Below are 72,089 nucleotides of genomic sequence, written 5' to 3' on the forward strand. Positions count from 1 at the left end.
GGCGTGTATTACATAGCCAACACACCCACACAACTACACTGGATAATACCGTTTTTATTGTAACAATCTCGAGGAGTTTTCATTTCTTACACACTGCCCACTTATTGCGTTCCACAAATTATCTTCAGAAAAAAGCTACGACCTTCTAGCAAAAACGAGAGACGATATTTCCACAGTGCACTGTGTTTCGCCCCACACAACTCGAAGGTATTTAATCATTTTTTTTAATTTTTGAACGAGGACGTCATGGGGATATTAACAGATATTTGATTAATGGACGGGTAGACTAATACAAGAGTCCGAAAGTCTGATTATTAGTTTATGAAATGTTCAGATGCATTTATTCGCTTCTTGCGGCGAGACGTTTTAGGTTAGTTACTCAGCTTAAGGTGTTTGGGTTCTGAAAAAATGGAGCTTATTTTGGAAGGTATGTAGTAGAGTTTTTTTAATACTTTAACAAGCTTATTTTGTTATTTTACAGCCAGAAAGAAAGGCTTAGCTTATTTGAACTAGAAAAGCTCGTGTGAGTTGTTAAAAACAGATGATTTATTTATTTATTTGATAGTATAGAAAAAACAGTACGTGAGTTACAGTGAAGAATTAATTTACAGGAATAAGGTACTTCATGTTGGGTACCTATGATATGTTTTCTTGTAATGTCTGCTAAGTGGTATGTTTATTCCTTAATTATCAGGTGACGTGTATAGTATATAGGTTTGTGTGCGTGTAAGAATGTGTATATGGATGTGCATCGAACACTAATATTGAGAGCTCACTCAGAGAGGTTATGTGTGAAGTAGATGCTGCTTTATACTGTATATCACACATTTTCTTCATATTATGGTTAAATACACCCACAAGTCGGTTACAAGTACTTGATTTGTTTCTAAAGTCCAGCTTGAATGAAACGAAACACTGTGCAATGTTAAAAACGAAGTTTTTTAGCTGAAAAGTACAAGTCTAGAAAATCATTATGGAGACTAGATATCTGCACAGAATCAGGAAGGAGATTAATGTTTTTTAGCTAATCAGATTTTTGCGAGGCTAACGATTTAACTTAACCTCGTGTTAATAGCTCGTTACACACTTGTCACGCGTGATTGAGCAGAAGGGATTGGTTGAATTACATACTTGATTGACGCATTTATAACGGAAAATGTTCGACCTTAAGATGTCTTTACTTTAAGTGAAACGCACATGTGATGTGCACAAAGCCAAGGAAAATAGAAAAAGATAATTCTCTGGGTTATAATATTAATGTATTTTATATTGTATTCAGGGGAAGCGAATTCAATAACTTCCATGAAGGGAAAATAAACGAAGGCATGTATTTATAAATAATACATTAGTTTATGGGGGAATGTGATGATCACATGTTCTCATATGCTCCTTAAGGCGAAGCTTAATACTAAATCACTATTTTGATTAATCTTTATTACGAATTGGTGTACATTATGAATACTTAAAAATATACTTTAGATAAATTGAAGGTCAATAAAAAATATAAATGTAAGCCACTAAAAAAATATTTTTTCAATAGAAATGAACGCTCAAAAAACAACTTTAAAAAAATAAGATTATCTGTTACAGTTTCACTTGATTAACTTTTTTGCTTTCTTATAAAATAAATGAAAACCAGTTTTGTGCTTGAAGTCGAACGTTTCTAGACTCAGTTAGTCAAGCGATTTGAATGCCTATTACCTACAATATAAGGTACACCAAGAATATACATATTTTTGGCTTGTAGCTTCCTCCTGATAGGATCATATCACTCTATATCGCGAGCAGCAAAAGGGTCGAGTTGTTGGATTGGCGTCATGCGCGCCATATAAAGATCTTACGCAATGACGAATCGTGTTCTGAAATAGTGAACTCTTTACTCAACAAAAAATTGATATTTTTGGAGTACCTATAGGTTGACTTGACTCGACGTTATGTAGGTTATTCAGGCAATTACGGATAAAAAGGTAGGTCACGCTTTCTGGAAGAATGGGTGCTCTGCTGAGGAAAGGTGTCCCCCAAATAACCTAATGACCTTCCTTAACGATGTCCTTACATCTTAAGAGGAACTTACTCAATGCGAAGATGGAGAGACCGTCAGAATAATCACGCACTAAGAAAGACCCGATGAATACCGGTAATTCAATGAAACGGTAAAGGTACCCATATCCCCTAACACAATAAATCATTATGAATGAACTAGTAGCCCTGAAATTTATTGAGAATGTGCCTCGTTTGCCATCGATTCTTCCTTTATACATTTAGTACCAGCACGTAAAACTAAGTTATTATACTATTTCTTACTACGTAAGGGAAAAAACTAAATTAAGAAAATCAACAATTTTTTTATCTTTTATTCGTACATACATAGATACTAGTAACCAGAAGGCAAAGAAATGCGTAGTTTCTCAAGGTTTCTACGTCGCAATTTATGCATATTTTACGTTATGAAGACGTTTTATCAAAATTTTGTAATTCATCAAAACAATTCGTATTAAAATGTGACAGCGGTAATTGATTCGCGCGATATTGGAACGTGCTGGGACGCTCGTTGAGTAAACCAAATTTAATAACGCTGGGCGACAATAAATCATGTTTCCTCTGAAAATTGAAATCAATACAACGGCTGAAAAAATTTTCAAACATTTATTGAGTGCTTTGAATATTGTTTCTATAATCATTTATTTCAGGTACCTACTATTGCAATCCACAAACCCGCCAAACTTCTAAGTCCAATGTAAGTATTTATTATGGGACTTGTACCAGTTTTCATAGAGTTTATTAGTTTTACGAATACTTGGCTGGAGGTTAAATAGGCCAAGGGGCCGAAACGTATCTCAAAAGGGTTGCTCATTAAATTAGTTGGTGAGAGTGAGAAGTCCCTCAGGTATGCGATACACTCCGATACTTGTTTTTACTTTGTGACCGTAATCCACGGGAACTTCTGTGTCGTTAACACGTAGTGTTTATTAATAAAATAGAGGTGATACTTTAAAACTAACTCACATATTATTCGCTTATTACTTTGCACAGAAAATAAATGCAAATGATTACGTTTTCTTTCGTCGGTACTCGGAACCAAGGTGGAAAACTTTAATGTACGAGAAATATTTTTCATTTTATCAATCAATATTTTATGGTATACCACATAAATATTACACTGGCCAAAGCCAGATATCTGTTGCTACCTAAAAAATTGAACGCACGTTTTAAACAAAACAATAGTCTTGTTGATTTTCTATATTACCAAGAAACCAAATCGGAAAAACGGCTATTGTTAAACAGAAAAATAACAAACACGTATCATCTGCACTGGGATTCGCAAATTAAAAATACTTACTTGCGAATAAACCTACAGGTTAATATTATAACGTTTTATATTATGAAAGATCAGCATTCATAATCTAAACGAGGTTTAAAGTGGATTTGTCTATATTTAATGACAATAGAAATGTACTTGCCAACCCTTCCTCGCTTCATTTATTTTCCTTTCCCCACTAAATTCAGTCTAACATTCACCAAACTTGGAATGCTTAATCCAACCATATTTTGGCGGTTGAGACTCTAACACCTGCGCCATCACATGACTACTTTTGGACCTATAACGACTCCTAATATCAAGATACGAGTAAAATTAATACTTCAATGAAACATAAAATAGATAAAAACATGGAGAAATGAAATGGTACCGATCACAACTGGGATTTTAACTCTGGTCGCTCTACTAATCGAGCCACTGAGGCCTATTTATATTTGATCATTTTTATTTCTATTTAAGTAGTAATTACCAATATTATTCTCAATAATTAGTGAAGTGAGTTCAAGTAGGTACCAATTGCGACCATTCATTTTTTAATGTCTTTTTCTATTTCATATTTCATTAAGAGATATTAATATCATCTTTTCCGTTGATAATATTTCGATCAGGTTTAAAAGCTTCAATAAGTTATTTCTTTAAATTGAACTTACAAAAGTAAATAAACTTTATTCGGAGATCGCTTCAGGATTATGAACAATGAACCTTCCAGATTATTACCGTAGGTTATTTCTATTTTACTTTCTAGATGTTGCAGCGTCAACACTTCATTTCACTTTATCGCGGTGTTAAAGCTATTTTCTAATCAACTCCCAACTTCGCAATTATTAGAACCCATCCAAGGATTAAATAATATTATCTCTGGTTTTATGGAGTTTATATACCTGACAATAAACCTGTAAGCTGAATCTTTCGTTTTCAGAGGAATTAGACAGTTAGGCTCACAATAATAATTAAACAACTGTATTATCAAGTTTTTAGCAATTATAATATTTGGATGTTCTTCGTGAACTTCATCGCTAGCTAAGCTAATACCTATGAATATAAACAATAACAATCCCTCACCTTTGGCAAATAATCTGGCTGATTCAATATCTCTGAGAATTGTTTGCGTTCTTTGAATGGTGAATTTCATAAAGGTATTTTCTATAAAGGTGCTTTAATAAAGAATGCTGGCAAACAGCTTCATTTACAATAAGTTTTAATTTTCTCTTTGGACTTCCAGCTATCGATATAACAATATCGTTCTTCATTTCAACCTGCGGGTATTTTTTTATTTGTACAGAATAATATACAAATAGTACACAACTTTACTGCTGACCCGGTACAAACCACAAGTGCGCCCGACTGCTGACTTTCAACTGTCATTTGTCGAGTTTGGCAGAAAAGTTTAGCTCCTGGATGACTGATAAAAAACTTGTGATTATGTACAAAGACAGACAATCTGTTTTATTGGCTCGTTAACATATTTTCTACTAATACTTCAATCCTTCCAACCTGAAGTACATCCCGGATAGTAACTGATTGAATTAAATTAGTGTTTTTATGTATACTGTCACCTCCATCAAGGACCTTAGTCACTTTAGATTGCAAGCTTTCTTTTCGCGACCACATTAATATAAATATTACACTGAAAAAAACTTACTAATATAAAATATTGCTAATTTATTAAGAACTCATTCATATGGGCGTTAGCTAATAAATTGTCAGGTTTCCTAATAAACTATCAGTAACACACGAATGTGTTATGGTGATGTCAGAACACGTGTTCATAAAAATTATAATATTTTCGCATTTTGTCAATGTGTATTATCAGGATAGATGCAGGTGCATTAACACGTGTTCTGATATATTATGAATGTACTAAAAGTTTTTTTAGGAAACGGCATGACCGTTTTTAGAAAGATTTAACGTTTTTTTCCGTGAAATTAAACTTCTCGGTTTCATTTATAGATTTACCTACTTTAAACATGGAACATTAAAAACTCTTTACTGTTCATTTATTGTAATCAAGTTTAATTTGTAGATGTGTTTAATCTTACGTTATTATTTTATATATTCAATAATATTATTAATATTTTTTGTATAAAAAAAACGTGTTCTGCCCTGTAATTATAACTACGCTGTTTCGTCTTCTGAATACATTATCAAACTATCTTGATAATATTATCGTGATTTATGTTTGGGGTATTGCCGTGTTGCGTTACCTTCTACCCTAGCCAAGTTTTGGACCGCAGAATTTTTTCGGCAACTAAATCGTTAAAATAACTTTTGGAGTCGGTTTTACATTTCGATGCAGTGTAGTAGACAGTAAACGTCTGATGCACGCCGACTTTATTCAAATTTTACTATAAAAATTCCAACTTCAGACTCGATTTACTCGAAAACGAAAGTACAAATCAAAAAAAGTTCACAAAAATCGAATCCAAATGTGATGTAGATTCACCAGTTTTCCGTCTTTACCAATAATTCACCATTGCATCGTTGAATCTTACGCTATACAAATTGTAACAACACGTACATTCCGTTTAAATTGTCCATTAAAGATTATTTTTTGAAATTTGAAATCTTCGTGTTTAATCGAAAATTATTATTAGTTTTTTATAATATTATGGTACCTACTTACATGCCTGAAAAAAATTTGAAAAAAAAATTGAACAATTCCTTATTAGAAATTTGAAAAAATATGTTTTATAATTAAGTAGGTGGAAATTTTCTTTAACAAGTTTTGTTTTGGTAGAAAGCAGTCACTTTGTAGTTTTATATGTTAATGAAAATAAAACAAATATTTTGGTAGAGAGCAGTCACTTTGTGGTTTGACATGTTAATGAAAATAAAACAAATATTTTGGTAGAGAGCAGTCACTTTGTGGTTTGACATGTTAATGAAAATAAAACAAATATTTTGGTAGAGAGCAGTCACTTTGTGGTTTGACATGTTAATGAAAATAAAACAAATATTTTGGTAGAGGGCAGTCACTTTGTGGTTTGACATGTTAATGAAAATAAAACAAATATTTTGGTAGAGAGCAGTCACTTTGTGGTTTGACATGTCAATGAAAATAAAACAAATAATTTTATAGAGAGCAGTCACTTTGTGGTTTGACATATCGGTGACCTATCGGTTTCGCTTAAAATTTAAATAAAGTACTATAACACTGGTTAAGAATGTTGAATTTAAATAGTTTAATTTTGTACCATAAATGATGCTTGTGCTAAGCGAAACTAGTCAGTTATATCAAATTAAATAAATAGAATTGCGTGGTTATAAACAAAGTCTTTAGATATTTAATACAAATATTATGATTTTAGAGGAAATATTTGTTTTGATTTATTCAGTAAGAGAAAGTTAGAAACATTCAATTAGGACGCGAGTTCTACTGTTCACAGAACTAGTGTATAATATTATAACATAAAAACAAGCAGTTGACATGATCGAATCTTTGTTAAGCTTTGCCGTGGTAATGTAGGTACCTACTTAATTAGAGCAGTAAATCTCCCCTCGGTGAGTACCTACTGTGGGTAGCTCGTGGCTAAGCAAACAAGGATTACAAAGCGAACATTTAACTTTCCTCCTTACGTAATTAACTACATCGGTATCCCTTAACTCCAAGTAATACAAAAGTTACAATAATTTATTATCAGAGCTTAGCTATTAACTTTACTAGATGTTTATCCATTATTAATTAAAGAATCGTTCTTTTCTAACTCAAGTACAATAAAAATAAATAACGAGACAAACTTGTTCTTTTACGATTTTCGGATTACGGTGTTTAAAAATTACGTACTGGCTTAAAGGGGACGGTTTATTTTGACGATAAAACGGAGAAACCATTCAAATGTCCCGCATTACATTTGTGAACGGTGAGCTCTGACAACATTCAATTCTGACAGGTTTTATTTCTAAAATGTCTAGATCATACTTTGCATACAAGCTACTATGTTCAGCTAATTTTCTCCGATGCAAAATTTGGAGAAATTGTTCAATATATGTATATTGGCAGTTAAATAAAAAATTCCTACCATGCATCTGATTGATACAATGCGATTGATAATTTTTGTGATTGATAATGTTTATACAATATGTTTTCATGTACCTTGTTTACATTTTTCTTGATTATGTATATTATATTATATGTACCTTGATTATGTAAATTAATACACAGCATAGTAACAGCGAACAAATTAAGAAACCCACCTAATATTTTTCTTATATTGTAACTATAAATTGAATTAATCCAATATGTTATCATGTACCCTGATACAGTGTTCCTTAATTATGCATATTATTACATGTACCTTGATAACATTTATCAGGTGTTTTCATAAAAAAAACTAATATTAGGGTGTAGAAATATGTCAGAAAAAGTTTTTATTTTGATTACTTTGAAAAATATATATGTATATAGACTATATATTACTAGCTTAACTATTAATGTAAAGTATGGAAATATAATTCATAACAGCAGCGTGTACAAATGATAACTAAACCATGCAATTTGGCTGTCCTAAAACGGGAAAATTTCCTAGTTGGACAGCCAAAGCTTCCTTAATATGTATGTAATTATTTGTATGTAATAAATAAATAAAATAAAATGTTCAGGAATGAAAAGATGTGTCGAAATAACAATTTAATATTCTAAACCATTTGTCAGTGCTTTTAGTGAAATACTCATTTTCAGGAATATGGAATTGCATCCAAAAGATGTTTAAGCAAGTTAGTAACCAAGTCACAGGCGAACCGTGGTACTAAAAATGGTAAATTACTACATTACTTAGTTTTACTATTATTCCCCATTAATGTTCGCACGTGAAATAGGTAGTAGGTATTAAGATCGCCCTTCAAAAACAAACGTCAACTTTTCTAAAAGTACTAAAATCAGCTCTCGTAAAATATTTATCAACGTAGCAAAGTGTAAAGGGAGATCACTCATGAGATAATATCCAGATCTCCCGAGAAGTGAGCAGCAAATAGAGATATCGGAATCCTGGGGAATGGGGTACTTTACGGTGGTCTGTGGGGAGGATAAGTCGGGGGAGAGGGAAATACACAGATAAGCCAGTGAAGAAAAACAAACAGTAAGCAATTCCAAATCACTTCAGTAGTGGCATCTCGATTTTAATAAATTCCGTCCAAGTGCACTAGCCCCCCTCTCCTACTCCAGTCGACCTTCACAGAAAAGATTGACCACGAAAAAGAATATTGTTATTCTTTTGTGTACCGAAATCTCCATTGTATAAGTCAGACTTTGGACACAAATGTATGCTGTTGCAACGATAGCTATATGTATTTGTATGCGTAAAACAAGAAATAAGACCGGTATGATTTAAGATGCACCGCAAAGTTGTCCGAAACATTCACTTCAGTAGGAAACACTAAAATCAAACATATGCTTTTATTTACTTAAAATTTCGTGCTTCAAAAGGTTGATAAGTAAGTGAATATAGGTAGACAATTCTTTATCCATAATAGTCTATAGCTAATAATGTGATTTAATACTAAATTTCCTAATTTCCATTTCACTCCAGATTCAAGTATCTAAATTAGATTCATTGAGAATAAATGAATACTCACAGAGTCAATGCAATTAAAATGCACCATACTATTTTATATTGCAGAAGATAAATATGAGAAAGCAATTAGCAAGTTAAATAGTGATTTGAATACTGTGTCAAAATGACCCAATCTAAATTAATTCGAAATAAGTGTTTATAGGGCAAAATACAGGACAAAATGAATATATACACAAAGTTCAAAATATTTATTTTAATTAACAAAAAAAAAGGTGGAAGAAATTAAATATCTAGGTGTCATTACAAACTCATTGCTGAACTTCTCAAAAAATTCAGACAAAACAATAAAAACTTTCAATTTCTGGACAGAATCAGAAAAAACAAAAAATAAATAAAACATGTCATGTAATAGAATTATAATATCTCACTTTAATTAATGTTCAAGTATACAGTCAAGCGTTTAAAAAACTCAATTACCTACTGCAAAATAAAGCAATGCGAATAACTCTAGCGCAACCGATAAATACATGTTAGGAACTAAATTTAATGACAGTGAAGCAAACTAGATATTTGAATATATATTTTTTTATATATAAAATGAACAAGATATAATGTCTAAGGAATTAAAAAAGAAATATATATTACTGTCACTAATTAGATTGCTAACAAGGAAAAATATCAAGAATATAGAAATCTCTAATGAACCGGGCTGTCCAACTATATACAAAAACTACCAAAAGAAATAACTGCTATTGAAAATATGTCTGCTACAACCAAGTTTTAATTGGAGATAGGTAGTTTTTTCCAATATTGAAAAATGTGCTTTCAAATATTATGTAAATTATGTTTGGAAATTATTAGCACACATGATGTGAACTAACTAAATGCTAATAAATAATAATTCACCATATCCCCAAAGTCCAGCGCACGAATGAAGAAAAGAAACTCCCTGTCTGTTCCGCCTGATGGGTTGAATACAGTTTGCTGGAGATTTTGAGACACATAGATTGATCATGGTACTTAAAAGTTGAGTTGTTCCCCCCCTTCCATACGAACCTCCTAGAAAAATATACTCAACTCTCGCCGTACACGAACCTGAACTCTTACCCTGAGCAGGAACAGTACTTCAACGCTTGTTTTAAATTTACCATGACAGGTTTATATAAGAACGTATTTCAGCAGCGCACGTTACTTTAGAGCAGGGGTCTCCAAACTACGGCCCGCGGCCCGCCAGTGTCTTCCATCCGGCCCGCGACATCTAATGACCAGTGTCATCAAGGCCCCGTGACAGCTAATGGCTAAGACCTTGCTCAGAAGGGGCGAAAACCGCGAATTTTTTCGTGCGAATAAATAAATATGCTCGTTGGCGAGGTACTTGGCACGAATACATTGCGTCCACAAGTATCGCGCGAATATATCAAGAGGATTTTTTTGAAAAATCTTTATTTGATTCGCAATGATATCAAGGTCTGAGAAACGAGTATCAAAAAATATCTTCAAAGCTACGTTATCTAAAGCTATATTTCCATCCCTGAAAATTCTATTGTCTATCCCCCCCCCCTCCCTAGGACAGAAAATATGGGTGTCTAGAAATTAAAACGGTTTTGGCCCTCCGAACTCACTGGAGTAGTCAATGTGGCCCTTCGGCTGAAAAGTTTGGAGACCCCTGCTTTAGAGGAACGGCTACTTTTTCATACAATACTTGATTTTGATTTGGGGTCAAAATAACCGACAAAATTTATTATTTAGTAAAAATCTAAATGTATTGTTGTCTAGTACCTACGGATGTGATCAATTTTTATTTATTTGTCTTTTAAATCTGAAAAATTAGGCAATTAAACAATTCAATTGTTCATGATTTTTGAGACAATTTTCGCAATTTTTTATGAGTTTTTAATAATAATAAATGATCTTGCCCAACGGACTGTGTTAATATAATGAAAATGTATAAAAAAGAAATAAACATTGTAAACAACATATGTAGAGCTATCTTGACGAAACATCTTCCACTATTAGAACGCTATTGGTTGGTGTTTTTTTGGGTAGAATGTTAATTATTTACACATCAACAACACATTTGTGTTTCAACGTAAATCGGTAATTTTTAAGAACAACTTTTTCATTTTAACTTATTTTGAAGTTTATGTATACCCATCAATGTAATATATCTTTGAAGAAGATGATGCTAATTAATCTAAAGGAAACATAAAACAGAACAAGACACAGAAAAATAAAAATATAACGGTCACAACTAGGAATCGAACAGAAGGATCTCTTGTTTTACCGGGACAGGCGTCTTAAATAAACTTTACCGTTGGGAACGTAATATTTGGCATCTATATTTTTAAATGGAAACAAAGTTTCTAATGAAATTGGTTGAGTGACCTAGATAGTGTCTCGGTTAAATGATAATGAATAATAGGAAAATAGGAGATAAGATTATTAGGTAATTTAAAGTAAAATAATAATGCTTTTTTCAATCCTTTTATTTTTGTATTTCATCATATTTACATTTCTGTTAGACTGATATTATAATTGCCAAAGTTCCCTCAAAAATCTATTTTTTTAATGGCCTACGTTTTGTAATTTAAAACATAAATAAATAAAAATTAAATAAAATTTAATTAAAATCAAATTTAATAGTATAATTATTAAGTGCTGCAAGTATTTTTTGGTGTTGTTATTGTTACAGCTGTTTCGGCTTTCAAGGTCATTTTCAAACTGTGGTTTTAGCCACGTTTAGACGACTTCTTATTAATTTATTTTGTAAGAAATAAACAGCTTTTATATAATATACGAGATAAATATACAAGTTAACTGAAGTCAAACCACAGAAGTTTCTTATGTTAAAGTGCATTAGAAATGAAGTTTTAGTATCTTAAAATTAATTTGGTGTTAAAGGAAGGGGGGAGGAAGAGGAAAATAGGAAGAGGATAGGAGATGCTTATTTATATGATTTAATTTTACCCCCTCCCAATTTGATTTTAATTTAATTAAAAAAACATTAAATGGAGTTCTACGAATTAAACAAAAAACAATATATACAATAGCTTTCATCAGATCTAGATATTTATTATAACGTTTAATTTATTATAAAAAATATTCAGTTTGGTTGGAAATTTTGGCCTCAAATCAAAATGAAGTTTTGTATGAAAAGGCCGCGCAGACGTTCCTCCTAACGGCTGTCGTATACAAGATGGTAAAACGTCAATAATTTCAGAAAATGCTTGCCCTTCCCTACCCTAGCACTGGCACTAAGATACGATTTATACGTATAGGTGAATCCCGCCTTTTCAATATTATTTTTCTCACTAAAGGGATAAACCGATAGTGTTGCAAGCTTGTCTGTGTACCGAAATAGGGTCAATTTTATCTTATTTCGGGTTAAACTGAACAAACATTTTCAAATATCTTAAATTATGTAATATATTTTTTTATTCGCTAAAAATTATGCATAACATCTTATGTATGCTATTACACAGAGAAAAGTTATTGATATAAAATATTGATAACAATTTAATTTATTAAAAATCTCATCAAATTATTTGTAAGCCAGTAAAAAACGGGATTGCAGGCCCTAAATGAATGAATTGATGGAAAAAACACGTTTTAAAACCATTGTATTTTCGCATTTCGTCAATATTATTATATTATCAGGGTAAATGCAGGTGCACGAACACGACATATTACAAATGTACTCAAAGTTTAACATGAAACGGTCTGCAATCTCGATTTTAACCGTTTTTAATCATTCAGCAATTCATTGGCCTATAATCAAATTCATTGGCATGTCGAAAGGTCTTTTGTAAATTTACAACATCGGCATTCTTTCAAATGTGTTCAAATCACACTTTTTTTTTAATTTCTGCTCCCTTTTTTTGGTTCCCCGAGTTAATTAATACGGTACATTAAAAAAACGTCGACTGTAAACTGTTAGCCACTGAATAGAAGATACACACATTGCTAGTAGCAGTGCTTTGTAACTTTAATTGCCTTCATAACATACACATTGTTACAAGTATTTTATTATGTCTAACCAAGGGCTCAGCGTCTCGGTCTATTTCCAGCGAAATTGTAGCGTTTTCCAGCGCCATGTCTAGTCACTATTCACCGAGAGGAAATCTCCACAGAGTTCACAGCAGTAGTTAATCCCGTAACTAACTCTGTTTATTTCCCCCCTTCCCTTAACTCTCAACTATCTCAAACTCGCAAGTCCCAAGACTAAACTGACATCCGATTAAGCGGTGTTCAGCTCACTGGACACGTCTCTAATCAATTACTTAACTTCTAATCTTGGTACTTATTGCACTTCCTGAGTTGATCACGAAATAATAATGTTGTTACCAACTTCTGGAAGTAAAGGGATCTAGAACAAGCTCTCGTGTTACCATTTATCAGTGTGTTCTGAATTATACTATTCAACGCACAAATGTTTCTTTTTGTTCAGTCAGAATGAACAATATCAAGAAAGGGACACTCGGATTTAAGGACAAAGAGGTTTTATAGAGTTTGTGGCACACAAGTAAATATTATTGTGTATTAAAAGATCTAATGTGCGAACTAAGTCATCCGTAAAAATTCAATTTCATTGAAACCGGCCACTACTTTGGATAATTTCCCGAAGTCTTGGAAAGACACAAAACACATCAAGAACGCCTAATTATGGAGGCAATAGTAATCTAAAAAAACATTAATATTTACAGAGACAAATTATTATAAGCAATAATTAGAAATATCCATACAAATTGAATATATCTCCCGAGTAAAAATAAATGCCACCGACGGGAATTGAACCCGTGCTTCTGATGTCCGGTCAGGTACTCTGGGCCACTGAGCTACGTCTGCTTATTTCAAACACGCAAAATAATTTAATATGTACCTACTGTACTTCAACCAACAATTACTGCTTATTATATTTTATCACCTATAAACAACCAACTTTATTTCTGTAGGAAAGGTAAGTGCTAAATTTCCCACTAGATAGACATATTATATCTACATTTGTTGGTGAAAAATTTAGAATTTTTTAAATATTATTATTTTTTAATTATTTTTACTTGGGAGATATTTTCAATTTGTATGGATATTTCAGGCAACTAATTATTGCTTATAATAATTTTTTAACCTTTTTTCTATGCATAAGAAACCTTGTCTTATAAACATTAGTTTATCATTAAAAAAATAATGAATAGAGACGACGGGGTAATAATAATAATAATAGTAACGCTTAATAGCGTCCGGTACTCGATGGGTACACCAAAAGTAAACGCCAAAAGCCACGCTAATTTAATGTATTATGATACTGAAATACCAGCCCTAGGATGTAAGATGATTAACGCGCGCAACACATTATCTCTTTTACATACAAAAACACACACTTCACTATCTTTACATCTGCATTTAGGCAGATGAACACTGTAATGCTGTCCAAAACTTCGGCTAAAGGAGGAAGTAGAGCAACACGGCCCAATACCCCAAATATAATTCACTATACGAAATTGATGTAAATTGACTGACTAAAATTTACTCGATTATACTTTGTTATCTTTGTGTAAAAACCATATCCGAATGTCAATGTTCTCTGGACAACCTTCTGTAACCTTTTCCCTTCCCTTCCTTATTAACTTCCACCTGACAACACTCCCTAAGATTGGGGATTAAAAGCGTCTGGATATTTTTTCCCATAAAACCATTAACGATGTTATTTAAAATGTTACAAAGTGTAATTTATTCTTTGTTTGCAATGTATCGAAAACTTGTCGACGATAATATATAGTCGTGTGTCTCTCCAACCCCCTTGTACGAGTAGCTCGCATCCACTCGCTGCCTCTCATAAAACATCGAGTGTACTTATTTGCATAATACTTTCCATAAACATTTCTCAAGCCTGTAACATTCTGCAAGCTACTTATATTTCCAGTCGTTTCATAAATATTATAATAATCGATCAATGTAACCCTTTCGGTGTTATTTCTCTACGACTAAACCTCGCCTTTGTACGACGTACAGTCTAACTGTCTAATACCTACATTATAAAATTCCAGCGGGCCTCGCTGTTCCGTATGTATTATGTGCCAACTGCCTACTGCCTAGCAGCTTGTAGCCATGACAAATCATGAGAAAACTTTTATTGGCTAAGTTGGGAATTAAATTACATTTGAAAATTATATGCGGGCTCCTGTTTTCAAGGATTTATTCAGAACAATTCCGTCCCTTTCAAAACATTTTCAGAATCCGTTAAAAAATGTGAAATTGGAAAATTGACGACTACGACTTCTGTGGAAGACTAAAAGCTCGAGGGTTCGACACCAGGCGTAGGCAAATGTTTTTTTTTTTTAATATAGTGTTTTGAACGTAACTTTTTCTCGATAAATATATTCTGTACGCACATTTTCACTCATACAAAAGTAGAATATTTTCATACTTAATATAAATTTGATAATATGGCAGTCGTCCTTTCTCTTCTGCTTTCACTTCCCCTCTGCCGTTTTCTCTATCGTTACAACATTTCCCGAATTCGAAATGCTATACTCGCTCCGGGCAGTTGGAACTATTTTGCTGTGTAGCTTAAAACGGTATCCTTCCATTTCCAAAATACATTGGTCGTCGCTACGTATTAGAATATGCGATATACAGAATACAATATATTGATCATCGCCAAGTAGTAGAATATGCGGTATACAGAATATAATATATTGATCGTCACCAAGTAGTAGAACATGCGATATTACAGAACAAAAACTTTATAAGAATTTTTTATTAAAAGATTTTATTTTTAAATTAAACCTTTTTGTTTGAAAGAAGCTTTGATGAGATTACTCTTTTAGTAAGAATATTATTATTTAAGTAATTATTTCGCTAAGGTAGTTGACATTTTACAAAAAAATGCGTTCTAATTTTTCGTTTCTCGTTTTAATTTTTTGGACATATTATCAGACATACACTTACAATGATATAAAAATACATTTAAATCATTATTTAATTTAAGAAAACACGATATTTCAATGTTATTTGTCAGAAAAGCCTTCATAACAAATAATACGAACGTTTTCCAAACAAACAATAATTATGAAATGTTATTTAATGAAACTAACTGAGTTATTTGGTTTGTTACGAAAAGCAAATAATTAATTTGACTCCGAGGAAATTCATTAGTAATTTAGTCAGATTTTACTTTTGAGTTCTCGGAAAAGAAGCCAATGATAAAGGGACATCTTATTTAAACCTAATTTGAAAACTTGTAGGCATCTTTAAATCAGATTCTTTACATTTCTGAATTAAAATCTCATCTCTTGTATTTTATATTATACGGTATTTGCATGTTCAGCATACCAACATTCCCGTAGTGACAAAGCTAAGCATTTTTTCCAATTATGCGATAAGCTTGTTCAAGCAGTTATATAAATACAATACGTTCAGGGTCTGAAAATTATCTGAAAACAACAAAATAAGTTACAGTGTAAAAATTTGAGATTAGAAAACTTTTGCATTGTCTTCTTATTAAGGGCGTGTTTATAATTAAATATTGTTCTAAGGCCGTTTCACAATACGTTCACTCGGCTGTTATCACCATGTTGTGTGTAAGGATTATAATTTCCTTTGCCAGAACATTAGAAAGAATGTCTCACTTCTAACAAAAGTCTTCGAGGATATTATTTCCGTTTATTCAAAATTAAATTAAAAATAATATAACAAATTTTCAAATGTGAAAGCACAATGGAATAGTTAGTATAGCTTTATAGTGGTTATAAGTGCTATCAAGCACGATGCACGAAGTTTGATTCGAACGTGATGATGAATATTAATCATTATCAAACATACTATTTTCGGTTGTGGGTCTGTCTATGAGTATATGTCAGGGTAAATGAACTCGGATTTATTTTAAATAAAGTGTCATTTTCAAAATTGGAAATGATTGTGTCAATTCAGTTCCAATCATACAATATCTTAACAGAAAATTATTTTAGTTGCCACTATCGAAATTGGAACTGATACCTTATTTATATTAAGAAATATTTTTTCATGTTCATTCTGCTGCATTTCACATTTTTTTTTTAAATATTTATTTAGCTGTATACATTTTTTTTCATGCATCCAGAAGGAAAATATATAAAATACAAGCAAAAAATACCGCAAAGATAAAATACACTTCAAGAATTATATTGACATTTGTTTACAAAATAAGTTAACAAATAAAATAAATACCTTTGTGTGTAATCATAAACTTTTTCTTATGTATATAGCACAAACCCTACGAAAAGTGCTACTACAATTGTCCTTGTTCTGATGTGTTATTTAATAATCTTTCAACATCGCAAAACCTACAAATATATATTGTTAATGATAACCATGATTGTAATTTATCGCGAGGTGGTTTGATTAAATTTCCTACGTGACTCGTCGTTATAATAATTCCAAGAAATAAAATAAAAACATTGACACGGGATATCACTTTACACTTGCGTATCATGTTAACAGTTCTCGAATCATGAAATAATTGGGTAATAATAACTCCCGGCAATCAGTCTGTGGTAACCTATATGGTTATGTTGGTTTGAGGTAGGTACTTCCATGTATGTCGTCTCCGTTGTCATTGTTAAAAAGAGCTCCAGACACCAGACAGGGGTGGGGTAATCCAAACCCCGGACCCGCTACTGCCTTCTCCAACCAGGGCTGAATATAAGAGATCTATAGAAATGTCTAACAGAGTTTCAAACAGTCTATTGCCCTCTCCAAATACAAGACTTAGTACTCTGCAAGACTATGTGGAATTTTAGTTAAACATTAGTATTTTAGGTAACCCTCGACTTCAGATACAATAATCTCTTCTTCCTTATTATTATTATAAAAACCATTAACCCTTACATTGCAAAAATTATTTATTTTTATTATCAAACATTGATAATACAAGAATTAAAAAAGTAAGGTAAAATGTAAGAGCAATGGACATAAAATATAATCATTTAATTCTTCAACAATCGCAAATTTACTTTATGGCTTTATTTTAATTTAATAAAAATAAATCGCGTTGTATCCACCACTATTTATAAAATAATCGACATGTTTCGAGACTGGCGGTTTCTTCATCAGTATTCACGTAGATATAATGAAAAATTATTAATAAAAGTTTAAGAATAAACCAATAAGTATAAACAAAGAAACAGCAATAGAAAAAATATTACAATGAGCGGTGTAACTAATAAGTTACAAAAATAATTACACGAAATAAATAAAATTATAATTAAAAATGGGTAATTATTGCATTTATATAACAAAAACTTTTATAAATTAAAACAACGGATCAAGGGGAAACTAAGATTTCTAAATAACAAGAGTAAATAAAAATTACATTAAAAGTTTAAGAGATGGCTATTTAAAAAAATATTTGGTTATTAATAATATTTAATTGATTGGTTACCGTTTTTCTAATATGTAAAATATTATTTATGTATAATTTAATTTCACTTCAATATGTAATGCGATGTTCAATCTTTTCTTCTTCCGATTGTCCTCTCCTATCCACTATAAATAGTAGTACCAGGGTGAGGTCGTACGCGACGTCATTATTCCAGTATATTTTGTATTTTTCTTTTTCATTTGCAAGACGTGCGAGAAGAAAGACGACGATCATCGGGGAAGTGAGACGACGATCATCGCACGTACGATCTCTCTCTACGACTACTAGAGGAAACAAAACCACCAACTACTAACATTACTAAAATCTATCTTGCTGATTAATTTTTGGGTCATTACGTCATGCTATGCTTCGTCCTTATTTAGCCAACGTTTCGGAAAGCCTTACAGTGTCCACCATCGTCTGCCCTGATGATGGATATTGTAAAGTTGTCCGAAACGTTGGCTAAAGAAGGAAAAGGCTTAAAACGGCATAATTACCGATATGCTTGAAAATGTCAAATCATATCTACCCTGTAATACATACTTCAATACCTTTAAAGTGATTAAAAAAATAATAATTTACAATGCCGGTAACTCGGGTGTATCTTGTATTGTAATATTCATTTGGTTTTCTTTATCGACCCACTCTTAGGCAATGGCCTCACTAGACATTGTTCGACGACTAATATTAAAAATGCTTTAGACATACATTTTAAAGTGTCATTTTTGTTAACCAATATAATCCTAAAGGCGCCTTTCAAAGTTAGACGTAAATAGGTAAATATATTACTCACCGATGTAACGGGCTACGAAATGGTTCAGAGTAGGTATACTAGTGTACACTGCGGGTGAAAATATAAATAAAAAACATTTAAAGAAGTTCGAACTTTCACAATAGCTAAAGAAATAACAGCAAGTATTTAAAACATACTGGGTAAAAAAAGCACTTAATGTAGTTAGTAGTTACATAATGAAATAAAAATATTCGTGTGTTGTCTATTCAAGGAAATTTTGATACGACAACTGTAAATATAAATTATTGACATACTGCCAACATAATTATCTAATAATTTGAGAGGTTACAATGAACTGACATTGAAGTTATCATTATTTAGCAAGCTGGAATAAGTAAAGCAGTCAGCTGTAAATTATAAAATAAAATGATTTTGCACCTATTTTACCAATTTAGTGAAATAAAACTTACCATTTTAGATCTCGGTTTTCACGAAGCATTTTGCAATAATTTAAAAGTTCGCTAGCAACCCTGACATTGACTGGGATCTACTGGGACTAAAGTGCAGCAATTTGCCAGCAACTCCTGAAGGAAGTATTAGTTCGGTGACATTTGATACTGAGATGACCAAAACATTATCCTTAATCCTGCATTAGCAGTGACAGTTCTGTCCACGAGGAGAATAAGTTGTATGCACACATTGCACGCTGCACAGCTACAAGGGAATTACTTCCAGACCCCTAGACAGACTTTTAGACTTCGTGGACGCTCAATTCACTAAATCGCATCCGCCGCGGAGAGGGTATCTACTTAGAAACCGATATTAATTAATCAGAAAAGTTTTTCAAAGAATTAATAAATTGTTGTTAAACAATCAAACCAAATATCTAAAAGTTCTATGATTAATTGCACGAGTTATAACGTCATCAAACAAACGCCAACGCCACCAGCTACAACACAACAGTAGTTAAAAAATTACAACTGATTTATTGCACGAGTTCGGACGTCATCAAACCAACGCCAACGCCACCAGCTACAATACAATACTAGTTACAACTGATTTATTGCACGAGTTCTAACGTCATTAAGAGAATGCCAACGCCATCAGCTACAACACAGCAGTAGTTACAATATTACAACTGATAATTGCACGAGTTCTGACGTCATCAAACCAACGCCAACGCCACCAGCTGCAATACAACAGTAGTTACAATATTACAACTGATTTATTGCACGAGTTCTGAAGTCATCAAACCAACGCCAACGCCAACGCCACCAGCTGCAATACAGCAGTAATTACAATATTACAACTGATTTATTGCACGAGTTCTGACGTCATCAAACCAACGACACCGCTACCACTTACAATAAAGCAACAGATACAATATTATTTATCACTTACTGACCCTAAATGGAATTTAGAGATTGGAATGGAATGAAAGAAAAATATATTAGTTAATGGTTATCAAGCTTAATTGGAACAACTCCATTATACTTTTAGGTTTTTCTTAGAATACTGACTGTTAAGGGACACACACGGTGACAAATGACTGTTTAAAAATATTGCTAATTTATTATCTATCTAATCTAATCTATTATCTTAAAACTATTCGTAATCCGGTTAAAAACGGGATTGCATGCCTTTAACGAAGGAATTGATAGGTATCCTAATAACTAACTAACTAACTAACCATCACGCCGTTTCCCCGCAGGGGTAGGCAGAGAGGACGGACCGCCAAACAACTCGGTCTTGGCACACACTTCTTGCCTCATTCACATTCATACATCGTCTCATACATACTCTTCTATTATTCTGACTCTTGACATGGCCCGACTCTAGTATCTGATTCACTTGATCGTGCCATGTCTTCCTCGGGCGTCCCCGACTTCTGCTACCATTAAAACACGATTGTGTTATGTTGGAACACGTGTTTATAAAAATTTTAATATTTTCGCGTTTCTTTATTACATATTATTAGGACAAATGCAGAAGCATGAACACGTGTTCCGATATATTGGAAATATTTAGAAGCTAAACAGGAAACGGCCTGCAAACACGTTTTAGCAAGATTTTAATAAATCAACTCATTTTTCTCCGTATCTTATTTACTTTAAACAGAGATTCCTAATTATTTTTTTAATGATAAACTTATGTTTATAGGTTTTATGCATAGCATAAAGGATAACAAATAATTATAAGCAATAATTAGTCGCGCGAAATATCAATACAAATTGAAAATATCTCCCGAGTAAAAATAAATGCCGCCAACGGGAAATGAACCCGTGCCTTCTGATGTCCGGTCAGGTGCTCTGTATCCACTGAGCTATGTCGGCTTATTTCCAACCCGCCAAATGATTCAATATGTACTAGTACCTCAATCAACAATTACTGCTTACCTATTATTTTTTTGTTGGCGGCATTTATTTTTACTCGGGAGATATTTTCAATTTGTATTGATATTTCGCGCGACCAATTATTGCTTATAATTATTTTTAGAGATTCCTAACATTGTTTGTTTGTTGACCAGAGACCAAAATTTCATTAACACTTTTGACTTCTGATAAAGTTAGGTATCACTGGTTAAATTACCTAAGTCAAGTACGTCTTTTAACACCCATATAAAATAACATTATGAATTAATTGATAAAATAACATTTTATTTGTTTATAAAGATCTACTGCGTAATTATTACCCGCGACATCTGTTTCGCATTCCAAAGGTATTAATTATCAAACTGTGAAGCATTGCCGCTCGTTTCGGGAGTTTCTTCGTTTTTTTTGGAAATTTATATTTCTTCAAAAGAATCTTAGAATTCGTAATGAACATTAAATTGTACCGTTGACCTATACGGGCTCAAAGTTTATTCCAACTAAGAAAATGTGACTTAAAAGTTTTTTTAATTTAAATTATTATTTTTTAGGGGTTACCTTGAATTCTTTATAATATTTTGTAATGAATCTCTTTTTTCTTTCACATGTCTGATTGATTAATGTATTAGCTATTACAAATCAATAAATATGTTTTTGATCTGGGTACGAAACCTTAAAATAAATACATATTATACAAGATATATATTTTTGGGAAAAAATCTTATTTATATACAAGTAAAACATTTTCTCTCTTACTTTACGAGGAACCCTTCATGAATTTAGTTATTTTTATAGCGAGAGATGATAATGTAATGTGTTAGTGGGAATTTACAGAGAAATAACAAAATGAAAAATACTTTGTTTTCGCGAGGGAACAGCAATATCACTTGTTACTACGCTGAAAGGGAACGTAAACAAACGTCGGTGAATTATTATTTTTGTACAAAGCCGCGATACAAATAGTTCTGATATAAATAGTAAACATGTTGACATTGCTTTCTTCTAGCTTCATTTTATATAGGAACTAATGTGACAATTAGGCACGTACACCTTTAGTAGATCAATTTTAGAAATTTCTCCGGCGTATGAAGACGAACAGCTACACTTGTACAGTACCTAAATAATATAAAATAGAATATGAATTACTCACTCAGTCGCCTAAAGGCAGCCCGCACATAGGGCACAAAACCCCCCCTCCAGGTACCTGCGCACTTCAGACAACGAGAAAAAAAGCTCTTAACAAGAGACTTTGCACCTCGGAAAAAAAAATCCATTAGATACCATCAAAAAGAAAAATCGATATTGTTGAAATCAGGAAAACAAAACAATTGCCCCCTGCTGTTCTAACAAAGCAACTACTTTCATTTCAGATCAATCACACCACTGGTAGGTAGTTTTGAAAAAACTCGATAAATGAGCATTGAAACTCGACGGAAATCAGATAGAATGTAACCAGTTTTACAATAAACAGCATTCCTCGAAACAGTAAGAACTTATGGATTCAATATTGCGAAAACAATTACTTTTCTACAAGAAATTTCCAATTAAATATCTATTGTAAATAACCCGCTCTCACTATCGAAGGTATAAAACACACTCCACATAAATAAATAGTATTGGCATTCTGTTGTTAATTTTTTGTTTTAGTTTGTTTTTTTTTTTTCTTTCTTGTTTATTCCAGATCTCGGGGAGGGCGGTGCAATCCAACGAGCTCCATATTATACATAGAATAACACAGTAAACGAAAACAAAATATAATAATACAAAAAAACATAAAGGAACTAAAGTTTTTAAAAAAAGTAAAAATATTAAAAAAATATACGTGTATGTATTTTTTTTAATCTACGACATCAGGAATTGGCTCCATCGCTTGTAGATAGGTTCTTGCCAGAAGTGCAGTGCTGTCTTGTTTTAAACCAATGCATAGAATTCGTCTTAACGTCTCGACGCGTCCTTTCCTGAAACATTCGTAAAACATAATATCTAAATAAGAGTTTAAATTGAATAACACCAGAAACTGCAATAAGATATTAAAATGAACATTGCAAAGCGCAGTAATCCGAATATGATCATAAAGATGAACCATTAATAATACAAGACTCAGCGGAAAGTTGCAATAGTTGCCATGCGCAAAGATTAGATACTGAACTCGTGTAATGCGAACCGGGAAGTGGGCGTCTTCTGATCTTTTTATGTGGTATTGAAAGCTCGATATTTTACGACCAGAAACGCTGAGACCGTTGAACTACAGTAATAAGATCTGAGTGGAGCAACTTTGATGGGAGTTTTGATGTCTGTTAACTCGGGCGACCTCAGTTTTCCGTCAAGAGGCAAGTTCATCCATGACCTTACATAACTGCGAAGTCTTGGGGTCGCCCGACGGCGCTTCCCATTTCCCGCAGAACTCATCTTCCCCTCCAATGCAGTCCTCCCAGACTAATATTTCTCCCTAACTGCGATCGCGTCGGCAAATGTAAAAGATGTAAAATAAATTCACCTCCTTTCTCAATACCTACGAGTGCTTGCCTTAACAATGTTTTCCTAGAGAATGTAGCTTCATGGTCCGAGGGTTAAACTCAACAGTATGTTGTCGTATTTATGGGTTTTCATGTCTTATTGGTATAATTTCAGACCCGTTTAATACATATTACCGCAGTTAATTTCCAGCAGAAATCTGACTGTATGAACCGAAATCCAGAATTCATTAAATTCGCATTATTGTTTCGGTCTAGTTTTGTAGGTCAGCGAAACTATCTTCAGTTTACAACACTATTTCCTACAGAGCAGAGGGGTTTTGAACTAACCCTAAGAGAGAAAACAATAATCTTCGTTATTATAATCTGAATTAATAAACTTTAGCAGTTTTTCATGATTTGCTTAATTCATTATATTCAAAAATGAGTATTATTTTTTAAACTAATTAGAAAATTTTCTCGCGTGTTTTAAAATTAATTTCCCCCGTTTCCGTTAATTAACTTAATTACACGCTTAATATTATGTAAGTACCTTTTGAGTTGAATATCAGAAATTCATCTACTTGTATTTTTAATTATTGAAGACAATATTAGCGATTTCTAAACGAAAATCTGAAACACAAAAATTAGAAAAAGATACGGTCACACTCGAACCCAGGACCCTTACCTTGCCGGGGCACCGCTCTACCACTGAGCTAAAGGGACCCTATCCCCTTCGGTCACATTTAAATGTATCATACTTCGAATAAGACCTACCAACATTGTTTTCATTTTTCACCGCACATTTTTTTAATGACAACTTTGTTTATGTATGTGCCGTAGTAAATTATTTTGATATATCTCATAAGGTTTTATCCAGAGTTAGTAATGAAAGCGCCCAAAAATATTTTTATTTATGACGTGATCGACATCGACTTTTCTCTACTTTCTATGAAAATAATATTTATGTAAGCCTTTCGGAAGAAATTTGAAGAAAGTGAAAATCCTATCACAATCCGTTGCATAGTTTAGAATAACTAAGCCCACAAACAGACGCGGATAACGACTTTATTTTATACTATTTAGAGATTAAGAATTTGTGTTATTTCACAATGTATTGATCAAAAATAGTATATAGTATCTCTATTTGGGGCACGTACTAGAGCGGCAGATACTTTTAGTATCGCCCTGATGATAGACCACCATTCGGAATCGAAAAGGCTTTAGATGTTTTTGGTGATCAGATCTGATAATTCAGGTACTTCCCCTTAGTCTTTAACAACTCTCTCCACTCCCTACTACCTTCAACCTCACAACAAACACCAATTGGCGGTGTCATAGTCTCATTGGCTACAGACGGTTGGGCGCACTTGGGACTCTTGCGCGGTATTCACAAAAAACATATATGTAATAAAAGAAGAGCGAAACGACTGGCTGACGTAAAAATCGTACCCGGCCAAATAAATAACCGTAACAAAATAAAATAAATATTGGTTTGGTGGGTAGGCACCATAATATCTTTGGTAGGCACCAAAGATATTAGAAGAACGAGATGTGCTATGCGCAGTTCGTACTGAGTGGAATTGTTTTGCCGAGTGTCGCCGGTTTTGTTCACCAATACTACTGCACACCTTCGCTTGCGCTAAGGTATCCGCACTAATACATAGAACAGATTTCTGTGCGTACACGTCCCGATACCGTTCAAAGTACCCTAATTAGGTAGTACTCCGGCTACGGTCCGGCGGCCAACATAGCATATCTCGTTCTTCTAATATCTTTGGTAGGCACCCACAAAGACCTATCGATTAATTTATGAAACGTCACCAAATATTTATCTTTAAATAGTATCTTCTTACGCACCTCTCTCTAGTAGTAATATGAAACTAGTATTTTGTGTACCCTGGTGTAGGCTCAATGAAGAGGGTATTGTTTTGAGATGTTTTCCCTTGGCGGATAAGTTTAGTGTCTAGTGCCTACTCATAAATTATTATTGTTAACGTATCGACAAGCGAACAAACCATTATACCTACCTATACCTTATTCTCTACCGTTGTTTATCTATCGACAAAGGAACAAACTAAGAACACCTTATATTATTACATCGGTGGTTTTGAATCAGTATACGCTTCACACACACCACATTTCTAAAAATCATAACAGCATAAATACATGTTGGAAAAACAGTATATTTTGATAAGATTTATTACAACCTTAGGCACATAGCATGAAAAAAACACCATTTGTCACTTATAAATTGCACGAGAAATCAATGTGTAAACATTTCAGTTAATTTCTGTGTAGATAAATGTGTACACTTTTCAGTTAATTTCAGTGTAGATAAATGTGTAAAACTTTCAGTTCATTTCAGTGTAGATAAATGCAGTTCGGCGTTCATTGAAATATAATAGTAATATTTTCATACAAACAAAAACAGCGACAATATTAGTATTAGGTACTATAATTCATTTTCTATATAATTTAATTACATTCTTTACATTACCTACCTCACTGTCAGCTGTGATCTATTCTGAGGTAGGTGGCAGGAATGTACAGTGAGTTTTATTGCAATCTTATTTTCAGATTTAGATTTATTGCTTAACCCTATATTCCCTGCCATAGGTCATCCCAAGTGGTTCGCTACGTTTGGTGACTTAGTAGGGGTGCCCGGGTTCGTGGGTGAGGTTTGTCTAGGTCCTGGCGGCGAATGTGTTTGCCCATCTTACTGAGTGGCGGGATGGATCGGGATAGACTGGTTGAGGGAGACCTTTTAACCTCCCCAGCCGGACTCTCTAGACCTATCATTTTCCACCGCAGTGGGAGGGATGGATCCATACGTCCGTCACTCCTAGACATATTGAACCCCAGATTCCTACCCACCCGTCATACTTTTTTCGTCCGCAGAACTTCCTCTCCTCCATTTCCCTAAAAAGACCCTCCACACAGCATCGCCTAAGATGAAAAAGGCACATAAAAAATATTTTTTTCTCAAGGTACTTTACTTTCTCAATACGTACTCATTTTCTATGTTTTTATTTGGAAAAAAAATCAATAAAAATTTTGACTCCAAATTAATGTCTGACTTACTTTACCAGGGAATTACTTGGTACAGTAAGTCATTTACGACCCTTAACACCCTGTATAGATGTACCTAATAATAAATAAATATGGAGCAACCACGGATAAGTTGAGTCCAACCTTCGGAATCGAGATCGTGTCTTTCGGAATATCGCTGGTTAAAACAGCACTCCTTCAAATCAACTGAATGTTAGAAGGAATATTTCAACTTCATTTCGTAAATTATAGGAATCAATAAAACAACTTCATTCAAACATTATTAAATGTGAATACTCACAGGTGTATTAATAAAATAACGAGTTTATAATGTAATTTTATTAATACACCCGTGAAAACTCTTGACAAATAAACTTATGATAATAAAAATAACCTAATATTTTAAGTTTAGAAAAAACTTTTTGTCAACTATAGGAACTATAAGTCTTCGCCTTCATCAATTTGGTGATAGACTTTATTGTAATTTTCTTAGATAGCAAACTATGATTCCTACATACACTTCAGCCTCTTTGCTAAACTTCATTTCTAATGCACTTTAACATAAGAAACTTCTGTGGCTTGACTTCAGTTAACTTGTATATTTATATCTATCACTGCATATTATATAAAAGCCGTTTGTTTCTTACAAAATAAATAAATAAATACCGACGTGTCCGAGTAGACAGGCAGTACGATGCGTGCCCTATTTATCGAATCAATCGGTAACTAATAAACTTCAGGGGACTGAGTATGATAATAATGTCTGATAGATTGCTAAGCTTGTATATGCTTGAAGAGCCTTCCAAACACCGCGTCAGAAGGTTTATCATGTGAATTCTTAAATATTTGTGAATTACTCTAAAAATGTGGGCTATTTTAAGTACTTTTTGACAGCTAACCCTGACCGTTGATCCCTCAAAGTATCAGTCTGGAGAGATGAAGGAAAGTGTGAGGGGAGAAGTAATATCCTCCCTCCGGCTCTCAGCCTTCACACGTAAGGGTGAACCCTACATCCTCCACCCCATACCTAGGCCCTGCACCCTCCTCCCTAACACTCCACAGACCACGCGGCCCCAGGCCCTCTTGTGGATGGGTGTCCTCGGCATTCGACCAGTGGCTACTGTTGGCTACTTCGACATGTTTTATGATGTGAAGGACGAAAGGCTACGACTGTTATTATTTATTAAGAAGTAGATATAAAACATACTACGGGTTGTAATAAATAACCCTTCCAGCATCCCGGATCAGTTAGGGGCCTACTTGTGTAGGATGCTGGGGGAGAGAGAAGTAATGACCGTTATCAGCCTGACTGGGCCGTGGCAGCGAAAACTCTAGGCCAGGCTCTCTACTGAAGGCTGTATGAGATCAGGGGAAAAATCAAGATAGGAATGAGTGATCAGCGAATTAAACGTGTAGTTTTATGGTGAGATAAAAAAATGGAGGACCTTAAATATTGTTGCTATATTTAGCTTTATGGTGAAAACCACAGATGGGATAAACCGACAGAAATGTGTTGTGGACATGTCTGTGTGCCAGAATTAAATTCAATTCTCTTCACTACCGTTATAATAATTGATCAAAATATTTTCAAGTTTTGTGCAATATCTAAGTTGTTTTTACATTACAAAGTCTATAATTTAGGTTATCCTAGAAAAATGATTATATTTGTGCATTTAAAAATATCCCTTCGCTCTTTTTAAGGTATTAAATAAAACCTATCAACTTCCGACGAAATTACTCCCCCCCGATCACCATTACTTTAGACCTATTACTAAGGGATACTTACAATAATATGTAGGTATTTGAGTTAAGCGGGCCACAGATAGCTGCGCACGAAGTCACGCAAACGGCCACGATTGACACGAAAACTACGTGGTTTGATACACGCAAGCTACGCAGCTGTGCGCAGCGTGCGCGTAGCCAGCTATGTGTTTATATATATGGCAGCTCACAGGGAACGAAGCTAAAGACACGTGTGAAACGTAGCTGTTTCCAGCTATCTGTGGCCCGCCTTAAGGCCTATCCGCACACAACAGTGCCGGCACGTGACCGACAGTTCCGTACCGTACAGTACCGTAACGTGCTATTCGTACATGTCAGTACCGACACGGCACGACACGGCGACGCGCAGTGAATGGCGCAGTGATTAGTAGGTATTCTACGCAGCTTCAAGATCACAATTAGCAGCGATTGCTTTAATATTAAATTAGAAAAAAAATCCTGTGTCCTTAATGTGTTTCATTTTGTCACATAGCCGGGGGCCCTAAGGTAATTTTATATCTTATTTTCCGAGTCCTGTGTCCTCAATCCGACGTTGAGGCCCTGAGGAAATTTTATTTCTTATAGTCCTGTGTTCTCAATGTGTATCATTATCGGAGACCGGATAAATCATCAAAATGATAATTCATCACAGCTTATAAAGTCAAAAAAGTGATGAAACATAAACATTATTAACTGGGTTAAGTAGGTTAGGTTAGGTTCGATTAGGTTAGGTTAAAAAAAAATTCTTTATATCACTTTTTAAAGGTGTGTTGAATTGTCGCTGTGTTGAGTTACCAGCATTTTCATAGCATCCCCAAAAGAGATATACAGGGTGTATCGGCACTAACCCGACAAACTTTAACCAGCTATTCCTTAGCACATTTGGAGTAAAAAATGTTATGTACACTTTGCTGTCCGGTAACATTTTTTTTCTTTTAAAAACAAAAAATAAATAAAATTTCCACACTCCGCTACTGCCCACAGTATAGGGGTAAAATAATTGGCAACGCCGCGCTACTGTCATCTCTTTCACACATATTCTGTCTCAAGTCCCGTGTGGTTCCCGCCACCCCGTCTCGTATCAGTGGTCAGTGCTGTTTTGGGAGTTCGCATGTCATCAAGTTTCTAGTTTCGTTTTTGTTTTGTTATCTAAGTTTTTACTGTTGAAATATGCCCCTCAATTATCCACCTGCCGAGCAAGCAGATATTGTTTTTGTTTATGGATTTTGCAATGGAAATTCACGAGCAGCCGTAAGGGAGTATCGCATGAGGTTTCCTGGAAGACGCGTCCCACACCATGCTACCTTTGTCCAGGTTTGTACCCTATCAATTGTTTATTGAAACTATTTACATTCATTGATAATGCCAAAAAGCGCTTTTGAAATTTAAACTGGGAACATTAAAAACATAACAAGGGGCCACCAACTTTAAAAATGTAAATTGTACTTTAGGTGATTTGTGTTCAGTGGTCACTAAACGGCGTTTTAAAAAGTTAATTAATTTTAATCTCTAATAAATGCATCATTCACTGCAATTGAATTCACTCCCTTTCTCACCATGGGATTATTTAAATTACTTGAATTCAATTTCACCCCTGTGAATCCAAGATATCAACCGTACCTAGTTAAGAAAATTATAATTTAAAACACTTTGTTATACATTTTACTATAAAAAAATGAAATAAATGAAGAGAAAACGTAAGTTTTCTGATATGTGCCTAAAATAAGTGTTCTTTAAAAATAAAATGAGTGAAAAAGCCCGCGATTGTTTATTTGACATTATTACTGAGCTGAATAATAAAAGCAGTTGTTATTTGTTGTTTTGTTTCAGATGTATCAACAATTGCGTGACTGTGGCATCGGACGGATTGAAGGCGCCGGCGGAGGACACAACATCGTTCCTGTGGCAGTTGAGGAGAGAATCCTGAACTTAATTACCGAAGACCCCACGCTGTCCGTGCGTCGGGTCGCTCTGATGATAGGACACAGGGAACACATGGCGGTATGGAGAGTTCTGAAGAAGCACGGGCTCAAACCTTTTCACTATAGGCGCTGCCAAGGCCTCATGGAGAATGACCACTTTTCCAGAGTCGTGTACTGCAGAAGAATGCTGCATAATGTCATAAGAGATGCAGACTTCATGAAAAACATATTGTTTACCGACGAAGCACAGTTCACTAAAACAGGAGTGCTAAATGTGCACAACTTGCACCATTGGGCTGAACAAAACCCCAAGCTTGTTCGGGAGTCGTCGAGCCAGGACAGATTTTCCATCAACATGTGGGCAGGAATCCTGGGAAATCAAATACTCGGTCCAATCGAGTTGCCTCCCAGACTAAATGGACCGATGTATTTGGAGTTCTTACAAGTGCAACTGGGCGAGATTCTGGAAGATGTGAACCTCGAATTACTACGGAGAATGTGGTTCCAGCACGATGGAGCCCCACCACACTATTCGATTGCCGTGCGGAACTACTTGGATGTCGAGTTTCCTGGTCGTTGGATAGGCCGTGGAAGTCCGGCCATTGCTTGGCCACCAAGATCACCCGACCTGACCCCCCTGGATTACTACCTGTGGGGGGCTCTCAAGGAAAAAGTGTATGCTAAGCCAATAGCCTCAAGAGAGCAACTGCTCGAACGAGTGATGGAAGCCGCTGCAGAAATTAAAGCAAATCCTGCAAACTTAAATAATCAAAATATAACAAGACTACACGCTTGCATCGAAAATAATGGTAGTCACTTCGAACAAATGCTCCAATAAAAAAATTAACATAAACTACATGTCCGCATTTTCATTTATTATTTATTGGTAAAATTCTCACAATGTCATTCATTTACACATCAATATTACCTACATATCAATATTTAATAAAATCTGTAGAAGAGTATGCCCGTCGGCATTCAACAAGTTTTTCGACAAGTGTGTCGAAAAGCGTCTTCTCTCTTTCCTACACACTAAATATTAATGGTTAAAAATGAGACGACTGATGCTTGTAAGCGCGCCAATACGTAAAAACAACGAAACTCGAATAAGAATTGCCAGGTGGGTTTTTTAATCGCTTTAATCTGACTTTAAACAATAATTAAACACGTAAAAATTATTTAATATAATATTACAGTACAGTACTTTGAACCTTCGCAATAAATTTATTTGATTTTAAGTTTAGTTTGTAGAACTCCATTTCAATTTAGAGATTTTTTTTATTTTAACAGTCTTATTAAAAAATTTATAAAAACAGTGTGTTTATAAACAAGTTCTGCTAGTTGTAATTATTATTACGCGTGACAGCTGTTTCACCTTCTGACGGCATTATCAAACTTTGGTAAAGCCACTTACAGACGACGTAAGTGATAACTTTCTTTTTTTATTATTCTGGCTTTATTGATTTCCGAGTAAATTGTCGTAAATTATTATTTGCTAATCCCAATATTATTTGCTAATGCTAATAATTAAGTGAAATTTTAAACAATGCAATAATAGGATTATTGCATTGTTAATTTCACTTAATGTCGTTGGTATTTCCAACTGATGACTCAGGGGTTTATTTCCCTGAATAATTAAGTATTTTGGGGTCTAATTATTATGCATTTCATTACATCCGATAATTTAAACAATTTTTATGTTGAATTGGGGTAAGTTTTATGGCTAAGGGAAGGAGTGGAAGGTGAGGAAGTACCTGGATATTCAGATCTGGTCACCAAATACGGCTAGTCATTTCAAGCAACGTTTAAATTCTAAACCTGGATATTCAGATCTGGTCACCAAATACGGCTAGTCATTTCAAGCAACGTTTAAATTCTGAACCTGGATATTCAGATCTGGTCACCAAATACGGCTAGTCATTTCAAGTAACGTTTAAATTCTAAACCTGGATATTCAGATCTGGTCACCAAATACGGCTAGTCATTTCAAGCAACGTTTAAATTCTGAACCTGGATATTCAGATCTGGTCACCAAATACGGCTAGTCATTTCAAGCAACGTTTAAATTCTAAACCTGGATATTCAGATCTGGTCACCAAATACGGCTAGTCATTTCAAGCAACGTTTAAATTCTGAACCTGGATATTCAGATCTGGTCACCAAATACGGCTAGTCATTTCAAGCAACGTTTAAATTCTAAACCTGGATATTCAGATCTGGTCACCAAATACGGCTAGTCATTTCAAGCAACGTTTAAATTCTGAACCTGGATATTCAGATCTGGTCACCAAATACGGCTAGTCATTTCAAGCAACGTTTAAATTCTGAATTAATTAATCAATTACGAAAAAGCGTGGGGTTAAGAATATTTTTTTTAAATTATAGTTGTAATTTATTGTCGATTTTTTAAAAAAATTGCGATATTTTAAATAAAATTTAATAATTATTGTTTAAATAAATTAGCAATCTGGCAGCATTCATTTGCAGGTGGTCAATCCAATGCAGTCATGACGTTTGTGTGAGTGCTTTCCTTTGTCTCAGTGTGTTGCGCAGCAGTTTTATATGAACCGTTTTTTGATTCATCGGGATTGTTTTTAAAACTATACATTCTTTGTACCTTCAAATTAGTGGAAATAAACTTAAGTGTGTCAAGCTGCTCGTTATATTCCGGTAATTCTGGAAGGCTTTTAACATAAGCAATAATATTCATAAATCACATTCCGCGAAGTTGTAAATAACTAAATTTATTAAAAAATATACGTTGTAGGATAGCCTAGCAAGTAACATTTTGACAGAGCACTTACGGTGATTTAAAAAACAACGGCGCTGTTCAAATAATCCAATTATTATTATTGATAAGTACCTAAGTGAGGAAAATTGTTTTTAAAAGTGCTCAGAATTATTGGACTTCGATTATAAATTCAGGAAATCTACTAATTAGTTTCTTAGTTTCAAAATTAGACTATTTAATACGTGAAACGCGTAAGAGGTGAAACCAAAGCATTCCAGAGGTGAAACAATTTAGATACAAAAATAAAACTGATGTGTACAATACAAGAAGACAATCAGTGATTCGCATACGAAAAATGTGAATAATCATTATTGTTAAATAAAATATTTCTTTTCTGGTACTGGATTATGTAATACGGGCTTCGTTCGCAGCAACACGCGAGAGTTGCGATGTTGCTTTCAAATTTTGACAAAGGATAAAACAGTGGTGACATGTGGTGAAAATATGTTTAATTAATTTTTTATTAAAAAAAAACGTTACCGGACAGCAAAGTGCACATAACATTTTTTACTCCAAATGTGCTAAGGAATAGCTGGTTAAAGTTTGTCGGGTTAGTGCCGATACACCCTGTATTATGATTTGGGAAACTTATTTGTCTTTCAATAGTATAAAATAAATTCGCTATCTGCGTCTGTCTGTTTTGCGTTTTGTTCTTCTAAACTACGCAACAGATTTTGATGGGGTTTTCACTATCATTTAGAGAATTTCTTCCGGAAGGTTTATATATATTATAAATGCATATTCTATTTATAGAAAGTAGAGAAAAGTCAATGTTTATCGTCGAATTCACAACTTCAAAACTTTACTCCAAATCCTTCCAAACCCGGGGCAACGCCGGGTACACGTCAGCTAGTTAAAAATGAAATGGAAATCGGTTCCTGGCCGGGGCCTCTCAGGCCTAAGCGGAAGCCCGGACGCGTTATCTGGCTCTAAACATGTCACATTTATTATTAAAAAAAAGATTTGCAGTTTTGGTACTTACCAGTGTTAAAAACAATTTTTTTCCTTAATTTTTTCCATTTTTTAAACATTATTTTCACCAATTTGCCTTGGCGGGGCAGCTTCACACCTTTCCTTTGTGAAGGTTATATCATTCCCAATTTTCGCACAATGTTTTAATGCTGAAGGAAGTCGGGATAGGAATACAAAAGAAAATTGAAAAATACAAGAGTGCATCATTAATACATGTTTTCTGATCTTTGCTAGCCTAGCGATATGTTTTACTAGCATAAAACACATTTAATTTGAGTAAACAACCCGTTTGAATAAAACACCGCGAAAAGACAGGTTATTTGATAAATTCGAACTTTCTACGTTTCCCCTCTTTAGAAACATAGTTACATCCAGATTACTGCCATCTGTTGGTAATTTGTCATATTTATTAATAAAAAACTGCACTTAGCCCTGGGCATTTATTTACGCCCACAGATGTCACTAGTGTCAATTTTTTTAATTTAAAAAATGGAATACAATTTTTCTCGACCAAAGGACAATATTCAGTTATTATTTTATAACATTAGTACCTAATCAAATAAAATTATTTTTGATAATATGAAAATACTATGGCTATCCAATGAACACAAATTAATTTTAAAAACACACGAATCATTAATCACTATCAGTTTTTCATCGGAAGACAAAAACTTGCTTTCAATAATTTTATTTACGATTTGATTTACGGGAAAAAAATAGGTGTGATTCTCAATAAAATAAAGAATATTATTCAAAAGGTTTGTAACTTCAATAGCGGAGGTTCCTACCACTGCGAATTGTCCACCACTGTCACCTGTCACTTTACCGACATTTCCACTCTTTTTCATACCGGTTATTGGTAGCAAACTTCGGGCCGCTGAAACTTAAATGTTGAATGACTTATATCGACCTTCACGTGCGGTACATAGTATAGAAGTATAGCGGTGAGTTTTGACTTGGTGATATCGGGGGAGAAATCCTCACAGTTCCTCCACGACTGTACCGGTGGCACATTCCTAGTGTAAACTCTCCAACCTTTGTCTCCAGTAGTTGTTGTCAACGTAAATATCCCAGTACCTGCCGTGACGTGTCGATAGATCGAACTAGTTTCAGATTTAACATTTTTCTGTCAACAAACAGGTTACATCACAACGATGGTGTCAAATATGTTGCCCAAACCCCTGACGGCCGCCGTGAGGCAGTTGACAAGCAGAGCCTTCTCCACATCTCGGGTTGTGGCCACTAAGCAGGTTGCGGTCAGGGATGCCCTGAACGCAGCTATCGATGAGGAGATGGAGCGAGATGAGCGAGTATTCCTCATCGGAGAAGAGGTCGCCCAGTACGACGGAGCCTACAAAGTGTCCAGGTAATCTCACTGCTTTATCGGCTCTCACTTCTCTCCTTATTTTACTATTGTGAAAAATTTAACACATAAGCTACCAACGATTTTGAGGTTATGTGTGTAATTATTGATAGTCTTGAATGACATTGTTAGATATTTTGCCTTTTAACGTTATTTTGCTGTAAAAATGCTTATTGTGAAACATATTTCGATAAAATTGTCAAATTCCGCTTCACGCTATGGAGACAAAAAAAAATCAAAATTATGTTTGAAGATTAGGAAATATGCATAAATTATTAAAATAACCTACACTAACAACCTAAAAACATATTTTTGCACGTCTACAACCACTTTACCCACATTTCAGTACAATCTTTTGGACAATAATTCATATATTACTTTTATTATTATAATATTATTGATCTTAAACTTTACTGATTCGTTATTGTCATGCGACTATTTATGTCGGGTGAGATGGTAAAAGACGCATCAAACTTCCTTTTTTCTCAATCAATGTTCAAAATTTCACTTACGTATTTACAGTTTCGACCATTCTAAGGTTTGAAAGGTAGGAAATATACAATTTTTCAAAATAATCCTTACTTACTAAGAACCTATAATCTCTTTTTTCATCTCCCCCGATGGAAATAATTGTTTCTATTAGTAACTAAGTTGAAACCAAGTGTGGGTGCGTTAAGCGTGCAGCAGAATTTTGCCAGAATTTTACCAAAATAAAGAGAAAATAATTAGAACTATTATTTGATCATAAATATTGTGTTTAATTGAAGAATATGTTGAATTATTTATTATTACATGAATACTGTACAGTACTGTAAACATACCAAATACAATAAATTATTTTTCTATTTCCGAGATGAAAGTGTTGCACTAGTTAGATTCCTGCTGTAAATATATGTTTAATAAATACTTATGTAGTTGGAATAAAAACCATGATAATATTTCGATTAAAAAAAAAGTTTGCAAGATTAAAAAACCTTTGAAGACCAAGAAACTTACGCGTATATACTTTTGCACATCTGAAACCATCAACCTGCAATAATTGTTTTTCATAAAAATTGCTTTTCATCAAATAATTCTTAACATAAGCCTTGTGCGATGATAATTATTGTCAACGATCATTACTAATTTAGTGTGAGTGAGTACTAAAATGAGTTTGTCAATAACTCTAGCAATCAGAGGTCTTACTGGAGTTAAGTTTGATCATTTTTTTCAAAAAGTTTTTTCCTGTATCTATTCCTAAAGTTTTATAGTTTTCTAAAAAGTACTCGAAAGGTCATCTGACTATGTCCAAGCTATCTTGGAAACCATTGTTCAAAAAATAATCATCCCATTGTTTCCAGGGGTTTGTGGAAGAAGTATGGAGACAAAAGGGTGATCGACACGCCCATCACAGAAATGGGCTTCACTGGATTGTCCGTGGGAGCTGCCATGGCCGGCCTCAGACCCATCTGCGAGTTTATGACCTTCAACTTTGCTATGCAGTCCATCGATCAGGTAAATACACATTCTAAACTACCGCTTAGAATAAGTTAATAGTTGCCAGTTGCTGTTATTGCCCTCTCTGGCGGCCTGCAAAGCCATTTCATCCAACCTTGTAATGTAATCTTTGAATCTGTCTCCAATTTCCTATGAGAAGAAAATGTGGTAACTTTGGCTATTTGTGTTTTGGGCCCACTCTTTTGTTTGAAGCCACTGACCTGGGTTATGTGAAGTAATAAATTCCCTATATTTTATAACTGTGTTTTATGGGGGTAACCATCAGTAAACAAGAAGATGCATCCTGTAGTAATTATAAAATTAATTTTATTTATTATGATACACCAGGAAGGAGTTCTATGTAACACTACAGGTGTTTAATTTTATCTGTACTTATGTTATACATAGATCTTTTGTTACATGAAAAATTTCCTATGGCAAAACTTATTACTTATTATTAAACAAATAAGTAGGTAAGTCAGTGCAGTAGATTATAAGATAATGTAAAGACTTAGAGATATTTAAAAAAATACGCTTATTGCCATTATCCATAATCAGAGATAAGAAATTAGCAGATTTAGAACTGAAAATGCCTTATTTGAGTTGTGTGGGGTAACATTTTATATATATATATATATATATATATATATATATATATATATATATATATATATATATATTGTCCTCTTCCCGTATTATGTTGATCCAGTAAGAAGTTGTTAGACTAAGTTGATCCACCTTTAACACCATATAACTTGGCTATTATGGAATACATCTGAATGAATTGACAACAGTGGTACAATAATTATCAATGTTGCCAGTTTGCCAGAAAAACCATTTGATATACTGTTAATAAAATTTTCAAAATTTGTATGGAAATCGGATGCATAATTTATGTTGATCTACCCAAATTGGCATACTTATGTTGATCTCATATATATTGATCTATTCCCGTAGTATGTTGATCCAGGTAAGAAGTTATTAGACAAAGTTGATCTGTGTCCCTATATATGGTTTTACTAAATGAACCAATCAAGGGGCAATCGGTGGACTGTTCATCACAAGGTTTTATGTGATTCCGTAATCTTTTGTGATATTGAACTCAAAGTATTAGTCTCTAGAGTCGAATATCGCATGAAATGACTGTGAAATGGTACCGTTTCAAATCAAAATGACGTGTGTTGCTTGAATTGTTTATAAGAAATGTATGCGTATTTAGATCGAAACGAAAATTTCGCAAAAACAAATCCATAAAAAAATCATAACTTAGCAGGGGTACACGGGTTCATAGGGTGAGGTTTGTCTAGGTCCTGGCGGCGGATGCGTTTTACCATCTACTGCGTGGCGGGCCGGATCGAAATAAACTGGTTGAGGGATACCTTTCGACCACAAAAATCCAAAATGGCGGCAAAAGGAATAATGTTATGTAGGAAATTTTGAACCTGTATCTTTTACCATCTCTCCTGATTACGCTTCGTGACTTAGTAGGGGAGGCCGGGTTCTTGGTTATAATGGGTAATTAATAGATGATTGGACGCGGTTGGAGCTAACTAAAAACTGTCCAAAGAAGCGAAGCTAGCAGTCCACAATGGAGTGCTGGTACCTACCCTAATATATGGAAATGAGGCATGGAATTGGCAGAAGAAGGCTGAAAGTAGACAGAATACTGTAGAAATGAGATCCCTGAGGCATATGTGCGGTAAAATCATCAACTTTATTGTGAACGTGCGTTCCGCTCGTGACCGTCGAGTATCACGCACGTGCACCGGGGATCAATGCTGCTAGCTCCTTTTAACAGGCTCTTATAAAATACCTGTAGAATAGATTTCGTCATACATGATTTTACCGCACATATGCCTCAGGGATCTCATTTCTACAGTATTCAGTGTACTTTCAGCCTTCTTCTGACAGTTCCATGCCTCACTTCCATATATTAGGGTAGGTACCAGCACTCCATTGTGGACTGCTAGCTTCTTTGGACAGTTTTTTGCTATCTCCAACCGCGTTCAATCATCCATTGATTACCCATTTTAAATAATTACCCATTATAATCAAGAACCCGGCCACCCCTACTAAGTCACGAAGCGTAATCAGGAGAGGTGGTAAGAAGTTCAAAATATACCATATAACATTATTCCTTTTGCCGCCATTTTAGATTTTTATGGCCAAAAGGTATCCCTCAACCAGTCTCTTTCGATCCGGCAAGTCCACAATGGAGTGCTGGTACCTACCCTAATATGTGGAAGTGAGCATGAAACTGGCAGAAGAAGGCTGAAAGTTGACTGAATACTGTAGAAATGAGATCCCTGAGGCATATGTGCGGTAAAATCATGTATGACGAAATGTGCGTATGCTGTGTCTATTCTAGGGGTATTTTATTAGAGCCTGTTTATATATGAACGGGTCGTTTCTCCAACTCGTTTTATCGTAAGTCGGCTCGCATGTGGAACGAGCTATCGGCATCTGTTTTTCCTCCTCCATATAATCCGGGCCTCTTTAAGACCCGCATTAATAAATTCATTCCTACAGACCCTACCTTAACCCGCCCCATAACGCTGCCCAACTGGGTGGCGACATAGTTTCTCTGTATTTAACGTGTAAAGACAGGGGCGCTCTAGTGAGATGTGTCACATAAAAAAGTCATACCTCCGAATTTGAATATGGAGACATACAAAATGATCTATATTATAAGTTATAACCAATGAATTCACACAATTTTTATCGATTATCACTTTTTATTAGGATTTAAAAAAAATCGTAAACTTAATAATCACATAACTCTTGAAAAGAAAGTCCCAATGATTGGCATAAATCATTCAAATCGAATAAACATTATTTTTAAAATATTAATATTCTGTTTAAATTATTGTCACATCTTACCGGAAATCGTTATATTTTAAAGTTCTCTAAATAAAATTAAATCTTCTTATTTAAAAGAATTATCTCACATTTAATATTATTTAAACAATATGACCGGAAGTCGGCATCTTTCAGCGGAATATACTAAAAAAACACCATAAGGTGGTTACAAATGCAATTATATTTGATCAATTTTTTCGATTATATTTTATGTGAAGAATTTTTCACAGAGGCCCAATGAATATTAATGAAATACAATGAAATCACTTGCTTCATCGGTAGAGGAGACCAAAGCCAATTGAACCAATTTGACTTTAACATTTTCTACGTCTTGCATATAAAGTTTACGAAAAAAATACTTATAATCAACGTCAGACAATTTAACTGCCCACCAAATTCGTATATGATTTTTTTTCAATCTCATATAAATTAAGCTATATTCTCATAAACCAATTGAGTGAAATGCTGCAATGACCCCGACCCCGGGGTTAGTATTAGTTTAATTTAGTTAGGATTAGTTTAGATTAAATTTGATAATATTATTATTAAGTTCTGCAAGTGTTTTAGTTTTTTATTATTGTGACAGCTGTTTCGGCTTACAAGGCCATTTTCAAACTGTGGTTAGTCCACATTGAGACGACGTTTTTTTTATCTCAATGTGGACTAACCACAGTTTGAAAATGGCCTTGTAAGCCGAAACAGCTGTCACAATAATAAAAAACTAAAACACTTGCAGAACTTAATAATAATATTATCAAATTTAATCTAAATTAAATTTATAAAAAAATTAAATGGAGTTCTACGAATTAAACACAAAAACAATAAATAAGGATTAGTTTAAACTTACTCTTCAAAATTTCAATTTTTTTTAACGTAATACACTATATATCCTCAAGAAAATCTGTTTAATCACGAACCGTAACTACTTGATGTAATAAAAAAAGAAAAACAAATATATGTTAATATCATAGTTTGCTTTAATCTCGATAAAAACAGAAGAAGAAAAAGTTTTTTTTTATGAATGAGATAACCCCAAACAACGTGTAAATATATTAATTAAAATCAAAATATAAACTTCACATTAGGAAAGAGGACAACGAACAAATAATTACATTGACTAAGTGTTACGGACGGACATGCACTTGAGCAAGACTTGGGAGCTGTACTCACAGAAACTTTAAAAAAACTTGGGTTTATTTGTAGTACGGGGTCAATTATTATTATTATTATTATGTAATGAGCAGGCAGCATTCTGCTGATGCGCTCATATCTGATTTTACAACAAGTTTGACAGTAATTGAGTTGTACTGGTATAATTATCCCCCGAAAACATTAAAACGGAAACAATATAAACTACTTTTTTAAAAGAAAGACATACATTCCCGGGTTTAGAATAACCTGGCAATATTTGAAAATCTCCTACTACCACCACAGTCAGCTGAAAATGTTGCTTGTGTTGTGATGGAGGACTTAGCCAGCCCAGGAATTGAACACACTACGCCGCGCCTGGGTGGGACCCAAACGCGATGTCAACTCGGCCACCGACCGGTCTAAAATATGACAGAGATCGCTCCAGTGGATAAGTAATAAAACGTAGTTTATAGGCAGTTTATAAAAAAAAAATTGTCTAAAGAAACAGATACATTTTTAAAACAGTAATAAATAAAGTACATTCTGGAATCGTTAATAAGTCGTTTTGAAATATTTAGCCGTGTTAAGTAATCAATAGTATCCGGAAACGCGGTGGCAAAACGTGGAATTCCATAGCCGTTTTTAATTTATTAAAAATATTTATAAAATCAAAGACAAAACAATTAAATGTATTCTAATCAGGGTGTCGTTATAACAAAAGAACGCCGGCATGGATATATCGCGGCGCGGGCGGCCACGCAGCTGCATTATCTTAACAACGAAGTTTAGGTCTGATCAAATTCACAATAAAGTATTATTTTTTAACGAAATTAGTTTTAATACAGAGAATATCCAAATAAACCTTTTTTGTGTATAAAAACATATCGGCTTCTTTGTCTGGATGTGGTGTGATTTGATTTGTATTTTTTTATGAAACATTATTATGAAGCATCGAAGAATTATCAATATTTAAATAAAAAAAATATTGAAGTGTTTTACGCTCTCCTCTAGCTGGTATTAGTATAACATGCACGTGTTCGGTTCTAGACAAACTGTGAAAAAAATCAGCTCCTCATTGGGTGGTCATGTAAAATGAATGTTATTCATTGATGTATTAATGTCTAATATTAGTCTACATGTTAGTCTGCTATTGTTACAATAATATTGAAATTTTGCCATTTTGCCGTGCTAAAAACACTTTATTCAACTTCTCGAAATTAGTTGTAGATTTTTAGTTTTGAATACCACACCAGAGTCCCAACTGCTCCCGTCTGGAGCCAGTGAGACTATGGCATCCTCAATTGGAGTTGTTGTGAGACTGAAGATATTGTGAACCTCGAAGGAGATGAGGAAGTTGGGAGAGTACTTGGCTCTTCAGATCTGGTTGCCAAACACTAATTGTAAAATAGTACAAATTTATTTTAGTAAAATTTATTTGAGCCCGCGACCTTCGGATTGCTAGTCGATAGCCTTACCCCTCGATAACGGAGGCCGTCATTTAGGAACGTTTTAAATTATGTTTTACATTTGAAAGTAGACGTTTATTACAATTTGGGAGGAGGGTATGTGCACCGCCGCCCCGGGAACCATTTATTGGATAACCTACACTTCTGCCATAGGTCTCCCCAAGTTGTTGGATATGTTTGGTGACTTATCAGGTGTGCCCGAGTTTATGGGGTGAGGTATGTGAGGGGCTTGGCGGCGGATGCGCCTGCCTAATAACTGCGTGGTGGGCCGGATCGATTAGTCCTCTTTCAACGCATCGCCTTGCAACGCAGTAGGAGAGTTGGATTCTTATGTATATCACTCAATCACACTGAACCCCAGATTACTACCCACCCATCATACCTATTTACTTCCCAGAACCCACTCTCCTTCCTTTCCTTCAAAATTCCCCCAACACAGCATTCACAAAGATGACATAGGCCCTGAGGGTTACGATTTTCCTCAGGGCCTCCTGAGTGGATATGTTGTAAAAAATATAAGAAATAAACAACAATCTCGCTAAACGTTGACGGTGACCTATGGTAGGGGTGTTGGTTATCTAATAAATGGTTCCCGGGGCGGCGGTACACATAATTGTAATAGTTCTCGAGGGCTCTGATGTACAGACATTATGGCTCTTGTTGATTGACGAACATATACTAAAACATCGTTGGTTGGAATCGTAGCTTGAAATGACTTTAGCCATGTTTAGTAATAAACAAATTAGAATAGATTTTTTAGCAATCATAATTTAAAATTTGTAAAATTTAATTTTCACCAATCTAATCGCCGCAATTTTAATAGGCACATATTATGGATATTACGCTTTGTTTCAACTTAATCATTACAAGAAACTTACGTCGGGAGAGATGGTAAAAGATACATTAAAATAAAATTTTATTCAATCAAAGTTCAAAATTTCTCTTATAAAATGACCCAGACAAACCTCACCCTATGAACCCGAGCACCCCTGCTAAGTCACGAAACGTAGTAAATGATGTATTAAATTTACAATTTTTGTTTAATCAAGTTCAAAAGATTTTTTTAGCATGGATTTGACGTTTGCGAAAGTTCCATTTCAATATAAATACTCGTGAGGCAGTCTATCCTCTGTAAGTATAAAGTCATTTTCATAGAATATGGATGTACTAACAGGATCTAAAAAGTACGACAACGCGCGCGAAATTGGCGGTTAAGTTACAACGCATGCAAGCCGTCAAGTTTGTCAGAAATATATAGATCAACAAAATAAATCGTGTAAAATGTATATGCGACCGAAAAATGGGCGTGGCTTACAGCTAAATCTCGATGACACAAGTTGATCTGTAGGGATTTACATATGTATGCCAGCTTGGGTAATGGATCAACATATCCGGGGTGGATCAACAAATGCAAACGGATCAACAAATACCTGGCGTACCGTCGCGCGAGATCAACATAGTACGAGAGGGGATAAATATATATATATATATATATATATATATATATCCGAGTAGTTAACTCGGGGGCATATAACTCCGATATGGCCTTGAAACTGCTTGAAACCATGATGTCACCAAACTGTTTTCTCTTAGACAAAACTGTTGTGAGCAAAGCTGTGATCTTTAACTTATAATGATGTCTCGCTCTCTGCTATAAAGTCTCGTGTAACAGGAAGAGAAAGAGTCCAGTGAGTGATATATCTATGAGTCCACGTGGCAGTGGTCAAACGCGGACTACTCGTGACGAGAATTAATATGTGAATATTTTTATTCATCTTGTATCTAAAATGTTGCTTTCTAAAGTTCTTTGTGATAAAATTATCAAGCCGTGTAGTGAGTTTGTACAGATATTCAACTCGACCTAAGCGTCCGATCTACGTAAGTTTGAGTTTGAATGTAGCGAATTGTCAAATTCAACTTTATTATTGTTTATTTCGATAACTACTATCAATTTATATGTCAGTTTGTGACTTATGTGTTATTTCACAATTAAAAGCAAAAAGACTTTAAATGGTGCATTTCCGATGCCTTCCTATCATCGGAAAATATTTGCATACGTTCCACCATGCATAAATAATGTTCTCCATTACATCGACCTCTACCTTATTCATTTTATTAATTAATGATTATCGTGTATTACCTTATTGTTTTGGTGAAATTAAACATATGTAACCATGAGTTTTTTTAATGTTTCTATTCAAGTTATTGCAGAAAAATGTCAAAATTCGACTGTCGTAGAAAAACTCTTTTTGTTTCATTCATTAAAATTTATTATTATTCAAATTTCTCATCCCTTTCAACATTTTCTGCATTCCAACATTTTTATTTTTAAAAATTAATTTTTTTGGGCTAATGAATGAATGATGATCACTGAGTGCAATTATATTGTCTGTAGTTGCACCTTTTTTAAATGGCCTTGAGTTTTCTCTATTCTTGTCTATGGTAAACCCGTAGGACCGTTTTATCTGTGGTTAAGTTGAGGACAAACTTTCCTCACACAAAAAGCCTGAAGATATCAATCTAGTGAGTGGTATATCTATGAGTTAACTCTTTCAGTGCCAATCACTCCCAAGGGCAGACTAATCTAATTTACTTTTAACGGTAACGAAAGCTCCTGGCGGCGAATGTGTTGGGGAGTAGGTTTTTTCAGACAAAACCAAAAATATTAAATATTTCAATGAATTAGGTTAAGAAAAAAATTATGGCCTTTTGAAGGGTTGTAAACCATTAGAGCTGAACTACCAGAAAATATTATAATCACGGAAACCTACAATTAGAGCCACACTCCTCAAAGAGCATTTTTTACTGGACGTGATATGACGGCCACATCCAAGAGGTTATTAATATAAGTCATAATAGTACCCACATAAACCTTCAACCATCAAATTAAATAATCGGGCTATAAGTTCACCTGGGGCATTTCCCAAAGGCAAAAAAAATGTGAATTTGAAGGAGTAAAGGTTTCGATATTGGTATGTGTAATACAAATTTAGGGCCTGTTTTACAAATTGTCCCCTTTTTTTATGTGTTGCCTAATCATCTTATCACTTTAAATATATAAATAATCATAAATAAACAGTCAGTGTCGATCGCTTGTTGGTTGCACCATATCGCTTCAAATTAATAATGATAATGATTAACCTGCTTATTTCAGATCATCAACTCCGCCGCCAAGACCTTCTACATGTCGGCGGGGGCTGTGAACGTGCCCATCGTGTTCCGGGGGCCCAACGGGGCTGCGTCAGGCGTGGCGGCCCAGCACTCCCAGTGTTTCGCTGCCTGGTACTCCCATTGCCCTGGGCTCAAGGTGATTGCCCCCTACACTTCTGAGGATGCCAAAGGTATGCCCAATTCATATGAGCTAACTATTAGTTTTCAATACCAAGTTAATTTATTGTCCTATTTAATAATAAATATTTAGTTTCAATTAGAAATTATAAATACGGCTTGTATCTCTTTACTTTGAGGCCAATATTTGTATTTTGAAAATTTGATTTGATTGTTTTTAAATATTTATGTAAATATCATTGGTATAGTGACTTGAAATCTGAAAACAATACTTTATGTTTGCAGAATTTTTATCCTCGGCACACTAGATGGGTATCAGGTCATGGGAGCTAGGCTTCTCAAACATTAGAAGAGTTTCTCTGTGCTCCATCGTTGTGTGCTTTCTAAGCTGTAACTCTAATTTAGTAACTAATGAAAGAATCTTTTGTGTTTAATTTTTGATTTGCTCGGTCAAAATATAGTACATAAATAAAAAGCTAATTCCTGCACTGTTATATAATATATATTTTTTAGCATTGCTGAAATCCAATAATTTATGTTTTCTATACACTTAAAGACGTTACACTCATGTAACCAAGTGTGTTCCTCTTCTGACTGACTATTGCATGTGTAGGTCTCCTGAAGGCATCCATTCGCGACCCTGACCCAGTGGTATTCCTGGAGAATGAGATGCTCTATGGACAGCAGTTCCCCATGTCCGACGAGGCGCTTGACAACAACTTTGTCTTACCCATCGGTAAGTTGATAGCCATTAATCGTTCTATAGATCTTTTATGTTCAAGAATTATGTCTTTTTACGAGCTGAGTTCTTACACATTCCTAGTAAGTTATTTCTTTAATTTTCTTGGTTAGTTATGCACCAATATGTATTATTATATAGTGCCTGCATTACTCATCCTTGCCAATTCCTTATTAACCCTTAGTGCGCCAAGAAATCCACCATGGATTTACTAGTGGCTCACCACTCTTAAAAAATGCTCCTAGAGTACTAAAATATATTTTATTTGCAAATAATTCACATGAAAAAGCATCTCGCTAAAATCAAATGTAATTTTCGAAAGTCATTGTACTTACTGTATTTATACACATCCTTATTCGACTTATTTTTATCATAGCTGGAAAATATAATACAACTCGAGAATATTTTCTTAGGACATTTGAAAGAAATAAAAAATTCTCATAAAATAAATAAGTATCCTGGGGAAACTATGTAGGATAGATATTTCACACATTATCTAGAGATTTACAAAAATACAATTTTGCATAAAACAAGTAAGTTATTGGCGATTGGCATTTTACCACTGGCTATCCAAGGGTTAAGGTAAAAGATATTCAGGTAAAATAATGAAAGCGTGGAAACTCAAGTTCAACTGTTTCCATTATGATGTTTGGGGTGTTTTAATCATGTTTAGCCAACATTTAGGACAGCCTCGTACTGTACATCATCAGGAGAGAAAAGACTGTTGAAACATTGCTTCTAGAACATTATACGAAATCTAGTCTTATCCAAATATAAACTGTTTTTATTCCACTCTCAATTATCTGCAAAAAGAAAAAACATAATATTTATCCTTTCTAGCATTTTCTGTTACTATCCCAATAAAAAACATGTTGACTGAATGTAAGATGTTTTCCTGAGCATTATTTTTAATTTCGAATTAAAGAAAATACATGACAATAATATGTTGATGTATATCTTTACTCATTCTAGCATTCTCAGTTACCATCCCAATGTTATCAAAATAGAATATGTTTTTCATTTCCTTCTTATTTTTATTTGGGTACCAAAATAAAATACATAAATTTAAAAAGTGCTTAATTCTTATTGCTTTTTTGTGTTGTTTTCAGGCAAAGCCAAAATAGAGCGAGTAGGAAAGCACGTAACCATTGTGGCTTACTCGAAAGCCGTAGAGACGGCTCTGCTGGGAGCTGAGGAATTGGCCGCCAAAGGTTTGTTATTGTTTTACAAACTAAATCACCGCCATCTTGCGCTTTCTTGCTATCATTTTGATTATTTCAGATGACACTTTGGGAAGCTGCCAGAATTTCACAGAACGTAACTTTTATTAAAGTTATTTTATTTTATTTCTAAATCTGTCTCAATATTAAGAGCATACCTCAACAAGTATTTTGTTGGTCGGTCATGGCTTGTCTTTATAGGAGCTGAACATATGTATTTACTTTTATTTCATTAAAACAGAGTTGTTGATAATAGCATCATTATTTTGGTGTTTTATTGCTTATAGCATACTGTCCATAATCACCTGCAGTTTATTGTCTTGATGGTGGAACATTTTCACATTTTTTGTCTGTTAGTGAATTCACCAGTTTTACAATAGTTACCACTAGTAAAAATAAGCATTGTGGATTCTATAAAATGTATTTGCTTAAAATATTGAATCTATTTTTCTGTTTATAGGAATTGAGGCCGAGGTCATTAACCTACGCAGTATCCGTCCCCTCGACATGACCACTATCCTCACATCTCTGGCGAAGACTCACCGCCTCGTTACTGTTGAACAGGGATGGCCACAGTCAGGTATGTCTTCCTTATTCCTCCTTTTCACTTCTTGTACAGGTAATCATTTTAATGAGACCCTTGCTTCTGTAGTGGTGTACTGGATGAATCAAAAAAATTATTTGTTTGTTAACACGGACCTAAAAAGCCCTGGACAAAACACAGCATTGAAGCCAAATCGTATGGTGAGGGGAATTTGCTTGGCAGCCATCTTGTATTTTAACTTTATCTTACTTTTGAATGATTTGTATGCAAAGTGGTGCATAATGAACTATTATAATTTTATTTTTGTGTTAATGTAGTTATAACGAATATGGGCGGGTGTTCCAAATTGGTTTAAAAACTTTTCTGAAACATAGGATGCTATTGGTATTCACAAATACATTAAAAAGTGTTCTCTTTAAAGTGATTTGCCTCTAACTTTGGTCTTGGAGTACTTTCTGCTTTGCCAACATAAACCATTGATTTCTGAAGTCAGGTTATGTTAGGTTGTCTCTATCAACAATCCACCAGAGAAGCTACGTATAACCCTCACTTTTGTGTTAACTTTGATCTTCATCAGTTTTGGTGATGAAATCATGTAGCCAGATCTGATAAAACTCCTTGACTATGTAAAACGAGCAATACATAATATGATAAGTTTCTGTACTTTATTGGACAGATAGCAAACCCAGACATCTTATGAGAGTTGTCTTCTTTCTTTATTTCTAATTTTGAAACAGTTTATTCATTTTGGAATTCCATTTTTATAAAAAATTGTGTTAACTGTGTTCCTTCTTTCGTGCTCTGAAGAACTTTCATTATTCGTCTCTATGGCACCGATGTACAGTCAGTAGGCCTACCTGCTTTTATACAAGGTTGACATTTGCAGCATAAGAATGGGTGATTATTATCGTTTTCTCCCATCTAGAAAATGAGAATTCAAAGCTCAGGTTTCTATTTTTACTGAAGACCCACCTCAAAACATCCCTAGAGATGGTATGGGTCCTGTAGGAAATCTAAAGGACTATGTATTCGGTTAAGTCCAAAAATAAGTCTCTGGCTGGAAAGGTTGTTAGTTGGATTCCCACTTCAGAAATGGGCATTCATAATCTGGAGATTTTGATGTTGGTTGTTTAGATAAGTTTATAAATGATTTGTAAATAAAATGTGTTCCTGTCCAGGTGTTGGTTCCGAGATTTGTGCCCGCATCATGGAGGATGAAGCTTTCTTCCAATTGGACGCCCCCGTGTGGCGCATCACCGGCTCGGATATACCCATGCCTTACGCCAAGTCTCTGGAGGCTGCCGCCCTCCCCACCCCCCAGGACGTCTTCACCGCCGTCACCAAGATCCTCAACAAGAAGTGAACAGCCGCCTCGCTCGCCCAACTAAAGTTCCCCAGTTTAGACGCCACCTACAATACAACACAAACATAAATACTTCACACTACATTCAGTTTGCTTCACCCTTGGACTAATTATATGTATTTATGTAGGTGACAAGTGATTGTTTCATATTATATAAGAAGCAAAGCTCGCCAGTCATCACTGAAAGAGGTTATCGCTTCACTTAGTTTGAAGTGTATAATTTTCTGACTGAATTACTGCCATCTGTGTTTGTATTTATAGAATATATCTTGTTTCCTTCCCGTTGCCACTATTAATAGTTTTGTATCCAAGAGGAATCTGTGAATGTGTAGTTAGTAAGAAAGGCGTTTGTATGTAAAGAGAGTGGTGCTTATAGAAATCCTGTACATAATATAGACTGTATAAAATGTTATTTACACGGCTGCATGCTTTTCATTCTTTATCCACTCTAAATATTGTTTTATTGGTTAGTTATTGTAATGGTAAATTCTTCAAATTTTATTATGTTTTTTGTTATCTAATATCTAATTCGATTGTTTAGAAATGACTTATTTTAATGTCTTGCAACTACCTACATCACAGACTCGATATAGTAATTTTGTAATAAAAAATCTGAGTTCAACTGCTACGGGAAGACAAATTGTTATTTCTTGATTGTCAATTATTGTGCAATGCATTTTGTGATAATATTTTTAACCTTAAAGTTGATCGTGGTCAGCAGTTCTAGCAGTTGAACCTGAGCCGTTAAATGACATAATATTTGTAAATAATGGTTTACTCAGATTTACTTCAATGTCCGGTGGGGAACATTCATCTATTTACTAGTTAATACCTTGTACTGTACATAATAATAACAAGTTTGTATTAGTTATACCAATACGTACAATGAATACAGGAACCCGTCTAGTACTTCTGAAGTGCACTTTATTTAGTTATTTAATTATTATGCTTAATTCAACGTAATATTTATAATTATTTAACATAAAAGAAAATATTTTAAAAGTATGCATGTACTTTATTTTCAAACGTGGAGATTATTTTTTAGCATTCTTGTGAAAGCGCACATTTAGTATTGGTGAGTAGTGTTGAGTTTTGGCCCATATAATTTTTGTAAAACTTAAGGGTTGCCTCAAGTCAGCTATTGCTGCTCAAAACTTGAAACAATTTGCTGATTGTGTGTGGTGGAGGATTTGCCATTATGCCACAACTTCTGTGAAGATGAATGAGTTTATGCATAAGAAACTTGTTGAAAAATCAATTTACGTTGTAAATAAAATATCTCAAACACCATTTCTGTATTTCAATTTATATTTGTTTTTAGCAATAAATAATATTGGTTTGACCTTCCCTCTGCTTCTAATGGGTGCAGTTCTTCACACCACCTATCATCTGCGTTGTGATAATTAGGCTACATGGTACATAATATATATTCAAGCTGCAAATTATCTTTTGATGATTTTTTTAATAAAATCACCAGCATTTTTTTCTCTAAAATTTAATACTAGTATGTATATTATTTTTATTGCCAATAATTTATTTATTGAAAATAAACAGGTACAGGGAGTTGTATAGCGCCCTTCGTGGCAGCAGGACGCGTCCCAACGCGTCCTCCAACCGCTTTGTGTTTTTTTTTGTATTTTCAAGGGAAATGAGGTAAAATCCCTTAAATTATCCTTTCCCTTATTTTTAAAATCAATCAAATAATATTTTAACTTTAATAAAAATAAACTTAACAACCAGTTATTAGAACTTTATAATATGTGATTTGAGTGCAATGTTTTAAAAGTGAATATTCTGAAATTTTGCTCAAAAATATTCTAAACGAACGTCGATCGGTAAATGCACCCCAGATGTTTTCAACCGAATTCTCGGAAACTCTGAAGGCAAGTGTTTTGCTAAGCTCAGGGTAATTTACTATCCCGTCGCTTTTTATTGCGGGCAGAATGCACCACTTCAACAATCACCAGGAACAGGATTACATGGAGATGAATGATGGACTCGCCGAACGTCACAGCAGTGACACTGAGTGACCAGGATCTCTTATCTATCTAAGGTGTCAGCTCTTTATTAGCAGCAGACACACACCTGGACGGATGACGAACCTCGTGCTGGCACTGTTGGTGGATGCGGTGGACTCGCTCGCTGCAGCAGCTGGTCCAGTTTCTTCACCACCAAAGATTCTTGCTGCAGAGTCTCCATTTTCTATCTTCGTTGATCGTCACAGCGGTGCTGCCAAGGTCTGGTATCTGTGAGAGGATATTGTGTCAGCTCTTTGTTAGCAGCAGACACATACCTGGACGGATGACGAACCTCGTGCTGGCACTGTTGGTGTATGCGGTGGACTCTCTCGCTGCAGCAGCTGGTCCAGTTTCTTCACCACCAAAGATTCTTGCTCCAGAGTCTCCATTTTCTATCTTCGTTGATCGTCACAGCGGTGCTGCCAAGGTCTGGTATCTGTGAGAGGATATTGTGTCAGCTCTTTGTTAGTAGCAGACACATACCTGGACGGATGACGAACCTCGTGCTGGCACTGTTGGTGGATGCGGTGGACTCTCTTGCTGCAGCAGCTGGTCCAGTTTCTTCACCACCAAAGATTCTTGCTGCAGAGTCTCCATTTTCTATCTTCGTTGATCGTCACAGCGGTGCTGCCAAGGTCTGGTATCTGTGAGAGGATATTGTGTCAGCTCTTTGTTAGCAGCAGACACATACCTGGACGGATGACGAACCTCGTGCTGGCACTGTTGGTGGATGCGGTGGACTCTCTCGCTGCAGCAGCTGGTCCAGTTTCTTCACCACCAAAGATTCTTGCTCCAGAGTCTCCATTTTCTATCTTCGTTGATCGTCACAGCGGTGCTGCCAAGGTCTGGTATCTGTGAGAGGATATTGTGTCAGCGCTTTGTTAGCAGCAGACACATACCTGGACGGATGACGAACCTCGTGCTGGCACTGTTGTTGGTCGCGGTGGACTCTTTCGCTGCAGCAGCTGGACCAGTTTCCTCACCACCTGGGATTCTTGCTGCAAAGTCTCCATCTTCTATCTTCGTATCACCTGTTTCTGTACTTCATTTTACTTAACTTAAATTCAGTTTATTTTTGTAATATTTATATTTTTGTAATACCTGCATCAACTGTAAAGCGCCCCTGAGGTGATATCTCACAAAAGCGGAGCTATACAAATTGTCCAATAAATAAATAAATACTTCCTAAGTCCTGAGTTTTCTTGATAGAGTCATCTATTGATGTATTTTGTAGATAAAGTGCATATTTTTATACATAACGTCTCATCCCATAAATAAATAACGATGTATAGCACAGATGTCACTAAAGAACATTAATTTATTTTTTTGCTGGGGACAAAAATATTTTTTTATTAACATTTTTATACGTAAGTTTTATAATATTACACTAGATACCTTGGCGAAGCTGTAATGAATTTTTTAATTCCGTTCTAATTGTACCACCCAATGATTCTCGACGGACCGTATTTTAGCTTATGCCTTTTTTCACGATCGACGATTATACCGCGAAAGTCTAGAGAGTGATGCATGGCATGAATAAATAAAAAAAAAGAAGAAACAATATTAACCGATTACCAGAATAATTACAGAAACCGCGCCTGATAAGTTTGCAAATCACTCCTGTGACTGATGGACTAATTAATAATGGTGGAAGGTGCTCTCTACTCGGGGATTTCCCAGGAGCACAAGCATGTGAAAAGGTGAGAAGTAGAAATTATTTCGATCTAGGTAGAGCATGGATATAATAAGGTAAGTAGTTTTTTGTCAATCTACCGTCAAATAAGGGCGTTTATGTGTGAATTATTTCAACCCAACATTCTTTTGCAGGGGACAGTCTTATTAAAATAACTAGTTCACCACTTTACCGCAAGTTCTTGCGCTCTGTTTTGAAACTATTATGACAATTTAAAAGAGCATTTTTACAGGCAAATCAATTTAAAGAGGGAGCGTTTGAATGTATGTATTGATTGTTATTGTTATTTTAGAACACCCGCCCGCAGTCCCCTCTTACCCCGCAAATGAAGACTAGGTGTATAGCGACGTTTATCAATTCGTTCAATGTTCTTATATGTTTTTTTTTTTGTTTCATTCTTCAACATTTTTGTTTTTATGCGCGTACATACCTACCGCACAAGAATCCTGACTGCTCCCAACCATCCGGAGCCAGTTAGACTATGTCATCCCCATAATGAGGTATATTGTGAGGCTGGAGGGTATGAGGAGAGGAAGGAGGTGGGAAAGAGGAAGGTGAGAAAGTACCTGGCTATTCAGATATGGTTACCAAACGACTAAAGTCTTTTCAAGCAATGTGTAAAAGCAACAACCAACGCCGGACACACTGGGAAGATTCATTAATATGCTGCGGGTGGCCACACTGGATCGGTTGGAAGGGTAGCTAGGTTAGCCACCCTTGGTTGGCGCTCTCTTCTCGACGCAATCTCTGACGAATACGGATCTCTTGATATCACCCGCCATTTTAAAAGTGTAAAATATAAATAATACACGAACTTCCAAAAGTGTCCAAGACTTTTTTTTTTTTTTTTTTTTTTTATTTAGTTACTTTTTAAAATAATTAGGTACATTTTTGTATGGCACATGAAATAAAATATATAAATAAAATTAAAACAGATCATTGAAGTCCTCCTCACTAGGAGATCCTGTAGATCCTGACTTTAATTTATCGCTTTATAAATGTTTCAATTCTGAATGGTGGTCTTTCAACAGGGTGATGCTAAGGGCATCTTCCGCTCTGAACTACTAAACACTACTTCACAAGCGGGTATTTTTAAAAATGATTTCCCTGCAGGTCTTTCTTGCATACAATGAAGAAAATTTGACGAACCTAATATTAGTTCCATAACAGAAATATTGATGGGGTATTTTCGTTCGGTCATTTCATTTTTTTTTTGTTGCTCGTAAATAAATAAATTATTAAAAATGTTAAATTAATATCACACTAGTAGAAAAGGAAGGTAAATAATTATACCCAAGCCAGGGCCGGTCCTGAGCCTATATATAGGCCTTGTCAAAACTATTAGAGATAAGGTGAATAATGTTACCCATAATATTCAGATTATTTGTTTTTTTTTTGTATTGCTCCGTTTTTATGAAAAACTAGTGGTACTTAATGCTTCGCTATGTAATTCTTGGGCGTCTCCAACTTCTTCCACCATTCACTACTGTATACCACCACAGTGTTACTGTTGAAAACTACATTACAGAAATATAAACTTTAAAACGAAATTTCTGAAACCGTATAAAACAGGCTACCGTTTTTTACTATTCAAATTCGTTCGCTACAAGGCATTGGAAGCTGATTGTTCTAAAACTGTGAGATTATTTCTTTAATGAATTACGCAGTTCTTTTTTATATCAATAATATATTTAATTAAAATGTATCTATCACATATACTTTTATAAAATTTATATATATCTTTATAAAATTCAATATTTGCTTAAATTTCAAAAAAAATCAACAAGCAAGATTATTAGAAATTATCTCCAAGGGACAACTCTGTATTAAAAAACATATTCAACTTTTTCAAGTTGTTTTTATTATTTTATACCTACTTACTTTATTTATTTTAGAACGCATCCATTTAAAGACATATTTAATGCATTGATAACTGGAAAAACCGAGTAAGTTCGTTTTGTATTGGCCATTATGATGATGATGTTTTTGTTACGTAACTCTATACAGGATGCAAGTGATTCTGCGTGATTATACAAGTAAAAAATTAAATGTAACTTTATTGAAACTCCAACATTTTAAGGTCGATTTCAGGTAAATAAGTTAATAAGGTAAAGAAAAAATAAATATTATTCTATGGGAAGAAAAACAATGGATTTTCTAAAAAAAAAATTATCTTTTTTACTTCTACCATCATGTAGTTCACATTCCAAAGGCAGTGCACTTTACCCACATCCTGTGTGGATAATCTTATGCAGAGGCGGATTTGCAGTCTTGGCCGCCCTAGGCCCCAGACCATGTAGCCGCCCCTTTCTCAGTACCCATCATATTGACCAGGAGTATACAAACTTTTCAGTAAGTTCCTAGGGTCAAAACCGTTTTAATTTTCCTGCCATTATCATTCATGGTTCATGGGGTGAGATTTGTCCAGGTCTTGGCGGGCGGTATGTACTTAGGAAGTAATTTCTTGTTATCATCTGTGACTTTTTTGTCACGATTGGCCGCCCCTAATATCTGGCCGCCCTAGGCCCGGGCCTACATAGGCCTAAGGGCAAATCCGCCTCTGATCTTATGAGAAAAACCTTCAACGGAGAAAATTTTATTTTAGTATATAATTTATATAAATGTACGAAAGTAGATATTATAATATATAAGTTAACATTTTATACTAATCTTACAAGAAAAACCTTAGTTCATTTCGATAAAAAATGGTTTTAACTTTATAAGAGAATCATTAAAATTAGAAATAAATTTTTAAATATGTATTAATTTGATAAAAGTATAAAATATTTATACCTATATATAAGACAAATTAAACCATGTGTTGCTCTGAAATAAAAAGATTTATTTTTAATTTAACATTTAGTAAAACACAATTAAATTATCGTAAGGTTTCAAACATCTGAAATACAAAGAAACGACATTTAAAGTTTATTTCTCCATCTTTTTTTACTAAACAAATTGAATATTTCAATCACTCAAATGTCAGCCACATAGCGAGTAAACAATAATGCTGTTTAATGTGTAACCAAGACAACACATCAATGACATTTGAAAAGCGCATAAAATAAAATAAAAATTCATAATTCAAACACAAAGGAATCCTAGGAATTTCTAGGTACATAGGTACATATTCCTTTAGAGAATTCCTCTAGAGTTACATCATAATATAATATCAAAACCCAGCCTACCCACTTACTTGTATTTCGAGGGGAAAAGTAGTAGTGATACTAATGAAATTGTTAATTTCTTTGCCGATTTCTTCAAAAATGTATACGATATAGACAACCCAAACGATCAAATTCCACCTTTTCATCTAAATGAATCGATCCACACTCCAGCTTTTCATATAAATGTTCCTGATGTTATTCACAAAATTAAATCACTCGATATAAAGAAAAAAGCGGGTCCTGACAAAATCAATACAGCTTTTCTAATTAATTGTATATCAATACTTGCCAAGCCACTGTGTCAACTATTTAGCTCAGGCTGCTTCTCTGATCTATGAAAAGAATGTTATCTAACACCTGTATTCTAAAGGGGAGATATTCATGATGTCACAAGAATCACACTATCGACCCATTCATCAACTGTCCCCAAATTATTTGAAAAACTTATCCTTGACAAAATCTCCGTAGTTAACAATAAAATCATTGTACCAAATCAACATGGCTTTATGCCGGGCAGATCCACTCTATCAAATCTTTCTTTGTAAGAACAATTTATAGCTAGTTCGCTTGAAAATAAAACCCAAGTCGACTCAATATAAACAGACTTCGTAAAAGCTTTTGACAAAGTTAACCACAAAATTCTCGTCAATAAAATTGGAATAGAGGATAAACTATTGAAATGGTTAAAGAGCTATGTAACTAATAGAATCCTACAAGTAAAAAACTCTCTAATTTATCACATAAATTCATGGCTACTAGCAGTGTACCACAAGGGTCGCATTTAGGCCCAATACTTTTCTTACTTTTTATAAACGATATTGCCACTCTTTTCGATAACAATGTTGAAGTGTTGCTTTTCGCCGATGATTTAAAATTATTTAAAATTATAAAAACACTACCTGACTGTATCAACATTAATTAATTTAAACAAATTACAAGATTGGTGCCAACTTAACAAATTTCATCTTAACAGTAATAAATGCCACATTATAAGATTTTTCAGAATAACTCAACCCTTTAACTACCAATATAAAATCAATAATGTTCCTCTCACCTCTGTCAGTGAAATTAACGATCTTGGCGTTATGTTCGATTCAAAATTTAACTTCCTTTCACATATAAATTCAGTTACCAACAAAGGATTAAAAGTGATTTGTTTCATTCTTCGAAATGGCAGAGACTTTCGTAATATTTCAACATTAAAAATCTTATATTCTTCTTCAGTTCGTAGTCAAGTCGAATATAATTCTTCTATCTGGTCCCCTCACTTCAAAATCCTCTCTGACTCCATTGAAAAAATTCAGCATAAATTCGTAAGATTCATTAACTATAAACTCGGTCTACCAATTTGTATCTTCCAGAATGCGACTATTACATATTGCTCAATAAAATTTAGCCTTCAGGAGGCCCGTTTCCATAGTTCGTATTTTCAAAGTTAATGTAGCTTCCCACATTTGCAGATTCGACCCTACAATAAAACAATTCTTTGGCCTGGTATTTTTATAAACATATTGCCTTGTTTGTATCATTTATGATTTAAGAATTGGTGACATTTTACTGCAAGCGGCGGCAGCTTTCAAATAGAGCTGTTCGCTTTCTATTTTATGATGACCCTAGTTAAACCATTATGCCTAAAAATATTTTCCAATACCTTTCCCACCCCTGTCCCATAGTAATAAAAGCCCCAAATAAAGTTTCATCTCCCTTAAAATAATTCCTTTAAAATATTTGTATTGTTTAAATCACGTCTGTATCATTAAGAATAGTTAAGTGCATTTTACTTTATGTTAAGAATGTTGTTTGCCAACGAGCGGGTGGAACATCTTTATTTTGGTAAAATGTCCTTCAGAATTTAGTTTAAATACAGATACCTCCCAGAAAAAAGACAGTATTAGAGTGTTGCTATAACTGGTAGGTACAGACGTACCTACGCAGTCAGTCGTGAGATAATTACTAGGTTTATGTAAACCTAGGGAAAACTGAAGAATAAAGGAAACTAGACCTTTATTTCTTTCAGTTTAAGTTTTAGCAGAGGAAAATAAGATCCTCTGCAATTATATTGTGAATTAATAAATTTATATGTCAAGAAGAAGAAGTGTTTTCCTGCATTCCATCTGACGGCGTGTTCTCGTACCACGATAGCAGAAACACAATTGAAACATTAAACTACAATCACTTGATGAAAGAACTAAACTTATTAAAACTCTCAGATAGAAGATTTGTTTCCGACTTGATTTTTATCCATAAAATTGTTAATGGTATTATAGACAGCCCTGATTTATTGTGTCTAATTACCTTTCATATACCTACAAGAACTAGTCGATTTAAAATTATTTTTAATTGCAACAAAATTATCAGGACTGAGTCACAGATATAAGATGATTGGCAAACTCTGAAAAATTATTATTATTTAAACATCTTAAATGTTCCGTGATTCTAATATTTATATTTCTGGTTGTCTTACCTATGTATTTAGAATATCTGTGGTCTAAAACAAATTTATATCTTTTATTGTAAATTATGACGAGCCACAAAGTAAATGCTTATTACAAATATGTATTAATTCTATGTTTGACAGCCCTGACATTATAAGTTTTCTGTCACTACGTGAACCTCCCAAGCATATAATAATATTTTATTTCACAACAATAACTTTGTATTCAATTCAGTTATCGAGAGGGTACATAGGCTGGGCAATGAGTTTATGGATGTCGCTGATATTTTTGTTCGAATTCTAGACCCGTGTTAAGTTTTGAATGGAAGGAACTTGTAAATGATAACACATCAGAAACTTTAAAAGGACTCTTGACTTTTATTTGCTCTATCTCCAATTACATTGTGAATATCAGGAGATCCAAAACTACCCAAGACAGACCAAGGAGTGGTGTCTTTACTATTAAAAGCGTTAGCGAAAGAAGAGAAGGTACAATGAAAATCAAATCTTTTTATAATCTGCTTGGGAGTTTGCACCTACTGACATCGATGCATAATTTCTACAACTAATTATCTTGGTTACATACAATTCAATTTTATCTACTTGGAGAGGTGTGAGTCCTAGATAAAAACTACTTGCAAACACGCCATATTTGTATGCCAAAAAATTCTCGAGTGTTTAAAACAAATTTAAAAATTAAATAAACATACCAAGCTCTGCTTATTTAAACAAACATCTGACACCTTGATTAAGAATAGGTAGATAAAACAATTAAAAAAATAGATTTAATAAAAAAACTCTTCCCTCGTGCCCTTCGGGGGCTTGTCAAACAAAAATCTATCATGAACTGTTTTGTCATCCGCGTAGTAATGAATTGGTGAACATGGTAAAAGATCGATGATTTGCAAGAAAACAAAGTAGTAAAGGGATGTTATGCTGTAAAAATGTAATTGTATATTACAAAGAAATTAAAATCAACCAGCTATGATTAAAGGAAGGGGGGGGGGGTAAATTAACGGTACTCATGGTGAGGCACTCTTCACTCGATGATTTTCTAAGTAAATCGGTTTTTAATTTCATCGTCATTTCACTGTTGAAAATATTACTGCGTATCGACAGAAGACAAAGGGCGCGGCTTCAGTTGGATTTCTTACTTCCAAGGGCGTAGGGATGCGGGGGTTGTGCAGCGGGGTTGCAGGAATCGCCAGATGATTCTCTTGTAATGGCGATGGTCTTCGGCGATTCAGTGACGGAAACACGGACAGGCTATATGGCCCACAGATGTCTATAACGGCGGCGGTGAAGGCGAGAATGGTGGCGGCTTATCTATTGTCTATCTCAAGTAGGGAAAGCAATAAATCTCCAACATTATATGGCTGCTTAAAATGAGAAGTGTTGAAGTCCCACCCGCTCCGCTATAGGTGTCACCAAAGATAAAATGTAAAATGTTGTATGAAAAAGTGACAGTATTAATTTATAAACTCATTGAAACGAAAGGAAAGAAGCAACCGCAAGCAGCGTTATGCGTTGTTTGCGTTTGCCTCATTCCTTTCTCAAAGACAAATACATAGCACTATCTTTTTTATGTCAATACAAACATGGGATGCTAGGAAGAGGAATGTAGGTATATTTTTTACAATGCGTAATAATACAAAAAAATAGTGCCATCTGGTAACTGAAATTCATAACTTTTATAACGATGATAACGAAGATTTACATTACCGCCATCTTACTGTTTTCAGGCAAACGTTTTTAAAATAAATTCTAGTTAGAAAAAATATTGTTTTGGAAATGAACAACAGAGTTCTTGTGTGTCGAAAATAGTTGATTTTGACAGGTCTACACTCGGCCTTAAGGTTAATCGCAACGCTCGTTGTATTCTACGTGTTCACAGATGGCGTTAATTAATTAATTTTGTTTAAATACGCTTTTGCAAGGTATTGCTTTACAGTATTAAGACAAATCATTTGTTTGCGCCCGTATATACGCAATATGAATATGAATCAATAGTTTTGTTCGTTTAAAGACTTAATTCTTTCGAGAAAGGCACACAAATACAATATTTTACCGATGATTCAATCCAATATTGTATTTGTATGCCTTTCTCGATAGAATTGAGTTTATGAGGGCGCAAACAAATAATTTGTCTTAATACTGTAAAGCAATACCTTGCAAAAGCGTATTTAAACAAAATTAATTAATTAACGCCATCTGTGAACACGTAGAATACAACGAGCGTTGCGTTTAACCTTAAGTTCGTTATTTCTTTATTCACATAAGTATTCAGTTTTTATTTTTTTTTATATATTTTTGATACTTTCTAGTAATTTAATATAAAACTTTATATAATATGTTTAGATTTGAATTATAATTCAAAAGTATTGTTGAAGTGGTAGGTACATGGCACACGAGAGTGCAGAGCAGAGCAGAGGCAGGTGACCGCTACACTCCGGCCGAGAGGAGCGGGAAGGGCAGGCGGTGGGTGGGTGGGGGGACTGACAGGGTGATCGATGGGCGCCATTACACACGACAAAAACATCCCCGGCCGTGTAATCCGGAGAACTTTCATTACACAAGGCCGCTTTTCTTTTCACACACTAACTTCCCAACAGACCAAATACACACAGCGAGCTCCCGGCCGGCAGCCGACAGCCGACACCCAACAGCCAATAGCCTACATAGGGTGACCGCGCGGCTCTGTTCAATGGGAACGTAGGTAATTATTTAATACTTAACCACTTAATACTCGGTTTTTTTTAACAAAAATGAAACTAAAAACATCAGGTTATTTTATTTTTTATAAAGAGTTAACATAATTTAAAATTGACCAGTTCAAAAAAAAAAAAAAAAACAGAGGCAATAAATAATGTAAAAAAACTTAACCATATTCAAAAAAATAAAACAAGACTAACTATAATAAAAAATAAAAACAATAAAAAAATCTGGCGAGCGTAGTTCGTTTGTTTATACAAGTCAAAAGACGCGAGCAGTATTCTGGTTGTCGCGGTTCGATACACGCGTCGTCCGCGAACACCGCTCGTTCAAAAGCATTAAGTGGTTAATACATATATTATTGAATATTCCGATGACCTTTTTCTATCCTGATACAAGTAAAAAATGTCGATATTGAGTTAGTAATGCAATATCGCTATAAATTCTACTGAACTCCTGTTTCGATAGAGAAACAACTAAAATGTTGTCTGGTTCAAAAGGTAAAGCATACGTATATAATGTACAAAAAAAAAATCTGGAAATGAGTTTAAATAGTGATAATTTTGTATTATTATTAAAATATAAAAGGATCGCAAGCACGCCATGATATGAAGACATTTCGAAAAATGAAAGTCATTTGTATTTGAATACGATAAATTTAAGTTAAAAAATTCACCAAAGAAATGTCTCCATAGAAATAGGCCATCGATTCTGAATCATAATATAAAGGTTTTTGTTATTTGTTTTTGGGGTGTTATGCCGTGTTGCGCTAACTCCTTCTTTAGCCAACGTTTCGGACAGCATTGCAGTGTCCATCATCAGGGCAGATGTGTTGATGATGGACACTGCAATGCTGTCCGAAACGTTGGCTAAAGAAGGAGTTAGCGCAACACGGCATAACACCCCAAAAACAAATAACAAAAATACTTTTGGCCGTGAAAATCTTAAATCATAATATAATATAAAGGTGTTTTGCGCCGAAACAAGAGGGAAAATCCGATTCCTAAGCAACATTGTGTTCGAATTAGATAGTACTTCAATAGTAGAAAGTACCTACTGAGGTGCCAACCTTTCTTCACAAATAAATTAGCGTTCGTTGCTCTCGATGCAGTAAAGCAGTGCTCCGCAACCTTTTCTCACCTAAGGCACACCAAAATTTTTCCTAGAGTTCCACGGCACACCAAAAACTAAAATATATAGGTATTAAATTGATACAATTTCTTTTTGTTTTTTATTTGAAAAGTATACATACATATAACTATAACATATTTATTAATTATTATAAAATAATAATAATAAATTAATGTGATACCTGCGCTTGTTTCAATGAACACAAAAGTTTTATATTCTGCTCGATTTTTTAAGCACGACCGCTTTTCATTTAATAATTTAATTAATACAAACGTTGAAAAACATTGCTCACATAAATACGTCGTTGAAAATGTTAAAATTTCTAAAATAAAAAGTAGTGTTAAAATTTATTTGTCCAAAATGCGAGGATATTCGTATAGGATAACGTAAATCTAGAAAACATCTAATGGAATTTCGGAGAAGTGATGTTTTAAAGTCATGTCATTACATAAATATGTAAATTCCTCTCGAATTATATAGAGACAGTGCTTCCGTAAAAATTATTGCATTGGTTGCAAAAGGATTTCGAATCCAATCGTATTGTTCCGTATTAACGGAATAAAAATACAGATCAAATTTCTGCTGAAGCATACTTAAATGTTGTTGGGCCAGATCCACAATTAATTGTTTGTTTTCAATTGTACTTTGGTACATTTCCAAACATCCTTTTTGCGACTCTTTCTGCCAAACTCGATTTTTTTTTCAACTCTTGTAATTTGTATTTTGCATTTTTTTTAAGTTCATTCAAATGCTCGAATATATCGGACATGTATACAAGTTTAATCATATAGTTTGTGCATATTTTGATTTAAAATAAACTCACGCACCTCGCGACAAAGTTCAAACAATCTAGCCAAAACTTTGCCTCGGGATAGCCAACGAATTTCAGTATAAATCAATAAGGATTCATATTCGACATCCATTTCAGCAAAGAATATTCCAAAGATTCTATACTATATTTAAAAAAATATACAATATTATGAAAAATAATTTGTCATTGTGTATTAAATACATAAAGAAATATTGTAAAATGTCAAGTACATTGAATTTGACCGCGGCACACCTGTATCCGGCTTACGGCACACCAGTGTGCCACGGCACACCGGTTGCGGAGCACTGCAGTAAAGGATCGTGGCCTGGTTCGGGAAGCTCTGTTTGTTTCGCCGATATTTAACCCTTTAGGCCTCGGATGAACATTACTAGCCACAAACATCAAATATCATTATAGCCTCTGAAGGACAGATCTGACCAGGGCGTCAATACATTATAAAAGTATTTTTATCTTTTTTATATAATGCGTAGATATGTGATATTTTCTTCATTGTAAAGATAAATAATAATTATTTACAGTTTGTATCAAATATTATTACATGGATAAAATTTTTTAAAAATTGTCAAAGTGCATGATTACGAATTGGCGATATTTTTTCACTAACAGTTGAAAGTTAAAAATTATTTATATTTTTTTATTGTAAAAACGTCATAAAAAGTGAAGTTTCAGTTTTATTACTAATTACCTACATAAAAGGAATATGTTTTAAAACTATAGAATTCTTTCAAAATTATGGATGTTCCGAGACAAAATGTCCTGGTAAGTATTTTTGTTAAAATTTTCATGTTTGATATCAAAAATGTATTTTTTGAAAGATCAATGATTTTTTTCAAAATCGAATATAATTTACTCTAGTTTGTAGAATTGTATTTCTTTTAACGACAACTTAAAAAATAAGTGATATTTTAGATACCTCGGGAGCATTCAGAAATTCAACGAAAATTCACTATGTCTGGGACTTGTTGGTAAAAATATTTAAAAACCTGATGGGTTAAATGGAAGGCGCTTCGAAGAACTTGCGTCAGTAGCGTCATTGATCACTTTGACATCGGTCACAGCCGGGAGACAAGACACAAGACACACGTGTAGCATTGTAGGTTCCTAACATTTGAACACGGTTAACGTTTTCCACAAGAGAAAGGATGGTTTTTGGGACTCATTATTTTGATCTATAGCACTGCTGTGGAAAGATTTGCCTGGATTTGTTTTCCTCTTTCCTACACCACATGTGTCTCTCAAGACCACAAATATTTTTGTTTTGAAAATATCAAAAATCCTCCAAACAGCGTGTTGTTCAGTTTATTTCCAAATTATTAAAACTTGGTCACCGTAGTAGGAATGCGGGTAGTTCGTAGGTTTGTAGGTGTTAGTAGAATCTACAACGCTTCTTCCCTCTACAAAATAAATATCAGGCTCGCAATACTTGTTTCTTCGTTCGGGAGTTCGGTGAGTTTCGCAATGTTGTTTAATTTTCAGGACCGCCCTGAAAATCGATATTGCGTACTTCTGTTGTCAATATAATAGAAAAAAGTTGTTGACAATCGATACCTTTATCATTATTCGATATCAACGAGTAGTTTTACATTGCCATGGCGTGTCATTTGAGTTGATCTGTAATTCACGTTGAAAAATAATACTTCATTAGGATAGTGCATAACAGAGATTGGTAAATTAATATCATTAACCTTTAACTCATTGGATAAGTACCTACTTATTTTTAGTTAAATACCTGGCAGTCACCAGATATTTTATGCTGGCAGCCATAGAATAAAGAAGAAAACTAGAAATGCCTTCCATACTAATATGAATGGAAACAAATTTAATTTCGCCACTGACTTGTACCTTTCTCGCTTACTCTTGCCTGACATTGTACATCGCCATCCCATTGGAAATTCGAGCCTCGATTAGGCAACTATTTGGATCACAGAACACGCCCATAAGGCGCTTCTTGTGTTATTCTTTATTCCTTGGCAGCAGCAGTTTACTGTACAAAACCACTGATTGTAGTCAAAGCTGCCTTTCACAATATAGATATTATCTAGGTAGGTACTCACCTACGACGAGTACAATAGACATATACTGATATAGCCACGGCCATCCCTGGGCCACTTGTCAAAACCAGTAGACGTCTATAGGTAGCTGATGACTGTAATTAATAATATTCGGACGGTTTGTATTTTTGTTAAGCTTCTGTTTTATGGAAAACAATTTCTAGGGCGATGTGTTAGGGCTGTTAGCTGTTAGGTATTATTAGCCTCTTTGCGCCTTGGCGATTCGGCGCCCGGAGCGGACTGCTCCAATTGCGCCCGCATAGGGCCGGCTCTGGATATAGTAACTAGGCTTTTTATAAAAGTAGGTACTTAAGTACGTGTGTGTATATCTTTTTTTTCTTAAAGGAGAGTTAGAATTCTCACAAGAATTTTGTAATTCCTTTATTTAGTTTTTCGAAACATTGACTTATAAGCCGCTACGGTAGATATCTACCTAATTATTTTTTTTAATGCAAACGCTAATGTTCTTAAAAACCCTAACCTATTTTTATAAAACTGTATTTAGAAGAATTTACACGAAACTATTAATCAAACGTATTATAAATGTTTTTGTTTTGTATAAAAAACAAAAAAAAAATTGGCAAACCTTGACCTTGACTGTTTGGTGATTTTCTGTTTTACAGATTTTTTAAAATTATACAGGAGCATCTATACTAAAACTTTAAACGCGAAGTAAAATCTTTGGGTTCTCTTTTCCTAAATCTGTTATGTATGTCTGACATTGATGTATTATACTAGATTAGCCCTGTCTAGTTAAATTCATTTTAAAAATAACGCCACGTAGCGTACGTCACAAATATGGAGATGAACTTAACAACCCAACTCTGTTTAAACTCCTTGTACAAGCGTTCAAACTCGTAAGCAAAACCACGGAGAATTTGTTGTCAGAGGAGTTGTAATATGGACATAATTCAAATTTAAATATTTGGAACTCGGTTATTTTTGTGATTGAAAAAATGAACTTACCCAGCATAGCTGAGAAGCAAAATAGACCAACAAAAGGTAAAACGCAATGCACAGTGCCCATTTCTCATTGCGATATAATGCGTGGGCCTTTTCATAAATGTGCATGTGAACCAAACCAAAATTGTGTTGGGGTTATTTTTAAATGAATATGCCGTGTCTAGTCTAATTTAGTCTATGATGTCTGACCATAATAGAAAATAATACAGAACGAGTTTTATGAAGACGTGTCAATTGGTGACAGATAATAAATAGCCCTATGTGTCCTAAGTGGAACAACAAAAAATAACATACTATTTTATTTATAGAAAACCTACGAACCATCTAAGTAATAAGAAAATCCCCACATTTCGTCAGGATGCTAGAGATAAGAGATATTGGGTATCAGCCCGTGTGTGACAGTCTCATGAGGTGTCGGAAAAAGCAGAAAAAGGCAGTAGCCTCTAGCCGTTAGCTGGTACGGTACCAAACCTTCCCCGATGGACCCGAACAATGCAAATGGCCGTGTCCGTTCCGCTATAATAGCTGGGTAGGCTAGGCACTGCTGTTGGTAGTGGGCTAGTGGGTGGTGTGTGGCGTATTCCCCACGGGACAGGAGCTGATCCATCATCCCGCGTCCTCGGCTCAATGCCGGCAATCACAGCCTGAATAGCGAATAGCGAACAGCGAATACTGAATATCAACCTTCCCGGCGTACGATGCGAACTACCTCATGTGATCACCATCACCAATACCGTGTTATGAACGCACACCATACAGCATATTATACCTACAGGTCATTCGCTGTTAAATGGGACAGTAATTACAGCTTAAAGAATTTATTCCGAAAAAGGTAGCTGTATACAATATAATGTAGTACCTACCAATGTGTAAATCAAGGGATGCATAGGGAGGTCATTATTTTTACCTTTCCTTTTTTTTAATTTTCTATTTGGTGCTAACCTTGTAAAAAACATTCTTACCTCAACCTCTTGTTTTAAGATCTTAGCCTTATCTTAAGTTGATTGCCTAGTTTATCAGATCGGTTCCAACCTTCTGCAAGCATTACAAAAAAAAACAATTGAAGTTATAGGTATTATTTTGATATTATTCGCTGTTCCTACATAAATACGTATTTTGGGCCAAATTACGTATTAAAAAATACGAGTAGATTTCATTTCAAGTTGGTTTACAGGGAGTGGAATGTATTTTCTCATATGATCTTATACAAAAATAATGCGATGTGACTTAATATTTTGCTCTACCAATTTATGTACCGTGAATTTTCCACTTCTACCGCGTGTAGAGGGTATCTTGATAGTGTGAATAGCACATAGTACCTACCTAGTAGCCTGAAAGTGACTTTTGTCACCAGTGCAACTGTGCGTAGCCTTTGTGATGGGAATATTAAAATGGTCGGAGTGACAGCTCAGGCAGCTGACAGCTGACAGGCGAGGGACAGAACAAGAGGAGAGGCGAGGAGCTGCTGATTGAGCGATGGCCTCAGGACCTACCGCCTTGTCCTTACCTTTCTCCTCGCCATACGTCTCAATCTCTATCCCTTAAACCTATTTTTTTTCTCGGAGCTGGTTAAAAGTTTCGTTCTTCCTTAAAATAGGGTAAGAGTTCGTACATACACGTGGACGTAGGTAATGTTAATTTAACATACGGACCAATATCTTATGTTTCTCACTATAACTTAAACATTAATTCAAATGAAACAAATTTAACACCGTTGAGTATTTAAATTATCTGAAATGCGTTTTGTAGGAATTTTTGAAAAATGGAGCATTTGTAGGTAGGTAGCTTCCTAACTTGTGTTATTATTGGTGCTATCAAACCAAGCAATCGTTTGACTAACTAACTAAATAACTAACCATCACGCATAGATTAAAGTATAATACAACAATGCCATAACGCCGTTTCCCCGCAGGATATTATCAAGGTTTATTCGTATTATTAAACTATAACACATTCGAAAATTTCTGGATAATATTATCGTATTTTCATATCAGGGATCAAACATATCTGGCGCAATTCTTTCTCAATGTAACCTTATGCGTTTTCGGCACGTTTTTTAAATCAAGCTATTAAAAAAATACTACTCAAGTGGGAACTTTATCGTGTGAATATGACATCACTAACCTTGTTACAGAAAAAAATAATTACTTGTTATTTTTTATAGGTTATAATGAAATCATGTTTCTACTGACTACACTTTCGCCGCATAGACTGTAAAAACGGCTATTGGCATTCTTTTCTGCAAACACAACTATGTCATTATTAACGATTTAAATTGTGTATCAAATTACTGAAGGATATTTTATAAAACTAAAATAGTATTACCCATGTAATGTTGTGGCAATAGGTAGATTTTGTAAACTTTTATACAGATATAACTTCCTTGTTAATATTTAGGAGTCAGTCGTACTGAGATATTTCAAATACATTTACCTAAAACAATAGCATAGTTGTTTTGTAATTTGTTTTATGTTAAATATCAACAATTCGCCTTATAATATTGTACATGTGGTAGTAATCGCGGTTAAAGGTACTTTCATAATTATATTATTATCTATTTTATATAAAACATTTTGCTATACATATATTTTTAAATAATTAGCACTTAGTTTTAACCACTTTTATTGTTAAACAACCGACATGTTTCGTAAGCAATGCTAACTTCTTCAGGGTTACTTAAAACTGAATTTTGAATGTAGATTTAGAGATATAGTAGGGGGTAGGGAAAAAGGGGGGGGGGGGTGTAATAGGGCGTAATTTACAATTTGGAGTAAGCTCAACAGAGGGCCATTCTAGAAGATTTTCTGATTATAAATAAAAATATAAAAAATAAAAATTTTCATAACTTAATAAAGTTAATTATGAAATAGTATTTTTGAGTAAAACCTCAAATTGTAATATTTAATTATTGAAGACAATATTAGCAATTCCTAAACGAATATTTGAAACAGAAAAATCAGAAAAAGATACGGTCACATCTAGGACTCGAACCCAAGACCCTTGCCTTGCCGGGGCACCGCTCTACCAACTAAGCTAATGGGACCCTATCTCCTTCGGTCATATTTAACTGTATCATACTTCGAATAAGAACTACCGACATTGCCATCATTTTTCTTTCAGAACATTTTTAATGGCTCTTTATATATGATCACAAGATTCAACTCGAACTAAATGCAATCTAGACAGTGTCTAAGATAAATATGTCTTATTTTAATTTTAATGTGCGACATTCATTCTTGGAATAACCAATAATTAAATATTGTTTAATTTAAATTATTCTTTTCATTCCTTCTACTGCCTAAAATTTGAAGTTTGTCTAAATGGATACCATTAATATTAAATTAATAATACTTGAGTATATATAATTACCTAATACATATATATGTTTTTTATTAACACACAAATAACTTTGTTTACATCACTTTATTTCGATACAAAATCTCAACATGTTTCATGAACCAAGTTCACTTCATCAGGAGCACAAGTATACTCTTGATGAAGTGAACTTGGTTCATGAAACATGTTGAGATTTTGTATCGAAATAAAGTGATGTAAACAGAGTTATTTGTGTGTTAATAAAAAAAAAATAATGCCATCACAAAGTGAAAAGCAGTTAGAAGAAGTTTTCTTCGAAAAATTACATATATATGTATTTATGTAAATTTTTTATTATTTATTCATCTTTATTCTATATATTACTACATCGGCTGATGTAGGTACCTTCTGTCTTGCTAGGAAAACCAGTGTTGAAAGCACGTGGTTGAATAGAATGTAAAAAAGTCCTAAATAAAAAACCTTAGGTCCTAAAGGATGAGTCCGCAGATCGTTACACAATTGCTGAGTAGTTAAGTAGGTAGGTACCTACCTACATCTATCTCACTTATATCTTTCAGCATTGAGTGTGAAATCACTGGGAGAAATGTGATCTCGATGGTAATGAGACGAATGACTACGCTAATAGCGTGACCACTAGAACTAAATAACAGTACCTATCAGGGCCGTATTCACGTACAAGCTACGGCTGCAGTCCATAAACAGAATCACAAAGGGGTCCGCGGTACACATAGTTTACTTACGCTTTGAAGATATTACAATATTCATGTTCGTATTTATTTGAATTTTATTTCAAATTATTTATAAAAAACAAATAAATTACTGATTTTTACCTGTTTGGGAATAGAGAAATAAATCTCTAGTTTAGGTTCATTTAAAAAAAAGTTATTCATGGTGATGTGAATAAAAAGTGTTAAATACGATAATGAATTCAATTTTTATCTGATCATTCAATATTTTTTCTACTAATTATCATTTTACTTTAAAAGTTTATTTTTACGTATTTAGTGAGTGCAATGCGATTTTTGAAGGTTCATTTTCAAAATTTTCTTGGGGTGGACCCACCGACAGGCCCGCACCACAGGTTCAGCCTTGTGGTCTGCAGAACCTAAATACAGCCCTGAACAGCACTAGTAACAATAATGAATTATGCGTCTCAAATAAAAGGTTAGTTTATTCACCTCGCAACCCTTGATTCATGCTTTAAACAAAGAAATGAACTTAAATTCGCCCTGCTTAAAAAAATAGACAATATTCTTGGGACTACCTCAAATTCATCTCTATAAATCACTCATCAAACCAGTTCTGGGCCCTTACGACGAATAACAAAACGGTATTATTCTAAAAATAATATTTGTACCAATACAAAAATGTGGTATCGGGCGAACACGGTACAACAACGTGCAATATATTTATCATACAGTGGAAGGTTTTTTTTTAAAGTGCTTTTGTGCCGTGACCTCCAAAAAATATATGAGATCAAATAACGTGTTAAAAAATCCACCTATTCTTGGATGATAATCCACGGATGATACTGCCCAAGAGCGAGTCCGAAGCGAATCCCATACATGCGTGATGAATAGCAGCACACATTAGACTTTCTGTCACATTTACGAGGTTCATATAAACATATTAATGGCGCCAGAGTGGTAGACCTGCAAACCTTGGGAACCTAGTAACCGTGTGTGATGCGCAGCGATTATGAGATTTTTAACACCAAATTTGCTCGGAATAGTATTTAGCAAGAATCAACAGATTTTTTTCTGTAATGGTCGTGTTGTTATTATAATATGTTCATTACTCGAGTCTGGTGCAGTGATCCTTTAAATAAGTAATCTAGTAATTCCTTTAGATCAAGGGAAACATAATATGGGTAAGACCAACATAGGATTATTTCATATTACATATATGAAATTAGCTAACTGAAGAATTTTTACCCTTTTTTCTCCGATTGAACTCCGAATGAGACAAGCCAGGAACCGCCACCGCTACCAATTGTTAATTGTTCACTAATTGAACTCCGAATGA

At 34.3% G+C, this 72,089-nt stretch overlaps 1 protein-coding gene across 2 annotated transcripts; it reads left to right on the forward strand.

Moving 5' to 3' along the window:
* Window positions 1–35,139: 35,139 nt before the first annotated feature.
* Pdhb (Pyruvate dehydrogenase E1 beta subunit) lies at window positions 35,140–51,017 on the forward strand. 2 transcript variants are annotated; one of them, XM_089639399.1, is made up of 8 exons: window positions 35,140–35,222; window positions 35,419–35,644; window positions 36,982–37,135; window positions 45,728–45,914; window positions 46,475–46,597; window positions 47,710–47,811; window positions 48,281–48,400; window positions 49,543–51,017. In XM_089639399.1, exons 2-8 carry the CDS (start codon window positions 35,433–35,435, stop codon window positions 49,725–49,727), a joined length of 1,083 nt encoding a protein of 360 aa, XP_089495525.1. In that variant the 5' UTR covers window positions 35,140–35,222; window positions 35,419–35,432; the 3' UTR covers window positions 49,728–51,017. The 2 variants fall into 2 exon arrangements, with proteins under 2 accessions (XP_089495525.1, XP_089495524.1); XM_089639398.1 differs by having other exon boundaries at window positions 35,205–35,339.
* Window positions 51,018–72,089: the final 21,072 nt, after the last annotated feature.

The sequence above is a fragment of the Hesperophylax consimilis genome, chromosome 14 (assembly GCF_061612785.1).
Source record: "Hesperophylax consimilis isolate HC1 chromosome 14, BYU_Hcon_1.0, whole genome shotgun sequence".
Taxonomy (NCBI): Eukaryota; Metazoa; Arthropoda; class Insecta; order Trichoptera; family Limnephilidae; genus Hesperophylax; species Hesperophylax consimilis.

What these genes read in the sequence shown, in the direction of transcription:
- Pdhb (XM_089639399.1), top strand. Translation starts at nt 35,433, where the DNA reads ATGGTGTCAAATATGTTGCCCAAACCCCTGACGGCCGCCGTGAGGCAG. An exon ending in GGAGCCTACAAAGTGTCCAG is followed by an intron (nt 35,645 to 36,981) that starts GTAATCTCACTG and finishes CATTGTTTCCAG; the next exon opens with GGGTTTGTGGAAGAAGTATG. An exon ending in ACAGGGATGGCCACAGTCAG is followed by an intron (nt 48,401 to 49,542) that starts GTATGTCTTCCT and finishes GTTCCTGTCCAG; the next exon opens with GTGTTGGTTCCGAGATTTGT.